The following is a 58,417-nucleotide window of genomic DNA, read 5'->3' as shown; positions in this document are numbered from 1 at the left end:
CTTAATTTCGCATCGGAACGGCTGACACACATATATTAAAAATGTATTTTCCAGCGCGTAAATTCACAAGGTAAACTAGCAAATAAAAATACACACGCGTGAGTAAAATATACAAATTTAATAGGTAAATAGAATGTTATATTTACATAAACAGCGGCTAACTAGAGTGCTCTTTTATTCGATATCTTCATACGGATTATTGATTCTTGGAACTTTCAACTGCAAGTTCGAGAGATTGTATCGTCCGCCACTGCCACTTCCAAATGACGTGCAAGAAAGCAATCCTGGCACATTTTAAAGTATGAATTATAAACTGCTTGGAAGAACTGAGAAAAATCATGGAGAATCCCAGTCGGAGTACTCGACATCTGGTCCACCTTATTCCCGCCGAATGTAATCTGTAACTTCACACTTAATTTCTGAAAGACACATTTTAATATTATCTTCTTGCCTCTGCCCAGATATCGAACGTGCTCTCTCTCCACGATACAGATTTCTCTATTAAAATTTTGCACAAATGCTTGTCTGGCGCGAGTTGTGAAGATAATTAAATTAAAACACCTGTATTACAGCGTGATCATTGATATGGTCCAGTGGAGAAACTGTACGGGTCTTCGGGTTGCATAAAAGTAGGAAAATATTTTACCAGCTGACTGCACTCTTAGCTTAAGACTTCTGCGCCGTGGGATTACCTCCTTGGTGAGTTAGTCAAGTGCGGCGACCACTCATCCGAAGCATCACCTAACTGACACAAACACGCGGGTGTTATTACACAAGACTCATCTTCCTAATGAGAAATTCACCGCAGAAGGACCGAAGAAATGTTAGTATTGCCGTATCTCAACTTAATTTAATACGAGATGGACGTAGGTCGCTTTTCACTGAAGCCACCACGGGCGCTAAGAACACACAAGAGCCCGAGGCACTGCAAATCATTTCCTCAGCGACGGTTCTTAAGACGTTCTTCAGACACACGTGATGGCCACTCACGTTCATTGAAAGAACGCGGCGTTTGCACTTACGCGACTCAAAGTCACGAATAAAATGCCCTTGTTCCACCCCAGCTCCTGTTCTGCGGGCTACAACGACGACATCCCGGCTGAGTAAACTGGCGGTAAGTCGTCTGCTTCGTCTGCGAATGCGTTCTGCCTTCCTCATGAATATTCAAGTTTGTCTTATTTAAATAAATAACACGGGCGGTGCGTGGTTGTTGTATGAACATCTCTGTCGGTGCTAACGCGATTATCAGGGCGGTGGCGAACACCACAGCGCCTCTCCCCTCCTCTCCTCGTCCCGTGGGCACACAGGATTTCGGTTCCTTCGACGACGAGCCTTCGCAAGGACTCCCCGGTCTGCGGAGGACAGCACTACTCAAAATGTCGTGCTCGAACCACCGTAGCATGGGTGGGATTCAAACCCACGATCACACACAACGAAACCCAGAGGTCGCATGAACTGAAGTTGACCAAACGTCGTCTTCGCTTATCGTAATCCTACTTAGGGCTCGAATGCCAGTGTTGCCTGCAACCACCTAATCATTCTGATTTTTCTGCTGTTCGCTCTTGTAACACGGAACAGAGGGGCAAAATCATACTTTTTACGTTTAAGCATTACACACACTCAGAACAATTAAGACGGCTGTCTTCGTCCTGATGATGGAGGCAACAAAGACCTCTGAAACGTCGGCAAATTTCTACCAGACTATACGGCGCTACAACCCAGAAGACAGCCATCTTCACGTCGTGAAAACTTCAAATCCTACTTAAAACAATTAACGTGACTTCGACAATGCTGCTTAATGAAACAATTTGGCTGACAAGTGACGGCGAACGGAGGATACTCATTTCAGACCCTGGATCCAGTAACAAAAGATTTTATTCCGGCTAATACCGGGATGACGACGTACAGCGGCCAGCGATGATTTTCTGTCGCCAGTCGACTGGGCCTGCAACCTGCGTAACTTCAGGACTTGAAACGGAAGTGTAAAACACGCAAATATGAACGCAAAATTTATTCTTTGCAACATGGTCCCTGTATTTGAAGTAACATCGCATTTCTTACCTCTGTAGTCAGGTCCACAACAAAGATTGTGACGTATGAACCCTCACAGGTCAGTAAGATCAATCGATCTTACGATGTCACACTGATTAATACTGAAGCACCGTTAAGCACGCCTTCGTTAGATAATCTGATCTCTTATGACAGCCAATATAATGTTAATTGCACTTAAAATAAATTAGATGCTCACAAATACTTCTTTCCTTCCGATAAGGCATCACGTTTAGTTAAAAATCATAAAATTACAACTGGTCGGAACCTGCTACTCCCATCATCATTTAAGTCACTTAACTTAACACTGTAAGCACTCGTTGCTGAATTACTTAGTACGCTGTTTACTTAAAATAAAAATGCCAACAGTTGTAAATCTAATGGATTCCTATTTTGCAAAAATTCCTTTAAATAGCATAAACTATGACGTTGTAATCCTGGGGTCTCGGGTTCGATTCCCGGCGGTGCCCGAATTTATAACTTGTGCTGGGCAAGGCCGTGGTCTAGGCAACACGGAGTTTTCCTCCGTGGCATCCCAACAATTACTCCATTCACACACAGAAGAAGGCAATGGCAAACCACTTCTGGATCATCTGCCAAGAACGTATATGAACAGGTCCCAGTCCGAGAAGAGAAAAGGATGGAAGGATCCTGTTCATATGGACCTGTCGTCACACAGAACACTAAATAATAATAAGATGAGGTGGTCTAGCGGTTAGAACGCTGGCCTTGTAATCCTGGGGTCTCGGGTTCGAATTTATAACTTGTGTTGGGCAAGGCCGTGGTCTAGGCAACACGGAGTTTTCCTCCGTGGCATCCCAACAATTACTCCATTCACACACAGAAGAAGGCAATGGCAAACCACTTCTGGATCATCTGCCAAGAACGTATATGAACAGGTCCCAGTCCGAGAAAAGGATGGAAGGATCCTGTTCATATGGACCTGTCGTCAGACAGAACACTTAAAAAAAAACTATGACGGCACGCGTACGAACTTATTACTTTCTACGGGAATGTTAAGAACAATAACGTCACTCATTAGTGCAGCAAAACGAACGTCTTTTTTTCGCGTCAGGACTTAGCCATTACATATGAATCACATTACATTCCTTAAACGGAGTCAGACCTGTTTTATGGACTGACGCGAATTAATTGGCTTCAAAGTTCAAAACGAGCGGCTCGTGGCTGGCAGCCGGTCGAAGTGCTTAAGTAATCGATATACACGGGTGGAACGGTCCATAAAGCTGCCGGTTGCATCAGTCCCAGGGTACGGAAAGTTCCGCCTCCCCACGCCCCCCCTGACTTCGCTGCCTCTTACTTAATTCCCTGTCGTTCGCGGTTGCTGAACGGATGCGAGGCCGAAGAGTGAATCTGCGCCCGGGGCGCGAACCAAGTGCGTCAGCGGAGACGCCTTCCGTTAACACCGAATATACGTCTCGCTTATTTGAATAAGCTCGAACCTTCTCTGCGAAGTCCCCGCATGCAAACATCGCCCAGTGTTTAGTGGAGAGACAAATTCGCAGTTCGTGGATTCGGTGCAACTTTCCGAATACTGGAGACAGAAGACGATGGAAAATTCGGCGATAAACAAAAATTACTCCAAAGAAAAGGGGAACAAATTAGCAAACGCACGGTTAAGGAAACGCGGCTTTCTTCCGATGAATATTTAAACTTTAACCGCAAAGTACCGACGACTTCGCGTTCATTCGTAGTCAAACATTCTGCTGCAGAAACTGGAAACTTCTCGGCTACTCACATCTTCGTTGAGGGCAACAGAAAAAGTTCTCCGCAAAACTCCTTCCATGTCCCCATTCGTTGTTTGGCAGCTTTCAGTCAGTCTTGATTTCAAATCACTGTTAATTTTATAAAACCCTTTCCAATTCAATGCGGTTTTAGGGACGCGAGAACGCGTGTTGGTCCGTGGTGTGGTCAGACTTTCGGAACGGCGCTTCGACAAAGAAAGTACACTGATAAGGGCTTCTGCTGTTCCGGAAAATGCTGGGAAAACCGACTACACATTGCTCACGTTTTTCCTTTAACAAATTAATTGTTTTGTTATTATCTTAAAAATTACTTAAATGTGTACAGGCGAGGTGATTATCGTTTCTTCATCGCAGTGATTGATATGCGGGCCGCAGACTACGAACCTCTGCGCTGTATTACTTCATTCCACGAATCAGAGTCGCCATTTTAGAGGGACGAGATGTGAGAGCAGCCTCTTGGTTTGAACGATCGGTCCCGAACACGAACAGCTCGCCGGTCGCCTGAACTCGTCTCTGTGCGGTAAACGGCCTCAGTCAAGGAGAGAAATTAGAACCGGGAAGGAACGGGCGCTCCTCTGGGATATCCGTTTTCGCTTTAAACCCATCTCTCGGCACGACACTCAACTTTCCTGCGGGTCAGCACAGCGTGAGTGAACAGATTTCCATTTCCTTTGAAGAATGTTTTCCGCCTGCCGCGTCCTAGTCCAGCAAGTTTAAATCTCACTGACAGACCTACCAACGGCTTCCGTCACACAAGCTCTCAGAGACCTCTGGGGGCACAGAAATACAAGTCGATTTTCCATAAATATCGCGAGAAAGCCCTCAGTGCGCAGGCAGATGGGAGTCGGCTGCCGCCCTCGTATTTTGTGTAGGGGCATTGTCTCCGGTGATCTCTGAAGCTAAGTTGCAAAGAGCAAACAGTGAGTCAAGGAGGCTTCGAAGACGGAACTTCCACATTCAAGTCAGAAGAAGTGACAGCCACGTGGAGGAAGTTCTATGACAGAAAGATAAGATCTATAACCGATGTAAGTCATCAGGGTGAAGAACTTGAGGACGATGTAATGAGCAGGACATGTAGAAGAGATGCGAAACACAAGATTCTGCTTGGGAAACCTCAGAGGAAGGAATCGGTCCTGACACGCAGGAATTAGTGACAGATAATATTAAAATAGATCTTAAAACATGGTTGTGAAAATTCAAACAGAAATGAATTGTTTGTGGCATGACGCCAGACGACTGCGATTGGAGGACTACGAAGGAAGAGTTTTCCTTCTAAACACAACGGCGAATTGTCATCATCATTTGTAAAGTAACTCGGCAACGTGGTGCGAATGATGGGTGAGTGGGGGCATTTCCTCACAACGTAACTTCGAGCCTGGAATGCGCTTTCAACTTTCGCGTTTTATTAGAGTGAGGGCTTTTGGCGACTGTGCCGGCTGCACGGGGACGTTCTTCCCGCTGTGCGCGATCACTGTGGCGGTTGTCGCATGCCCCAGTTCTAGCGGCACATACGCCAAATACACTTCTTGTAGGGTAAACCACGAAGCTCCCCGCCATATAAATTCCCAAACTGCTCATTTACACAGACACTTCGAACGCATGTAATTAATTTTCCTATTTTAAAGTCGGAGCCTTTGTTTAACATGCAAACAAAGTAATTGACATGTTACAACTACCGCACCTCACTCTTAAATTTCACCAAATATTGTAATTTATCTTGGCGAAAATTAAACTTAAAAATTGTAATGAAATATTCTTCACAAGAATGGTACAATACTGTGATCATTAATGCCACTAGTTTATGAAAGTAATATCTAATTTGTTTCGAATTCCATTTTGCAGACTTTCAAATTGCATGTCAGTAAAAAGAGAGGGCTGAGCCCTGCTGGGGACAGTCACAGGTCACGCGAGGTCAAAATCATCCGGCACAAAAGGTCGTCATGACTGCATAAGCAAATCACTGCGCACCTCAAGGTCATGCTGACACTTTACTGGTCCTCGCATCAGACAAATCCGAAGCCAATTTGTATCAGCGTAACGCAAATTAAGATTAGCGTTAACTTATTCCTTCTATATTTTGGAACCAACACAGAAACGAATATTAACACAACTGGCATCAGAACCTCACGATGTCGAGCTAAGTCGTTGCAGGAATACAATAATATAAATGTATTTATGTATTTGAACGGCGATCTATGGGAACGACATCGCTAACTTTTATTCAAGCGGTGACGAATGTCAAGTCATTCAACACAAACAAAATGTTTATTGACATTTTTAATTGTCCTCTGCGCACGGCGAAAGCGGTCAATGAAGAGAATCGACATTGAAAATGAATGAAGGAAAAACGTCGCCTTGCTTCAGAGAGCAGAAGTTTTAAATCGGCGGCAAAGTACGACGAGAAATGCAATATATTCGCTTCCTCGGAACCAAGCGCGAGGGAGGGTGCCAGTCTCTTAGCATGGGGGGGGGGGGGGGCACGGGGATATTAAGAAAACTTCATTGCTTGATCGTGTTACTGTCTCAAAAAGATAATTTCCGAAGAGATGAAGAATGCCACATCATAGGCGATGTTAGCGCGCGTAATGGAAATTCTTACAGATCGAGTGCATCGATCTTGATGGACGACATCTGACGGGCGTCGTTTTTAAGAAACGACTTTGTTATAACTTTCCTCAATAATGGCAAACGCTCCTCTTCCGAGTCGCATTTCTTTGAATAAATTTGAATAAACTGTGATCGACTAGTGCATCTTTAAAATGAAGAATCGACCCCCCCCCCCCCCCACATACCTAAAGGTTCTCTCAGAACATTGACGTCGGAAGGCAGATCGTTTCAAAGTTGCCACAGTGATGGCGCCAAGTTTGTCCACGTGATTCACGAGTTTCATGGGTCCTCAGAAGGAAACATCACATCGGAAGGTCACTCAACGACAGTCGATTAGCTCTTCAAGGAAAATCAAATACTAAAATGTAACGGGGAATCTGCAGCCATCTGACGGCGAGAAAAGATCTTTGACGCTCAGTTTCTGTTCGTCTTGAGCTGCAGACATTCGCAAGTTCTATTTCCTCTTGGGCCACGCGTACGCGGAGATGAGACGAGGGTCTTCGCAGTGACAGCCATTCCGAATTAAACCAACAAAAATTGTCGAAGTCGTTTGCGTCTGAATACCCCTCCCACCTACAAACTCTTCATTATCACTTCGTCTCCAGGGTTAGAATTCGCAAGCAAGACGTCATCTTCGCAAACTAAATTCGCCAGTGACATCTGGTGCCTAACTTCTGCAGACATGAGCCGTTCATTGCGAATGCAAAACCCAACGAGCGGGACACGAGACGACATGCATCGGGCTACATCGACGGCGAGACGCGTAGGGGAATGAGGGAGAAAGCCGACGTCTGAAAAGTGCGTAAATGCGTTGTTTGGGTGCGAATTCTAATCGATTATTGCAGACAAAGATCAGTTAAATCCTGTGGTGCAATGAACTACGGGAACAAGGCACAGAATTTCTAGAGAAGGCCTACGAAGTGCCTCTGACAGACGGAATTGTGCGTACACGCACACACTGCCACGAATTTTGCTTCATTCGTCTCGTCAAAAATTGTACGACAAGATTTGCAGATCTTAAAAAGACATATATTCTGCATTGTATTAATTTTTTTAGATAAAATAAGAGCACCGATTCGACGATCTTGGACAAGGCGACTGCTGCCCGCTGCTTAGCGTCTGAACAAATTACGTTATAACGTAACGCGACACGAATATCCCGGCCTTCATTACGAAGAAACGTTTCCTTGGCGGTGATCGTTGCAGGTTGCACATTGGACATCATTTCTGTGCCCTCGTTTTATGGACCTCATGAAACTTCGGCCATCAAATTCACAGACCGGAATTCAGTTGCAGGTCATATGCCTCTCAGTTAAATAAAACATTCCTACTATAAACGTGCATCTTCTGCTCCAGAACATTTCACGTACGATGCACAAATTAGGCTTGCTACGGTCCTTCAACTTTGTACCGTACGAAAGTACATCTGCGTGAGAATAAAATTGCATTCTAACCCACGAATCCGTAATCAGAGAGTTTGTGACTTTATTAACCCTTTCATGTCTCAGAATGGTCGTTGGCTTTATTTCATGGAAAGATGCGTCAGTGCCTTTGTCCGACTCAAACTTTGGAACCAACTGTACCAAATGCGTGCCGTCATAATACCAAAAAAGTACGCCTCAGTTATTTTCCAAGAAACAAAAACCCACTCTTTCAGTTTGACACCCGACACTGCTGAATGCAGTTCAATGGTCCTGCCACTGTATTTGTCTCAAACACAGCGGTGAAGATGGCGCAGTCTGAGGACGCGGTGTCACCTCGGAATGAACAGAGTGCAATGATTTGAGTTTTTGAGCGTTTATCATCATCGCTAAAAGATTGCACGTGTCCTGGACGCAAGCCCCGGTTACGCCAACTCGAATGCCCACTCTCTCTCGACCCACAACCTGACCTATCGATTGTTAGGCCCTTTTTGGTCAAACACGTCCAGCAGGCTTGGAGCTTGTTCCTGTACACAGCCTTCTTAAACTAAGCTTCAATCTCTGACTGGACAAAGATCATAATCAAAATAATGACGTGTATCGTGGACCACCTTACGCTCTGGGCTTCTAACCAGTGTGCCGCTGGCAATCATCGTCATCATTTAATTATCTAGTGCCATCCTGAGAGCCTTGAGGATGTTTGAACTAGGAACAGAACTTTCGCCGTCCAATTGCATGCTCACAGACTTTCAGAGAATATGAAACTTCTCGTCGGGCGACTTTTATGTGAAATGCAATAAAACAATTTTGCGAAATCTACGTCGAGTTCCCTGTTTTATAAGAAAAACTAATTAAGTACTGAAGCTAGGAACCTGAGACTTGATGTAAAAGCTGATCACAGACAAGACTAGAAATTTTGTATCAAACGTTTCCTCTGAGCAAATTACTGTAAATATGGTTCTGGTGCGAAACTTCGACATTCTGTCTCGCACCAAAAAGTAGGAGTGACTTCTGCATATGTAACAAATAATCCAGAACGTGACAACTTCATGTTCCAGATTTTTTAATTGAAAAAAAAAAACTATGAATGCGTTCCCTTACAAGATCTCGGTCTCTCGGCTCGAATAGGAACTTCGAGAGCCTCATCGTACTCCGGGCGAGACGCCTCTCGTCCATTCCTTTACACCCGGAATTTCGTTAAGGCTTTGACCGGGATGTTCTTTTGTTAAATCTTATGTGGTACCGCCTGATTCGACTTCTAATGGTTAAGTGAAGTGTTTTCTTCGCGGTACGGTCTGGATTCGTAAATATTATGAAGACGAGCTTCGGCTTCAAAGGGTTAACCAGCTGATTTTCGTAATGGTGAGGTGTAGTGTTTTCTTCGCGGTACGGACTGAATTCATAAATAATATTCAGACGATCTTCGCCTTCAAAGGGTTAACCAGCTGATTTTCGTAATGGTGAGGTGTAGTGTTTTCTTCGCGGTACGGACTGAATTCATAAATAATATTCAGACGATCTTCGGCTTCAAAGGGTTAACCAGCTGATTTTCGTAATGGTGAGGTGTAGTGTTTTCTTCGCGGTACGGACTGAATTCATAAATAATATTCAGACGATCTTCTGCTTCAAAGGGTTAATATACATTTTAATATTAGTGTCCCACGTACGACTAGGTCCACCAAGTGGATGCCTTTCTTCAAAGATTCCAGCTAAAATTATGCGAAAATTTACAATTTTATCCAAAAGAAAGTTGCGACCTAATTTAACAGCTTTTACATTTTAAAGGTGCGAGTGAACTTCTGCGAACTGCCTGTTAAGATCAGGCGCCATGACTTTCAGGCGATTGGCATTTCCCGATTCGCTGTTTACGCTAAAAACTTCCGATTTTATTTGAATCTACATAACTAACTTCTTAAACTGCAAACAACATCGTTATGTGAGTGACAAACGACTCGCAAGTTTTAAGTGGTTCCCTGCCTACAGGAAGTTCTGGGGGAAAAAAATTGTGTTGCGAGATTTCTTTCGATTACTTTTCAGAGGAAACACATTCATGACTAATCAACCAAAAATTTCACACTTTTCGCTCCAGCTTCGTCAGTAAGAAAGGTTATCAAATGGCCGATGGATGTCAAAAGACGGCCTTATTGTCATTTCATTTTGCGAAATAAAAGCAGTTGTCTGTAAAGTTCCATCAGACTCCGCAGCGCCTTAAAAGATTTTATGCAATTGCTCTCAAATGAGGAGATGCTTTATCGTCGTTGCTTTTAAGCTTCATTTACAACGAGATAGCACGAAGTTCCAACAAAACAGAAGGATTGGAAGTAAATGGCTATCTTAATTCATTGGGCGAGAACACAATTATGTTGAAGAAAAACACGGACGCCATCTGCACTGGTACAAAAGAAGTTTCTCTAAAATTAAATGTAGCGAAATCTAAATAAATGCACGTTCATGTCTCGACACAACAAAATAATAAGGCCTGGTAGTTGATAAGTCGTTCAGAATCTTTCGCCTTTCGTCTGCTGTCTAAAATCATAAAACATTAAACTATTTACAGTTCACGTCTTCCTTTGTCACGTTGGCAGAATACGACCTCCGAGGGGCGAAGGGACAGGACACTGCGTTATCGATTGGAGGACATGTAGCACGCACGGGGAGATAAAGTGGTTTCGAAGACTTTGACGTAAAAATGGTTGGATTAGATTCATCTGGCTCAGGATAGGACAGACGGCGGCCTCTCCTGCACGTGTTAACGCCCTTCTGGACTTCATAAACCGGTCGCAGCTTCTGAAGATGGATCCTGCTCCACGTCTGTACTCGTGGGCGTGGTAGAGAGTCTCTGAAATGTGTCGCACTTAACCTAACATTCTTCCTCCTTAGCCGTCTCCATAGTCGATGCCGTAAGAACACGAAATGTTTCAAATCGGATGATTCGGCAAGACTTCCACACAAAACTTCTGCATGCATTTCTTTTACAACCCCGTAAGTCTGCTCGCCTTGTTGCCCCCCTTTCAGCGCACACGGCCAACGCATGTGTAGTTTGTTGTGAACAGGACTGTACACAACATTGAAAATGTTCGGAATGTCAAATTACAACACAGCCGACGACAATTCGTGTCACCTGTCTGAATTTATACCGAAACATTAAAATACGACATAAATTTAGCAAATTATGATCCGAGGATAACTCGAAGAACAAGAAGAAGAATTTTTTTACGAACAGGGTAACAACGGGACGTAGCTGTCAGTCTAGCGACGTTTAGGTAGATTCCGGACAGCCTGCCACCTACCAGCCCATTTATGTGGCACGCGGCTCCTTTCAAATCCCCACCACATCTCTTCCGGCGCAAATTTCGTTTCGTTCCTTAACTCTCTTGTGATCGGCTCAAAATGGTTAGAACGTCGAAACAAATTAGCGTCTAATTGCTGTTCTACGGTGAAGCAGGAACCGAGATGAAGGTACGAACGAAGGATTTGGATGAGCTTCATTACGAGGAGAAGGAATTTCATGTCTGCCTCATTAATTCAAAAAACTGACCATTGTTTCACGTAGTAGCTTCTGTAATACGACCCCGGGCGATCATCATTAAACATCTGACAACGAAACACAAATCCGGTTCACTTTACAGAACAACGCCTTCACATTTCGGCCTATAGACGCTCATTCAGACAGAAATGTTTCAGCACGTAACTCGCAGAAAGATTACGTCTGGCAATATTTAATCACATTCGCCTTGCTACAAGCGTTTAAGAGAACTAACAAGTAATAACAAAATGTGGTACAGGCGCGTACCTGGCAGTGGAGGTCACACAGACGTCCGTAAACAGCAACTTGCTGATTCAGAATTCAAAATTCCTGCCTCCAGCATTTCATTGGTTATCGCTACCACGCCGGAAGCTAAATCCAAATGTTAACTCAACCGCTCAATTTGAGTTCCACAGGCTGAACAATAATTGCTCTGAGTTAATATTAATTCTAAGATCTATTTTACTTCGCCAAATTTAATATTTATAGGTCAGCGACAACGATGTCTACCTCTCTCTTGCTTCTGAATGTCTGCATATTGTTCATTCAGAGAAACTGTGCGTTTAATTTGCTTTTAGAATTAAGAACACAAATTTTAGTAAAAGGTAGTGACATTTTAACGATAATGACGTGTGTTTTATTGCAACGTTTCACGTGGATTTTGTCTTTAAAATAGTTCCAGTGTTTCTGGGGGCTCCAGTTTTGGTCTCAAATCGTAAGTTCGAGCGTCTGCCATGTTTTTATGGGAGCGACTTCCAAGGGGAAAATGTTCGTTCAAAAATTTCGTGACACCGAGTGGCCTATTCACGATTTTGTCTTTCAAAGCTCGTCACAGTAATCGCATTTTCGTTTTGTACTTTAACGCAACTTACGTCTGGTAAAGAACTGTCGATTTTTAAGCTTTCGTTACAGGCAACGTGTCCTAGTAACGACGTTATGTGAAGTATCTTAAATCGGTACAGACGACCTCCGCGTCTCGCTAAGATACCCAAAGCCGATAACGCGTTTTAGTGGTCGAGAGTTCTCCCTTCGTGGCAACAAACTTTAAAAAAATATACTTTTTATTCTTGACAAAAAAAACAATTCCCGCTCAATCACTCAAAATATGGGTCCGCAGAAGTACCCCCCCCCCCCGCATTTTAATTTTTCGAATTATTACCTCCATGGACCAAGTTCGTCTTGCAAAGATAATATTAGCTGAGTGTATCAACAAAATCAGAGTTTGTGGAAATCGTGGGTTATATTCCGTTTACTCGTGAGCCAGCAGCTCGACCCAGTCCACATCCGCATTACGAAACATCTTGCAATGTTTAATTACTGTGAGGGGATTGTCACCCCCCCCCCCCCAACCACACAACAGCCTCATATTTACTAATACTACAGAACGAAAACGTTAATTACAATTGTTTACTCGTCGTCTATTTTCTTATGACTTCTGCGCAATCAGGTTTGGCACAGAAGTGACCACGTGGAAAGTATCCAATAACGAATCCTATCCAATCTAAATTTCCTGGGAACTAGGGCACTGCTATTTATATGCAATTTTGAAAGAAACACCCGCTCGCCATCTATCGGACAGTTTTGCCAAGCGTCTGAACCGTCTCTCAAGTCGATGTGATGTTAAGTTGGTGAATGTGTCTACCGACAGATGTCCGTACTGTGCAATGATAGCTTTTGACGGCGAAGCATAGATGGCAGGAGCAACGGAATACGGAACGATAAGAATTTGTAGCATTTTCCACGTCCTTTATGCAATGTGAAGTGTGGGAACACGGACGCAGATGTTCGGCGTTGGATGTGCGTATCCTTTTCTGCAAATAAGGAGGCACGACGAATTCTGGGAACAGCACTCTTCGTCTTTATCAATAGCATCATCGATCCCCGACGGGGGCACAGGATTTTTCCTCTAGCCTCTGCGTCCAGACCGGCTCTGGGGCCCACCCAGCCTCCTGTCCAATGGGTACCGGGGGTCCTTTCCCGGGGGTAAAGCCGGCCGGGGCGTGATGCTGACCACTCACCCCCATCTAGTGCCGAGGTCAAGGAAGAGAGGAGCTATACCTCCACTCCCCCCAAGCGCCTACATGGCGTATAGTGGGACAAACTTTACTTTACTTACCTAAAATTAGCACTGATTCGTAAGATGTGTGAGAATCTACAGCGAGATCAGAGTCACTTATGGAATAATCCCAATTGTAAACGAAGAACTGCTTAAGCCCAGGAAGGCGACGTATTCCCTTGTTCCATTTAATTTGACGATCTGTGGGTTCGCGCCTCCGTCCTGCACATGCACTGCGCTTTATTCAATTACAACCCAATAAAGAAGTTACGGACAGACGCCAAGAATAATACAATAAAAGAAGGAAAATACCTGAGGCAAAGTGGCTTTCAGCTGAAGAAAAGGGAGCTCACGTGGTGCAAACTCTCCACCGTTATTGGACCACAAAACTGCTTGTTACCTCGCAACAAAGTACGAACGCCATCTGTTAATGGACCGTCAGAAACAGAAAACATCGTCACGTGTCGAGTGTAGTTTCCTGAATTGTGACGCCCAATTTCATACGTACGAAGTTCGCGTCTGGTTTTGAAGCGAGGCCGAGCAAGACACGTTCCTGTATGGAAAACAAACGGCCTGAAACGTCGTTCACGTGCCTCACGCATTCATGGGAAATTTCATCTCGAAATGTTCACCGTACGCGTTGATACGAGGGATATTAGCTGATAATGGTTGCTTGTAACGAACTCACGGCAGTGGCGTTAAGGATCGCAGATTTTTTGCCTCTTAAATGACGGAAGTCACTCTCTGACCCCTGCAACGAGCCGTGCCTAAGTGTCATCTTAAATCTCATATGAAAGAAAGGGATCATCGTTTTATGAGTCTGTGCGACGGATGCAGGAGAAAGGGAAATCTAAAACAAGAAAGAAAAGACAGTATTAGAAAGTTGGAAAATTGAATTTGTGAGCAAAACGTCCTGTGACGTACAAAAGTACGCCCACGCACTCGTACGAGATTTCCATTTGTTTGGAAAAAGTCTCGAAAGTTTTCTTCGCCGTGGCTTGACATCTTGCTATTAATTTCAGCTATAAGTTGAGGGATCGTTCGCAAACCACGAGCGCACGTCAGCCGCGGTTGTCAAACCGTGGCGGGCAAAACAAAGGACTCGCAGGAACTGAGGTCAGGACCAGAATCGCTTGTTTTCTTTTTCAGTGGTAATCCGGAAGCGAGATTACTGGTTTCGGATCCCTCAAGAATTCAAATGCGTTGATAAAACATGAAACCGTCTGCAAAACTGAATGCAGACACAAAACCGCGGATACTCGAAATCCGCTGCTGCCAAGGCGGTGGTTCGGGGGAGGGGGGGGGGGTTGCTGTAATCGACGGAAGTCACCGAAGGGCCTTCTGCGACGCTAAATTCTACTGTAGACACAGTAAGAATGCGAGCAAACGAGATCACGTGTAGTCCACACGTTGAGGAGACCGAGTTCGTCAATTAGGATGTAAAATGTATGACTGAGACATCAACGAAGTCTTCTTTTCTGTGTTCCTGGATTCTGGAGCACTTCGAATCCGTCGAACAACAGAGAAAACTCGGAGATCAACTGCATTACTGGAATCAAAATTCCTCTTGAAGCTAATAAACTTACGCGGACGTGGTGAATCCTTTGCGATCAGGAGGCAGCATTCGATGGCCTTGGTGTCAGAGCTCGGCGAAACTCTTTCTCGAACCGTTTGAATTGTGTTTTACTTTATTTACTCTACTCGGATGTCGAAGAAACATTCCATTTTGCAAAAGCACACATGAATGCGAATTTTGGTCAAATGGATTCCCACCTGAACTATTTGACACGTGCATTTCAAAACTTAAAATAAGTCGGTTCGGGGCCGAGAGCTCGCAGCGCCACAGACGCACAGAGGGTCAGTGATTGTGGCCACAATTCTGATGGCTTGTGCAGTGTCCAGCTTTCCTTAGACCAGAGAACGACGCGAGGACTTCGTAACTTACCACTTATTACTTACGCTGCTCTGGGACGAAGATGTTACGGCGCATTAGAAAGAAAATGTAATTTTATGACTTGTACGTGGCGCAAGCCGCCCATAGTTCTCCGTTAACTCCTAACCCAATTAGCTGCAACCGCAAAGAGCTCTCCGTTTCGAGGGGACTTTCTAGGTCGATGACTCGTATTGTCCTCATGAAACCCAACTGATATTTCAGCCACGCGATAAACAAATTCTGAAAGATTTGCTTTTTTCATACCCTTAAGTACTAAGAGTTATCGATCACGTCATGTAACTAGGGTTTGAGTTTTTCACGCCGATGAGTCCTAAGACGGAGGTCTCGTTGGTTGTGGTGAATGACTCGTCGCCCTGATGACGGAGGCAGCAAGGACCTCTGAAACGTCGGTAAACTTCCACCAGACTAAACGGCGCATCAACCCGGAAGACAGTCATCTTTCGCCATCAATTTGTTAACGTCCGTATCTGACAATTCAGGTATGGAGATCTCTGTCTGTAGTTAATATTTTAATGTGACGTTTATAACGAACTACAAGCGACCAAGATCGAAACACACATCGTCGAATTGTGTTCCTCTTCAGTGGGCAGTACCTGGTACTAGCTATTACGAAGCCAGGAAGGAACAAAATGTCCCACGTTAAATTAAGAATCAAGCCATCAAGACTTGTGGGGATTCTTGGTATAAATTCATTAACTCCGAACTTCTGCTAATAGCGTCCCAGTTGAAGCGAACAGTTGCGCCAGGAAGTGCAAGCGGGATGCTGCAGAAACACGAAATCCTTCGGCTAAAAGTTTCATAAACGTTTTTCAGGTTAACGGCTGTTTATGAAGATGACAAAAACACAAGAACTTAATCTGTTATCATCTACCATCTAATAAATACATTGTGTTTGTCTATACTTCGCACATTTGTGTGAAAATGTATTTTGGAATATTTCCTCATCAAGGGGAGATTGAACTGCACGTGTGTACAAGAAATATTTGTCCATGTGGCTAATGTTTTTACTACTAGTAGTACGTAAGGAACGTCCGTGTGTGTCAGTGCACCAGCACCTCACAACGTCGTGGGACGAGTTGAGTTTCAAGCCCAGGCCGTCTTACCCACAACGCACTGGAAAGGACGCGCTGTGTCACCCGGTGGCAAAGCTCTTCGAAGTGTGAAGATTGGCTTCACGATGCTAAGAGTTGAATGGCGAAGCGGTCAGTTCTTAGCGACGTACTAACACTGTTGTTATAAACGTTTCGTTCATAATTAATTAATTGGTTGCAGAAAAAATATCAGAACCTGCAAAACTGTGCATAGAAAAGAAACATGGCTGCCAGTCTTCGTGGTTTTATTCTTATAGGTTATGACGTTTCGGAGGAACATACGAGTCTGCAGGACGGCATAATCTATAACAACAACAACAACATTGTCATCTTCACTGCAGTGAGGACCTGAATCTGTGTGAATGGGCAGATGAATGTGTGGACAGAAGGTGGATGGATGAATACCTGCTGAGATTAAACCGCGGATAAAAATATGGACTGATAACACGGTTACAGAATATCGATCGACCCCCTCAGAAGATTCCAAGAGAACAGAGGAGTTAGACGCGTCGAAGTATTTCAAGTTCTTAATTGAAAACGAGCGACGCCGCGCACAGTTCGGCACAAATACTTTAAAATGTCACATACGACGAGGATCGTCCACAATTTGTCCTTGCCGTACCAAGGAATAAAAATAAAAATTTCGGGCTACGCTACGCTTTGCGAAAACGTTTCGTGACCAAAGTTCGACAGTTCAGAGAACTAGCCGCAGGACGGCCCACGGATTCTGCGCGTTCGGTTGGTCTGAAAGGCATCTTTGGAAATGAAGAATCTGAAATTGGAGCTTTGTGGAATATATTTCAGATTCCTTTCTGCGCAGATATCCCGAGATGATCCACGGATTCCCTGTTTTCTCCACAGTTTTAATTGAACTTGTAATAAACTTTCAAAGCCCTTCCTCAAGTACAGGATGTTTCTGAATTATCTTACCTATTACAGAAAACAATAGGAAAGTAAATTGCAGACGATAAATCTTGCGATTTGTGCATGCAGGTATGAAGTTCGTGTCTGCACCGCGGGAAGCGCTACGAGCGATGTGATGGCCCGAGTATTGTTGACGTGGCGTGTGGATTTGGCTAACTCTCGACTAGATTATTGGGCAATTATTTTTCTTTGGAGGAAAAACCATAACTAGAGACGAACTCGATCGAATTGTGTTGTGGTACCACAAATGGAGAAATTGCATTCATTAATCTTGTAATAAGACGACGTCGCACTGCACAAGATTTAACTACGTGGGAATTTCTAAAGCAGACCTTTCCAGGAGAAGGAGCCATTCTTGTATTTGGCATTTCATCTCATTACGGTGATGAAATATTCAAGCGGATTTGTAAAGAAAAATATAGCTTAAGCAATTGGATAAAAATTGACAGTTGTATTTTTGAAGTGGGGGTCGTCCCATTAAAAGAAGTTTAATGGGGCCCGAACGTAACTTCCCTTACGTATAAAAATAAGATTAAACTGTGAACTGGTGGAATGTTACAAGCACTAATAAACCCGCATATGTGAGAAAGATAACCACCAAGGTCTACCGTGGTTCATGGCAGCTGTGGTCATACGGCCACTAATGCAAATGAAAGCGCGAGAGGCCCGTAACACCGTTACCATGGCAACGGCTGCAGTAATTTAAACATAAGAGATGTGTATGATTCAGGCCTATAATATTTGTGGCGCGGGGTCTGAAATCGTTCAGTAGCTCAAAGGATCTCACTCACTGCCTGTGTTCCTGTTTTTGACGCAAAGCAGCGACAGGTTATGGATGACGCAGCAATGCAGAAGGGTTAATTTATCATAATTAATTTAATTGAACCACTCTTAACCAAAATCCTACAACTTTAATCCAAAGAAGAAATAAGCGCTGGTGTATTTATGTCTATTCGCGTGCTGACTGGTTCAGAATGGGCTGTAATGAGACTACGTTTACTTCATATATTAATATTAATAGGTTATAATATTCTAAAATAAAGCAGGCGTCGTCTGAAAGCATCTTTCCACTTCCCGCACAACGCCTAAACATTTATTTCCAAACAAAGAGCCTCATTTCTTTGATAAAACTAAAACCCAGAATTTTATTACTGATTGCCTAACGCAGACTGGACGAATTTTAAACACGAATTAGGCTACATTTTAACAACAGCGACGAAACGAACCGGATTCTTTCCGCCACGTCCGGAAGTCGGGCTCCGGCTCCGTACTCACTCGGAAGTGGATGTGGTGGGTTCTGGAATCAAGGACTAACGATCTGACATTTACGATCGCCGTCTTCTCAAATTCGCTGAGGAATTAGGAACTACAGTCCCGTGAATGTAAGCTGCGAGTTGCTGAAAAGTTGGCATTTGTTACTGCATTCACATTAACAGTTCTCTTCTAACTCGAGATGACAGATTTAATAGCCAAAAATAAAAGCTTCGTACCAGTGCCTGAAATTATGCATGCTGACAACTGCAGCCAAGCGTTCGAAGAAAATTCCCTACCTAACAAAACAGTGATTTGAAGAAACGGTGTCCAAAACATCGATGAACAACCACTAACCGGGATTTAATGTAGCACGATTTTGTATGTAAACTAACAAGTCGACAGATACGTCTGTCGTCCTCTGCTCGCAAGAGAACATTCATGAAGACTGATGCTCTGTCGAACGCTTGCAGAGAGGACAACAGCTAGCCACGTGTCTTTGCCTACCTGATTATAGAAGAGGTTTGCGATGTTTCGATGGAATAAGAACGGAAAACTCGTCCGAATAAAACACTTTTCAGGCGCAGATGTCTTGGGGCATTAAAATGTAAAATCCATAATACAAAATAGCTCTCGCGTATTTGTGACGTAAAGAATGGTTTATTTATTTATTTATTAATTTATTTACACATTTTCCGTTACATAACGCATCGGTTACACCAGTAAAAGGAGATAGAGCGAGAGTGGAGGACAGAATGCCCACTCCGGTACAGCGAGCGTCGGTCCAGTTATACGCTTTCTGTACGTTACGGTTCGGCGTCTGTGAACGCGAACAGAGAAATCTGATCGGAACGAGAGCAACAGTGGAATTAGTCGCAAATTTTCGGAGTAACTTGCAACGAAAACTATCCTCGGTGACAGTCGTAACAACTGAATTACCACGTGACATGTGCCACACCACTGAGACAACCTCAGATTACAAACACTAACATGGACGCTGCACGGACGTCGGAAGCCAAACCTGGGGTCCTCTGGTCGCGTAACTGTTGTCAAGGAAACGAGTGTGTAAAATCTAAGAAAACATGGCGGCACCAGTGCTGGAGGGAAGGTAAAACTTTTTTTTCGGAAATTATTCGCGCAATGATATTGAAATTCTGCTTTAAATATTTCCTTATGTTAAAATTCGCAAAGACGTCGACGATGCAATGCGAATAGTCTGACAAATTTAGCGTACGGGTAGAAACGTGTCTCTCCATCGCATAACCATCAAGTATGGCTGTTGTTGGCGTTGGTGCGTCGTTAGCGAAGTAGCAACTTCGTTTGGGGGTGACGAGGCTCTCGCCGAACACGACTGGACGGACAACAGCAGGTTCCTGAGAGCCTGGCATAGACTCGACGCTAATTTCGTGAAGTCCTTGCAGACGGGAGAAGAGCTGCGAACTACGAGTCTAATATCATCTCAAAGGCCCGTGAAGCATCTTTGACTAACGACGCAAGAATATTACAGCAATCCCCAGCTGCCGTGCTACGTGTCGCACTCTGATTGACTTCCGGCTGGTAGACGAAGGTAGTCGAGTACAGGGAACACGATCTGCTCAGATCGTTACGTAAGCGAGGAACGTCTACTTTTACCCACTTTCAGTTGAACTGAAAGAAATTTCTGTCTCCGATGTGTTCCGTAAATTTAACCTTCCAATTTGCGCTAACTTAGGTTCGGAAGGGGGTGATGGTTGTCCCCTGACCACTAAATCCGCGATTATTCTAAAACAAGTGAGATCCCGCCTAATTCCATTAAACTGAAAGGACACTTCTGGGCGTCGAACGTGTTCTGCTGTAACCGTGAGAAGCAATTAGCTCCTGTGAATAATATTTAAAAAATGAGCACCTGCTACTACGAAGCGCAACTCATCTGTATGACGTCCGGCACGGAGCAGCTTATGGTTGTGCCGATGAAGTAATTCCCACCCCGCGAGGAGTACGAGGCCATCCCCAATGATAAGCGCCGCCATTGTAAGTGCACGCGAATTGAATTCCGAACGGAATCGTTCTTAAAGGCGAGCGTCAGCAGGAGGCCACTGTTCGTGGAGGCTGAGGAAACACGTGTTCCTTCTCCCTTCTGAAGGTATATAAATACGGCGTTCAGAGACTGCTAAGGCCACTTCAACTCCGTATAATGAGCGCGCATTTGAATGACAGAACAGCACGAAAATGATCTATGCACTTGTCTAAATACGATTATCGGATACTAAAATGAAAATTACCATCACGCAACTTTGTAACGCCAAAACTGCACGGCGTTGGAACCGGGTGATAAGAATGAACGGCGAGCGTCTGGGAACGAGATTTTTCCTCCGGCCAGACACGAAGTTCTCGTTAAATTCAGAGACCCCTTCCGAGGACCCAGTCTGTGGACTTCAGCAGTTGCAGTGCGAGGCGCGCCCTTAAGACACTACTCCTGTATATTGCACTTGAGTAATTCTCCTCTGACCTCCTTACAGTGTAACCAGCGATTATTTCCTTAAACGACATTAATCAATTTTGGTCTTTGCAATGGTGCAGTGTTGTGTTTCCTTTGCGGTACGGACTGAATTATTAAATGTTATTTGGACGAGCTTCGGCTTCAGAGCATTAATTAAGTTTCTCGTGTAGGTGGACCCGTGCGCTCCTGAAACTGACTACGTATTTGAAACACACAAATGTGATCCAGCACCAGCAGAGGGCAGAGGGTCAGAGCATCGCTGTTCGTTTTAATAACAGCATCTGATACTTTCGTCTGATCCTGAGAAAAAAACAGAACATTTCTGTGAACTCTTGACCTCGACTTGCCCTCCCTACATCAATCAAATTACGAAAAGTTTGCATTCGTTAACTGGAACACGTTTTCGTAATACTGTCATAATAAATAAGCCGTGGCACTGAGGAGAATACGGGCGAGGAGCGGTGTTACACGATCTCTTTTTGTAGTCTCCACACACATCAATACGCCAACTGAACGCCGATTACTTATTCCAGTTTTAGGGCTCACCAGATAATTGAATGTCAGATGGACCTGTCTAGTGTCAGAGTTGACTGACAAAAGAATGAAAATAACATGTTATGTCTGATTATCCTTTGAAGTCCACTGAAATTACATATCCCACCTGCTCTCAAAATCAGTAAACTCTCATTTTGTGTATTTGGGATTGTCATATCGTTACAGAGTTGTGTTGTTTATGGCAAGGGCTGAATCCGTACGCATTATTTAGGCAACCTTAGGGCTTGAAAGGGCCAGTTCATGAGCACAATTTACTTACTCTTACTGGCGAAAACGACCGATACATTTTGTACAGCTAATGTCAACATTATTCACATGTTTATATTTACCAGTTAAAACACTTCTGATACATTTCCGACCGTTTTAATTGTGTGTTTGTTACTGAACTGCACGCACGTTCGGCGTTTTGTCGCCGTATGGTAATGACGTTCTCATTACCGCGCGGCATTAACAGATGTCGCCAGCAATGTGGGATGTCACACGAGCGTCAGAGAAGCAAATTACCAAGTTTCTTAGTCCAGTGGCCGATGGCAGGAGGACTTCATAAGCTGAAGGTTTGGGAGGCTCAGTCACTGCACGGAGCGTCTTCAATATCAACTGAAGCCTGTATCTGTAGGCTTAAGCCACGGCAATTATAAGTTGACTGATATTTAAGAAAGAACAAACTTATTCAGAATCGTTCCTCTGCAAACGTTAGAGACGCAAATAGTTCCGTTCGCCGCTGCCACAACTTGGCATCCCTCGCTAGAAATAACTGATTTATGGGCCCAACAGATTCGTGTTAAATGCCACGAAATGACATGACGACCGCGCGAAATGTCTCTTCAGCGTTCAGTTTCAAGGCGATAATTAACGAATCAGTTATATTCTCAACACAAAAATTAAACACGACTGACATAGTAATTAGAATTAGTGGTCGTGGTCTTACGCACTTGACATATAATTTTAGTTTCGTGAATATTAATTTCCATATAGTTTTTGACAGACATCTATTGTGCCAAATCAATGCCAGTCTTCGGCGCATTACTTATGTTAGACACATTATGAGATCATCGCTGGTTCAGAGAAGTTTGGAATGATTACCTGTATATATAAATGTTAAACAAGAAATGTCCAAGGGCACTTTCGATAATACCGAAAAGGGTCCAGATAAAGTCACTAAACTAGGGGTGGTACGATAATGTGTTATAATTTTGGTGCGGTTAATTGGTCTTCTTCTTCTTTATTACGCCGTCTCCTTTACATGAGGTTGGCGACATATAATGAACCGGATCCTTCCATCCTTTTCTCGGACTGGGACCTGTTCATATACGTTCTTGGCAGATGATCCAGAAGTGGTTTGCCATTGCCTTCTTCTGTGTGTGAATGGAGTAATTGTTGGGATGCCACGGAGGAAAACTCCGTGTTGCCTAGACCACGGCCTTGCCCAACACAAGTTATAAATTCGGGCACCGCCGGGAATCGAACCCGAGACCCCAGGATTACAAGGCCAGCGTTCTAACCCGTGGCGGCGTTAATTGGTCTACCGTAACAATAATTTAACACATTCGCAGTTACAACCAATAAAATAGTTCTGGCTGGAGCAGAATTCGACACTTCGACCACGTACATACGAGCCCAAAACGTTAACCCATCAATCAAATTGCTTTGCCCAGTAGGACACTGAACTTACATAGCCGACATGTAACATTACAACCCGTTGTTTGCTTTCAATAGCCTGACCCAGGTTCGTTATCGTTCTGTGACACCAAACAAATCTCTTCTGGGTAAGCGTCATTTGAAACAACCAATCTTTATCTTAATTCCATTATTGTTCGTCGCCCACGCTGGGGCTCTGAAACGCCCCCCAGGTGACCGACAGCCTGAATGCAAATCAAACAGGGCAGGCTCTTCGCGTGTTTAATAAGAGATCAGACGAGTGCGTCGGGCAATGATGACAGGGACAAGCCTGTTTACAAAGCACGTGCCACTCTAACAACAGCGTCGTCATTCTGAACGCCAGGTTGCAGAGCAATAAGGGATGATGACGAGGTGAGGAGTTCCTGCAGCGAGGGACTTAATTTCGTTTGAGTGTCGACCGAGGCTCAACACATTTATGGAGGAACTTATGACAGTGCTTATTTAAGGACGGGTTTTATGGCTTAAAATGTTGAATTTAATTACAAGAATGTCAAGGTTCAGCACATGACTGGAGCTGTTCGAGATTAACTTAACTTGATCGCTTACGTTCAATTGTTTTATCTAACAATCCATTCGGCGAAGAACTCTCACGTTTGCTTTGGAGGCGAAAGCCCTGGACAGATCTTCTTGAAAGGCAATCTTGGGTTTACAGAACCCTGCATGAATTTCAGTTACTGTACGCACGTTTTTAAAGTGATTTAATACAGTCATAAAAAAACAATAAAATATCTACTGAGAAAGTAAGAATTTTCGGGGGTTTTCTGAAACAGAGGCAGAGATAAAATATTAAGACATCACATAAAGTAATCTCACGTCCTAGTGCACCGAAATCGCAGACAAAATGAAGTCCGCTCCGGAGAATTGTAAAACAACTGACAACTCAGCTGCGTTAACTGCGGTAAAGTACCATCTACGGGCCATAAGTCGTAGTAGGCGTACTGAGAAAAAGTACCGACACCTTCCGGAGCGATAGGCTACTTGTTTCGGAAGCCAGCACCAGAGTGCGGGCTTCTGCGTGCGAAAATTTCGGAGTGATGGACAAATTATTTGTCTTCGCTAGTACGGATGTAATATTTCGAGAGAAGAATTCAAAATGGTCATTTAATCTCGGTCTGAAGTGAGTGCAGAAACTCTTTCAGAAAAAACAGCGCCTCTGAACCAACCTCTAAAGATTGCTAATCACTGAAGATGAACACAACGTGTTCCTGAGCCTACTAATTAATCTTGCCTTGCAGAACTAATTAGTTCATAATAAAAATGTAAAACCTCTTCACTCATTCGCTATTAGCGACAGAATCGCAATAATCAATTAGTAGATTTTGCATTTGTAGAAGAAACCTCAAAACTTTCTCCACCCGGATGTTTCAGTTGTGACTCCCATGGGGTCACAATTTCAACAAGGCTGTCACGTGACTTGGTCACGAGTGACGCTGGCTTGTGGCGCGTGGTAGAGCTTCAACCTCAGAGAGTCGCATTACATTTACAGTTTCATTCATAATTTTGTGCAAATACTGTGTTTGGTTTCGGGGAGTAGACGCGGTGGGAGGAGGGTGTGGGGTGGTGGAGTTTGTGGCATGACGTAACTGGAGACAGACGGGGCGGAAAGTTAGCCTACGGGGGGAGGGGAAACAATGTGTTCATGTCATTATTACACCTCCAGTCAGCTCTAGTATACGCAAACTCAGGCCACAAAATTTCATTAAGGGTATCTAATAAACATGACAGTTTGAGTTAACAGACTTAAACCTGGATTAAATATCAGATCGGGTTGCAGGCGGCTCTCGAAAGTACAGCCAAACTTTAAAAGAGAAAAGAAAAACGTTCGACGACATGAATTTGATCTGCAGCAAAACACGAGTTGCTGGCAGAGAAACGTCGAAGTCCACGAGTTTCCACTTCTCCTTTCTTATACGCGGGCCTGCAGACTCTCACGTAGGGTTTTTTTTATAATATATGCGAAGGTCCAGGTGAACGGAAGCGATTATGCGACACTTCACATGTAGAAACCGAATGGCAGAGTGCTCCGAGCGAACCAATCGCTGCAGACCTTTGCGACCCGCCACCAGGAAAGGCGAACCGACTACTCAGAATCACAGCTATCATTCCCTTAAATTGAAAATATACGCAATTATCTTCTCTACAGCAGGAAAATGAGTTACTCTGGCTGCCAGGTGTGGAATGGAATCCAATTGTCTGATTGACAGGGACTCCAAAATAAACCCACGAGCACACAAAGGAATTAGGTAAAATTATTACAGTGGCTGAACAAAGGCCACGTTCTGTTAAGTAATAAACAATAATAATAAAATAAAACAATTGCTCAGTACGACCACCGTGTGGCGACACGCTACACATTCAGGGAAGCTTGTTGTCTTTCCTTGCTTATTGTACGACGCTGTATTAAATGGGCAGGATGTGTAATATACGATGAGAAACGAATTGTAATTAAACGTGGAGAGGCTAAATGATTTTGGGAGTGCGTAATCATGTCAATTTATCCCAGTATTGCGATGGATAACTGAAAAGAAAACTATTGAACCTTTGTCAGTTTCATAGCTTTTATTGAAAGAAAACTTTTCAATTACCGACTACCGTTCGATTTGGTTGATTATTAAACGTATTGTGTGGTCTAGCAGCCATTTTATGGGGCACTGCAGTTCTGATTGGCTTGAAGATTTCCTTTTATTTAAGGCTTCTGCGCCAAATGCAGGATACATTTTTTAAAAGTCTGGTTCATTAGGGCTATCCAAGATTCAAATAAGCAGGGAAATATTCGTTGCTGTGGTAAGGAAAAGTACGAACGCCAATGAACAGAGTTACATCGGGGCCCGCGCCGTGGCCGAGGACAACGGAAAATTCTTATAAAAAATGTTCTAATATGTTTGAACGTGCTCAATGCTCTTCACATCTCTGGATAGTTCTCACAACCAAAAGATTGTTGTTGCCACATGGAGAAAGAACTGCCCTGTTTAAACATTCCTGAACACGAAAGCATAGCTGGAACTGGAGAATGGTGCCTTTTCAGCTGTAGCCTCGGATGTGGCTGGAGGCCTTGACGTCCTGAGAAGAACAGCCTCTGCTTCTAGTGGGAGGCGTTTGTGAAAACAACTTTCTTTCGAATGGATGTGGGGGAGTAACACCCAGAAATGTTAGGATCGCTTTGATAAAAGCCCCTGCATGTTGGCAGGGGAGGGGGTCATTTTAGCTAAGTGCCTCCGTGTTTGGAAACAGGTGTGCCGTGCCTCTTGTATTACTACATACTGGCATTTGCCTCGCGTCTGGGGAGAATCACGGAAAAACGTCAGTCCTAGTCGAACTGCTCGTTGCGTCGAATGCGCATGGTCGACATGTGCAGCCCAGGTCATCCATATTAATTTCAAGTTACCACGAGCGTCGCCACAGTCACTAAACCATTTAAAGGAAACAATTCTTTCCAGGAAGATTTTTCATCATTCCCGGAACCCACACGGATGGAATCATCTGAAGGAAATAAGGCAATATGAATTTTCCCAGAATGCAATTCATTTTTACAGCTTATCGTATTTATAGTAGACGCTAACGCAATTATAAGCCCAGGATAATTTCACTCGTTTTACGAATTCAGGGTGCAATAACTAACTTGTTTGACGCGACATAATTACTCAAGTTAATTGCTCCGTATTTCAAGTCGATGGTAAGAACATATAAAACATATTTTGAATGGAGTAATGCGATGGTGGTATATACGAAGCGAACAGCTTGAATTTAATTTATTGAAGTTTAAGTAACTGTCTGCCATTCAACGATATATTTTATTCTGAAAAAAATTGTTTGATTTACAAGCGGACTGACATTACGCGGCAACTTCAGAACACGTGTTTTCTCACGTCGACGTACATCTGAACACAGGATAATTATTATCGGGAAGGCGTTTATTACCAAATATTGAATGCAGAATGAAGACCATTTATTAAAAGCTGTCGACACGATTCAATTATTTTCATACCGGCCAAATACTAAGTCTAGTGCACATCGAAAATGGTCGACTTTCTTAAGATGGTTCAGTTGGTAAACATGGCACAAAATGGAATTCTCTCTGAATAATTAACGCTTACTTAATTGATTAACGGTGTTAAGGAGTCTAAGAACAACGTTCCTTTAGTTTGCCCTCTGTTACAGAAGGGGGGAAAATATACGCATTTAAATAGTAACCCCAATTCATTTTCATTTACAATGTTTTATTAAAATTACAGGACTATACAAATTAATAAGATTTTAAACGTAAAACATATTTATTAAAATTTTAAATATAATTCTCATGCGCGCTGACAGACTTCAAACACGAAATGTGTGTGAAGTAAGTGAAATATTTCAGATATGCCTTCCGGAGAGATCTCATCCTAAGGCATTATATTTGCAATGGAACGAAAACGGCGTCTGTAAAACCTGAGTGGATCTTTCGTCTCCTGCGAAACGGAATATATTTCATTCGTACGCAAAACTTGAATGATTTGACCCTGCTACGAGCCCTGCTAAAATTGTGAAATATCTATCAGTTCACTTTGAACCAGAAATACTTGTAATGTAACCTAACTTTACTGCATCGTGCTTAATTGTGAGAGACGGTTTCCACAGCGACACAAAAGACAGCTTCAAATACGACCCAACTACAGAACTACAAACTTTCAACGAACGGCGTGTCGAAATGATGTAATAAGATTAAGCAGATTTCTCTTGTCTATGCATGTGGAGAGATTCACTGTTCAATTACGAATAAAGAAACATCGCTAATTCCGTCGTACAAACTTTCTCGCAAACATTTGATATCAGATACACACAGCGCAACAAAACGCTTTCATGTTATCTGTATTAAAAACATCCTGGTGTCTGGTACGTAAGAATGGCTTATTAAACGTAATTTCCATGTACTTAAGCCCTCGTTACCGAGTTCTTAGTACATTTAACAAAGATTAAATGTGCCTGAAGGCGATGAAACTTAAAAAATCTCGAGATGCAATTAGTGGCCGGCGTTAATACTGACATCTTTTGCAAGCGTCGGATTTATTTTTTCAGGTCGTCAATAATTTCGAAGCAGAGTTTAGGCTCTAAGGCTACAGGCCAACTAAGGGGAAAAATAATATATTTATGTTAAAGTGACGATTAAAACAAATCAACCAATAAGAAGAGGGTAAGAAATGTGAACTGGCGTATTTAAATGTCTGGAATTGCTTTGGTGCCTTGCCTTCTACACGCACGCCCTTCCGGTGTCTCGGTTCCTTAATCGAGCTCAGAGCCAAGAAGGCCTGAACTGCACCGGGGTTCGAAGCACACTTCCCCTGGCTTTCGGTTTCAGGTCTTACTTCAAGTTAAGACAAAGGCCTTGCGGATTGCTCCAAGTTGGAGATCCGCTCTGAACGTTAGCTCCACCAAACTGGAAATGTTGAGAATGTGCTTGATATTTGCTTACGTCTCTTCAAGAACAGTGCCCGCAGCTTAAATGAAGAGGTTAGTCTGTAACCCCAAACAGCGCGATTTATTACGTGGGTCAGCGCGGAGTCCTCCAGCATTCGCGTGTTCTGCCTCCAGCAACACAAACGATGTTGCAGACTTCCAGCGTCAGTGAGCGGGGCACACGCGATGCCTGTTTGCGGCTGCTTAATCAATGCACGATTGCTTAGATTAATTTTACTTCAGATTTAATTACTTTTTGTTTAATCACAGATTACATTAATTGGTGTTTCCTTATTATGGGTTCTTTGTTGTTGGCAAATATTATCTTTTCATTGTTATGAACTCTACAACCTTGTAAATGAAGCAGGGAATTAGACTCGCGACTAGCACGGGAGAAGAGAGGACCGCCACTGCCGCGAAATGCGGTCAGTGGCGGTTGTTGGAAATCGGAAATTAAAGAAGAGAACATTTCGTGAACTTGGGCCAAGTTGTTCGAAAGCGGAAAAGACACTTCGGGCCATTTTTCAGCATAAAGTAACGTAGGGTAAAATAGCGAAATAAAGTTATAACCTGGTGCTTGTGCGTCAACTTCTGAATACATTATTCAAGAAATATTTGTGTTGACAAGGACATCTCGAGCAGCCGAATCCTCGGGGTATCCAAAAATTAAAGAAAAACTGTCACTAGCTTGGGATGGGGACAGCGTCGTTAAACAAACCGTAAGGAAACTGCCGTAAGCCAGCAACAAATAATTTCATTGCGGGTACCTCAAATGAACGAATTCGTACGCAGTTCGAGTGATTCCGACCTTTCCCAAACATCGCCGACGATTTTCAAGCGCAAATATTTACCTGCACAATCAGAATCAATAATGCCAATCGTCCCACTTATTCACCAGAATCACTGACGAGCATTAAGCCAGCACAACAGATTTGCGTGTGGCAGGACGGATCAGATGGTACGGGCTGAACGATCAATGTTCGATTCTTCGCTGGCACAGGTGCTTTGAAAAGGGGGGGGGGGGGGTGCGCATACAGCGGAGCGCGTACCAAACTGCGCTGTCAGCCTGTCCGTCCGTCCGTCCACACGAGGGACTTAAAAAATTGCAGGAGAGGTTTTTTTTTTTTTTGAATTTCGAAACTGGGCAGTTTTATGATAAACTGTCGAGCCATTTCGACGTTTGGTTGAAATCGGGCGAAATTAAGCACGCGTGTCTGTGTTCTGGTAGGCGAGGACGTCATGTCGGGTGACTCCTCGGTCACCCGGGAAGATCGAAGGACGAATCGTGATTCCCGCGTGGCGACTTCCGAAACGGGACTCGGGGTCCGTTTCGACTATCCGGCTAGAGCTGCAACGACTAGACCAGAGAAGATCGCCTTACGGGCCCTCCGTGACGGCCCGTGGTCCGCCATCTCTTCAGACCGTCCGACGGCATTGCCATCTGTCGGTTTCCTCAATACAAACATTAGGCCCACAAGTAATTATAGTAAGAATAGGCTTATTCAGTTCCGAGAAATTTAGCACAAATCGGGTCTTTGAATTCTGTTGACAGACCTTACAGTGCGTCCCATAAAAAGTTTCGGACAGGGCAGAAGATCGCGAGCTACGAGTCGAGTTGTGTCAAGTCGCGAATTAATTGATTTAGTCACAAGACAACTTCCCGATTTACGGAATATTTTTTTTAAAATTCATTCATTCGCCAGTGTTGCAAATTACGTTTCACTGCAATTCGCTGATTCATTCGTTACTGTAATTAGGCACCCACACACGCGAACAGTCAACTGAAATTCGCTCCCCCAATTCGCCGGCTGCTTCAGCTCCGAGCCCGAAAGTAACTCCTCGTAAGTCGACATTACGCCAACTTTTAAAATTTTTGTTGATTCAGCGTGGGTGTAATCGGCAGCACCCACGCCGCGGAGCAATTACATATTCTTTTAAGGCAAAATGGCAACACCAAAAGCAGATTAAGGCGATCGTAACCGACACGAATCAACTTCTCGTCCCGAATGTCCCACCTTCCTTCCTTAACAAATTCACTCTTGCGATGCCTCGAACCCAAACATCTCGTGCCACCTACGCATCGCCCCCCCCCCCCCCGGCCCCGCCGACGTCATTTGTCTCGTCTTTTCACACCCCTTCCATCATCTCTGCCCTGCGTAACGTTCCCTGTCCGATATTTTCCTCCTGCACCCCCTCCCCTTCACTCCGCCCCTGTAAAAAGGGTTCTCTGTCGCACGCACTGGGGTGAACCTTCCCCGTCGCACCTATAAAAGCGCTCGCCTGTCGCGTGTAGCTTCGGAGTCCTACAGGTGAAACCGGAAACTGCACCTCAGACGGAGTCCACCGAGCATCGACGCACTTCATATCACGAAAAAGTACATACTTCTTCTGAGTTACATGTCTTAGCTTGAATTCTGTTCTCTTAGAGTTTGCGCTAATTCCATTATTTGAGGTGCTGAGAGCCTCGTATATTCTAGCTGGTAGCCGTTACAGAAACCTTTTCGGACTTTTCCAAAGCATTCCGATTCGTGAGCCAGGAAGTGGTCCGCGATGTTCTCGCCGTCTTTAGCCACGAGGACGTCTGCTGTGGGAGTCGCAGCGAGGTTTGCGATTGTACTTCTCGTCTTCGGGTTCGCCGAATGTGCGACCGGTAAGTAAAGTGCGCAACTGCCTCGTGGTCGAGGCGAGACACGAAGACACACGCGAGCTTGGCCTCTCAGCCTCTGTTCAGCTGTGAACAACGAGGCCGGTAGTGTTTGTCTTTTGTGTTATAATCAACGCTAAAATAAGTTTTGTTCTTTTACGTGTATTGCAATGCACTTCCTTGGTAAGACCGAATAACGCAAAAAGTGAAAAGTGTAAGAGCTTGGTGGGTGACGTTACAAGTTGTCCCGTGGAGCAGAGACCAGGGTTTGTGAACCCTCTCGCTGCCTCGTGCTCAATTCCTATCGGGTCCCCAGTGTCGCCTAGTCGTCGGCTACCTGTTGCACACCTGAACACAGAGCCCGTTCAGTTCATGACACGGTCTCGTGTCACTTCACATACGCGATTTTCCTCCGTCAAAGACACCGACAACCCGCGGTACAAATGCTTTCGTATCACGTGCCTCTCCGTGGGCATGCACGGGGCGTGGTTTGGTGATCTGCCTAATTATCTAATGACCAAGGATGCAAACGCTGCAGGCTCTAACCGAGTCGTCGTCAAATTCTTATCCGTGGCACAGCCGGTTGTTACTCGGAAGTGCTTTCAGTTCGTGTTTCGACATATCGGGGCCCTTTTCAGTGTGAAGTTTTTAGACCTTCGGATATCTTACCATCGTTTGATTCAAAGTTGTTTAAAAGTTGTGTCCAGACCACGATCACATCTCTGCTTTCCTTATGTTCACAAAAATTTCAGTGTAGTCCGCTCTCTGCCCCCCCCCCCCCCCGGGTTAAAGTGAACTCAGCGGTCCATACAACTGAAATACAAGCTGTATTAAGGCTCAGTTATAAGACGAAACGCGCGCTGCGTGTCTGGAATGTTCGCCGGCCCTGGGCAAGCGACAGACAACATGCCGCCGCTGTATTCTTAATGCTGATTAGCAGAGCGGTCGAATTTTGTAAATTTACGATCAACGCTATCAAAAATGCATTCTTATCTTGAAATTATCAACGTTTAGTTTAAATTTTGTGATTTAAATTTTCAAGTGCTTTAATGTAAGCAGTGATTACACTGAAATGTAAGTCACTTTGTCATCCCAAGGATCGTTCCGTGTAAGGCGAGAATTTTGTGTATCAGGACACATGTACTGACGCGCCAATCCTCCGCTCATAACAAATCCAAACAACGGAGAATGTTCTGTTTGGCAGTTAACTAACCCCAGCTGCAGTGTCACCTTACGAAATCTGTATGAAATTGTATTAGGTCCATGTGGATGTGTAGATTCGGACAGAATGGAGCGGAGTTCTGGGCCGTGGGTGGGGCTCGATCCTCCACTATTTGTCGACTGGACGTTGTTTCAATTATCAGCTGAGCCGCTGGGGATTTCATCGGAGGCAAACAGGCGTTTGGTGCGTAGCCCGGAGACCGACGTCCGCCGACTTCAGGTCCAGTTAGGTTAGGTCGAGTGACTCAAGAACAGGCGGCCGTGGTCTATTTTTGAGTACTATCTTAGCATCTGTATCGAGAGACTCCGAAAATCGAAGCAGGAATGCTAACGACTGGACGGCGACATCGCTGATTCCGGGACTGGGGTTAGAAGCGATTTATAGTTTCCGAAAACCGTCAGCGTCGTTCAATAGAACTGCGTTTCTATCAACACTCGCCATCTGATGCACATCACACGCTTCTAGGTCGTCGTCATAAATTAGGTTACATAAAATAATAACATACCGTCAGGGACCTACGTCTGAACGTATTTGTTCAAAAATTGCGCGAGGAATACGACGTAGCTCGCCCGACTTACGAATGGCACAAACTTCGCACCTGCAATCGCTTAGAATGGCTTTCGTTCAATCGTCTGCCCATTTCTGAGATACAACGGCCCACCCAGAATACGCGACCGGTCGGCCACGTCCATTAACACCTCCAAAAGGGAGGAAGGAGTCAAATTCACTCCAACTCAGCTTACATTTTCAAATAGGTAAGTGAAACTGGTCACTATTTGTCACGTGGTCAGACGGGAAGGGGCAGGGGAGAAACATTATAAATGAACTTATTCCGTGCAAGTAATAATTGAAAACGAAAAAGTCGCTGGCTGTGAAACAGAACTTTCCAGTTGCGGTTGGACAAAATCGTACGAGTTAGCGGGTCGTCACAATAACGGCGTTAGATTTTTTTTGTGCCTTGGAGTTAAAAATGACAAAGAACAGTTAAAAAGTTTACCGGAAACAGAGTTGTCCAAAACTGAGGCTGAAGAAAGAGGCAAGTCTTGGATCTGTGATAGCGACAAATGTATACTTAAAAATTACCGTCTTAGAATCGAACCCAGGACAGAGAGACGCAGTACTTCACTAATATATTAATAACTGACTTTTAGTTCAAAGGATATTTGCGTTATCTCGAGCTGTGTTTGTAATTCATGCTTGACTCTGGAGCGGAGAGCGTGCCCTGAACTGCAACGATCAGCGTGTTCATAATCCCTCGGCAGGGAGTACAAAATGCGAGTCAACCCTGAAGCTTCTCGCCAGTTTCAATGCAAAGTCGCTTAAAGGTGTTTTACATTTACAGCACAAATAATTAGGCTACTTTTCAAATACACGACATGGGAACTGAGTCATTTGTAGCGTCCGCTCACCTCAAACGACGCTGACAATTTTAACTACCAACGAAGTTTCACTCGGGACTCGACGCTCTGGGGACAACGAAGACTTGGTCGTTGTCTTGTAAATGGTTACTAGTGTTTAGGAGAAGGTTTCAACCCTGAAGATGGAGGCAATGCGTTCCTCCCAATCGCCAGTAACCACGTACAAGACCGCATGGCGTTACTACCCAGAAGACCACAATCGACATAATTTCCGGACTGTCGACATTTATTCGGAAATATTACGTGTCTTAATTGGTATTTTAATCGCACATTTAATGACTTTTCTAAAGGAAATATGCGCGAAAAGGTTTATTGTATGAGAGACATTCGGACTGACACCCACGTAAAAGAGATGAGATCGTGTACTCCTCTAACGCGTCATAGTATCTATTAACATCCTATATAATACTGGACGAGGTGTAAGGTTCTCGTGGTAACGGGTATGAAGATGGTCGCCTTCTCAGGATGTTGGGGCCGTGCAATCTGTGTAGATATTCACCGACGTTTCAGAGATGCTGCTGCCTCTATCATGAGGTTGATCAGCAGGCAACATGACTGAGGCAGAAGCACCCCTGAAACGTCGGTCACCACCTACCAGACTACAAGAAGCAACACTCCAGAATGGAGCCATCGTCATATTAAAACACGGTGATTACTTATTTTAAGTGCGTGTTCGCGGTATTTGCGATCAAGAATTTTTACGTGTGTCCGGCTGTGTAAGCCAGCGCCAGTCCTTCCGCCCGGGGACCTCGTCAGACAGCGGCTTCTCTGATATTACTGAAGGCCCGCGATTATATTTTCCTCGTGATGGGTGCTGTTCGCAAAATGGCCGGCTTTTGCAGTGTGCGCCTGGGATATCATCAAGATGAGTTTCAAAAGATAGCGATAAGCTTCCAGAATCACCACTAACCATTGATCACGTTACTCAGATGATGGAGTATGATGAACCGGTTTCTGAATCAGGTCCCGCGGCACACAAACCGACGTCTCTGACACATCGAAGATTTCTTTTGGGGGCACACGCGTCAGATGCTGAATTTTGAGGGGTTGGGGGGGGGGAGGTGGAAGGGAGGTGCTCGTAAAACAGTGAGGCGCGGGCTGAGGTAGCCCGTGACGTATCTTCCGAGAGTAAAGTGCTGAGGTGGATATTTTGATTTAACACACGACTGTAAAAGTTCAGTCACATGAATGTCATTACGTATCTAAGCTCTGTTATTTCAGATTTTCTTCTGATGCGCAAGTTTTCTTGGCTTGTTTGTTGTTATAAATGCACTCTGCTCATACTGAGATCCTCTGCATGTGCAGACCGCGTTACAGTAACTTTCTCGCCTCCATCCACTCTGTTAAAAAGAAATCTAAGGCGAGCTATACGACATGGCATGACAATACCAATTTTGCATTGACGTGTTATTTATTACCTTTAACATGTTGGAAATACAACAGCCACCGAGCAGCGCGCATGTTTGTACGAGCAGTCTTAAATTAATAACACTCTCCTGCTGAAACCATAAGCGGGAACACAAGAGGCTTTATCCCTTGACATGTCTAATAATTTGATGATAAAATTTGTTCCGTTCTCTGTAGCAAGAATTAATAACCCAGAAGACTGAAGACGTAATTCCCACACGCTCTGCGTTTGCTATTGTCATTAGGTGGAAGCTGTGCAATATATGCACACGGAAGCCTCTTTGTTTTCTTCGGAGGAATTCTCGAGATCGATCCTGCCCATTTATGTTTTGAGTCTTCCCCACTTACCTTAATTCTAGTCGAGCATCTTAAAATGATTTATTTTTCTGTGGTCTTCTGGAAAACTGCAATATCGGGATAAACCTGATATTTTGTAGCGGAATCCGAAACCCGATACGAACACCAAGAGCTATATTTTTGAGTTTCCTACCATTAATTCTACGCTAACAGAGGCGCTTGTGTCTCACCTCACAAGTTCGCAAGGCCGCCATGTTCGTGTTGCTGGTGTCAGGAAACTGAGCACCAAGTCTGTGGCGTGGACTGCAGGTGTTTGGACGTTTCGGAAGAACGTGCGACCTCCATCTTTAAGGTAATGGAGGGAGTTCACTTTTTATCCTGAAGACGGAGGCGATACGTTCTTCCGAAACGTCGATAACGCCTTGCGAGTTTCCGATGTCACAACCCAGAAGAACTCAATCACAATGTTAATTACCCTTTGTTCTTTGAATCTGCACGACATCTGAATCGAGCTTCATGAAAATTCTTACATCGCCTCTGCATCTATTAGGGCGAGAGACGTTGACCGCACATTTCCTCACAAAGTGGCCGCCATTCGCTTCGCGTGGCCAAGATACAGCGAGAGACGAACGCGGTAACCACCCAGCTTTTATTTCACTTTGTGAACACAGGCCGTCATTGTCCACGTGTCTCAAAACAGTTTAGTGTAACAGACACGTGTGCACTTCGAGGTGTTGAGCACGTGATGATATTGTGTTGATAGTTGTTAAATGCTCTAAGTATTGAAAGGGGCCTTTTCCAACGCTGACTACGCCGTCATTCCTTCTTTCAACGTGTGCAATGTGCATTTTCCGTCCGTCCTGTCGCTCTGCGTACAGAAGTTGCGGCCTCATCGGACTCCGTGACACATCTCAGTCTTGTACGGGGATTCCCAGCATTTTGCTTGTTCACTGATGATTTATTCCTCTAGCATCGGGCATTTCTTATGTTTATATATATTTCCTAAAAAGTCAGCAGGTAGCCCCGTTTGGATTATCATCATCCATTAGACCGTCCCTAGATCCACCCTTCCTGTCTCTTGTTCAGTGTATTTAGATTTATTAGTATTGTAATTTATGTTATGTATGCGTTCTGAACAGCGCATGCTAATTTCCCCCCAGTTTGTCAAAATACAGTCCAATCGCAAGTTTTAAATTTGAATTTATAAACACTACTATAATTATAATAATTAATTTTCATATTTATTTTAAATTATTCTTTTAGCGTAATGCACTCCACGCCCTGCATTGATTTTTTTTATTTTCGAAGGTGTTTGTTACTGTTCTAATTTGCTTATCTAAAACATAAATTTCGCCCACTGCATATATTCTGTCCGCCTGTGATCTGTTAGGTTAGGTTGTTAATCATGTGCATGTTGTGATGCTTTAACTACGTGATGTGGACGGCATCCATCTTGTGTTGTCCTGCATGTTTCGGCGTGTTACGGAACGCCGTGCGTGTCTCTGTTGCAATTAAGACGATTTTGTGACATCTCGTGGCGGAAGATATTATGAAAAATATTCTAATTTACCGGAGTAATGAAATGTGTATCTGAAAGTAGAACCTAATGGCGTACATAGTCATACCAGTTCCGAGCCCTCAGCTTCAATTCCATAACATTCTGTTAGGACAATTCAATTACTAATTTCAGTGCGTCGCATTCACCGCCAAATGGCTATTTCTCAAAAAGGCTAATGTTCCTGTACTTACTACCAGATCAGTTTATTCGTTAACCTGTAGAAGTCGCCGCGTCATTTAGGCGATGATATTACGACCTAGCACATTGAGACGCGGCTCTGACGTATTTCCGTTCGAGTACTTCCTGGATGACAGGAGAAAACACAATCGACAGCTGATGCGCTGGTGCATCGCACTCTCATGTGTAGGTGACATCCGCCGGATGTAAATTTAAGCCGTACATTCGATCGCACGTCTCGGAGATGCAACACGAAAAAGTTGCTAAGAGATTTTGACCCTCGAGTCAGACGACAGACATCAAACCTTGCGCCACACGGAGAGACATTTTTCTACATGAAGTTGGTAATAATGAGGGGACATTCCGTGGCTATCGCAAACTTGTGTGCAGGGGGGACGGAACCAAGAGACGTGAATCAGAGAAACGAGGAACGAGCAGTCTTCTGGGCCCAAACTGTGATTGTGATATCAGAGACCGTTTTGTGGCGGTAGAATTACAGGAAAGACACGTTTTTTATGTGTGCAATATTCGCGGCATTCGGCACCGATCGGTAACACTTTCTTTCCGAAGAAACTTCCTTCACTGCCAATTGAATTGTTTACTAACTTTATCATCTCTGTTATCATTCGCTGTACGTCTGTAACAAATTTCTTCAAATCAATAAAGATTTAGCCATGTGCCAATGGAAGTTTAATGCGCGTTTAATGCGTGCAGAGTAGCCACCACATGAAAGTTTCGTCGTACATAAGACGCCTCGGTATTGCAGAAATACAATTTCTCAGAATCTCTCTTTTCACCTCAGCAGTAACGAGCAGACAAACTGTTTTGTGACGTCATTCTTTGCGCTCGATTATTTATAACGGTCGGGGTCTGTACTTAAAATGTCATTATGGCAACGTTCGTCCTCACGTCGCGTGTATTTGACAAATGTGGCCCTCGGATATTTATCTCATCAATTAATCATTAAAAATACGAAATGAATCCTCTCCGTTTCCATAATAAGGGTCCCCCCCCCTCACCTTTCCATATACCCACAAATGCTCATTGAGTTTCGTTCGGAAAACCTGAAGCAAGAGACCACTTGGAAGACCTAGGCATGGAGGGTAACATGTAAGCAATGTTGCAGATATAGGGAGGAGGGCATTTGTACTGATTCACAATAGAGGGCTCTAGTGAACAAGGCAATGAACATTTCACACAAATTAAGATCCGAGGGCACACGAATCTAAACAGCGCTGTTGCCAAAAAGTGTTCACCCATCGAAGACCACCGTCGGTGGACTCTTTAGCAGTCCATCGAAGACCACAAACAAAGAAACAAAAGTTCCGATTTTAATTGTACGTGCTGCTTTGTTACACGATTCAACAAAAATGAACTTTCTTAAGGAAGAGTTTCTCGTCATTCGTCACTAAAAAAACGTTCTATTCGTAATACAAAATGTAATCTTGGAAGGAAACACACGCATAGAGCAGTAATCTTGGTGCTTTCACAAGGAACTTTCATTCGACCTCAGCATATGGTGCCAGGGATTCCCCGCGTAGTCAAGCTGGCGTTTGTCTTTTTGGGGATTCCCCACGTGGGGATTCTAACAATCACTTCAGCGAGTATAAATACGCGAAGGCTTTTTATTTGGAGGGGGGGAGTCCGTTGTTGCTTCGGAATTTAACCAGTAACGGGATAATATTACGGCAGATTCTAGTAAAATTGACCAAAATGGATTTTCATGAAAATACGTTCAGCTTTCCTGGACTTGTTACAAGCAGACAAAGTTGCAGACGGACAGACAAACTTGGTGAAGCTGAACTTTTTTTTTTTCATTTCCACACTTTCAGTTAGTGACGACTAATCACGGGATGACAGGCGGAAGAAATGTCACAAATTGGAAATTCGGTTGTTCCTGCCGCTCTCCTCTGGATGATTCAAAGAACTGCAGAACAGGTGGCAGGTTCGCCCCTCCCATCTTCCTTCTGACATCGGCCGCCGTAACTCGGCGTTGCGTAAGCCTGGACTAGGCAGTTACGTAACTCACAAACTGACAGTCGTAACTGCGTGGCGCGGGTGATATTAAAAGAGCCTAAACAAACAAACTGCTTGTGCCTCGTTCAGAGAAGTGTAATATTCCCGACGCAGAGAAGGAAAAGAATTGCCATATTAGCGCAGTCTTCAGCTGCTGTGACTCCATTTTTAATTTTATTCTAAGTTTTCTGCTCTCTTGCGTTCACTTGTAATAATCTTTCTAGCTTTCCGCTTGAGTGTTACGACATGCCACTTAAAAATGCATCGTATAACTTCTTGTTCTTAATTTACAGCGACGCCTTCACTGTTAGATCGTAAAGCGTCTACCACAAACCAAAGAAAGACCTGTGGCGCACTGATCCGAAAAATAATTCGCCGCTCTCTGGGACGAAGCACATTTTAAAGTATTTCATTCGTCGCGTTTATAACGTCAGGAGAAATAGGATTGGTCTCGGCGAAAATGAATTCTCGACTTTAGGTCGTGTTTTGGCAATGAGAGGTTCTCCAAGATGGCTGTCTTCTGGGTTGCTGCTGCCTCCATCATCAGGGCGATGAAAGCTGATGATGAAGGCAGCAAGGACCTCTGAACTTCGACCAGACCATATGGCGCAACAGCCCAGAAGACAGTCACGTTCATGAGACAGAGATGTCTGAACGCTCACGTAGCTCAACTCATGTAAGAGGATGACAGGCTTAAGGAACAGAAACGACACGCCAATCCAGCCGTTAATCTGAGAGAAACGCGTTTCGTAAACTCTTCACTCCCCGTGGAAGATGAATCTATTATGGCAAATCGGAGGCGAGTACACAGAAATCGACCTAGGCCTCCATCTTTAACGGCCTTGGGAAACAGTTTTATGTAAGAATTATAATTAAGCGACAAATTAGTGCGTTTTAAATCAAATTATGCAATCAGATGCAAAGTAATTGTTTTACATGCAAGATGGAAAACGTTTCAAGTTATAATTGCCTGGCAAACGACATTTATTTTAAACATGAATACTGTGTACTCATTTGCCCCGATGTACAACTTCGACTTTCGGAGATAAGCCGTCGCCAGTGTTGAAGGTTTGCTAACGTTTCGGCAAACACAGCAGCTGCCATCTTCATGATGGCTTTAAAGTACGTCTTTTGTTTCAAGTCAATGCCGGAAGACGGACGCCATGTACAGTTCATTTCATTTTTAGTTCAGTCCCGACGTACGCATGCAGGAGGAACCCTGGAATTTGCCTCGTTCGTTGACAGCAGAAGAGAATGCATCCGCAGATAAAGTAGTCCCTTAAGTGCCGTCGCATTTAAGTGCTATTTGGAACATTCAGATATTCGTTGCTACGTCATAAGTAATTATGCATGGGCAAGTTTTCGCTATTTTGAACGCCCGACTCGTCATAACTGCGATCAAATCATAAATCGTTCGCCCGACCTCACCGGGAACTGAACTTCGCGTTACTTCGACTCATATAAATTGTAATCAGAAAGGAAACTCGCGGACAGGCCATCCAAGTCCAGTCGTAATTTTATATGCGAAAACTTACGAGAAAGACGAAAACTTATCTAAACATTTACTGAACCAATAAATCTTCGCCTTCCTCTGCCGTTCTCTGCACTCGCCAGCGCGAGTCTCTCAGTTAAAGAGAGTTTCGTTTGTTCCTTCCTACGCGTTCGCACGTACCAAACGCAGACGACGTATTTCAACTCGCGTTTCCCACGACATACAAAGGACTCGAATCATCCTGCGTTATAACAAAGTAATTTGGTAGCTCTGACAGATAAATTAATTCCAATACCGGTACGTGCCTTAATAGCAGCTTAAATCCAGTTGAAACTAAATGTACTTTTCTATATTATATTATATTAAAATATACGCACTTCAAAACGGCAGGCATAACCAACTGCAACATGAAGATCTCGCCATCCCAGATAGAAAAAAAAATGACTTTAAGGACACTTCTAACATATGTTGGATTAAATGTCTTAATATTTTTGTTCGAGACGAATTTGACAATCGCACATGAAAATTTCTCGACAAAACTTTTCGTCGCGTTTTGTCTCGTGCCAAGGCGCCATGTGTTCAATCGTCCCATTTCCATTATTACTGCATTGTCGTCGTTCGCTGGAAAGGCTGTTGTGAAACCTCGCCTTGCCACTCGAAAAGATCCATTAGCTGATGTTCGTCGCATTCAACTCGGATTCCTCCTCAGCGACTATTGTGTGTCTCGGTTAGTCATTGCAGCCAACAAAGGACTCAGACGGTTCCAAAATTCTACCATTTGTTTACACGTGCAAAGTCACCCCACGCAACGTGACACAAAATTTAGGAGCCTAGTCTGACTTACGCTACTGTTCTTCTCACCCCAGACGTTCGCAAACAGCCCGCGTTAAGAATTGTTAATGAACAGTAAGTCTGAAGACGTTTTGGTCTTCGGTGGCGACTAATTTTAAAGGAAATGTCGCCATTGTAGCCTATAATGGAGGCGTCAGATTTCCAAAGACACGGGGACAACGATTCGCTATACTAACAAACAAACAAGCTCGGAAAATGTGTTCCACACAGGAATAAGCATTTTCTTCTCACGCGTTCTTTGCAACGTACATTTAAAAGTACGTGTTCGATGGTTCCCACTTTATCTACAAGATCGCAGCACCTCAGTGTCTACCCCACGAATTTCCTCATCCGCCATTTTGCTATCACCGCTCGTAGGACATTTGAAACTCTGAGTCTGACGTCGTGCAGAATGGCACAACCTCAACACCGAATTTAATCCAAATCCGTCCAATGATTCTCGAATTAAATCCACTGGACGGACGGACAGGCACGACCAGCCCATAATGAGTTCTCCCATAATAACAGCAAGCAACTCAATATTCGTTGACAGTCTGTATCACAATAATTACAGCTGGAACTGTCATCATGACCGTCATGCAGTTTCCAGGCTCTGGCCTTAAGAAATGCCTGGGTTTTAGGACCGCTTGTCAGGTACCCCCTTTCCTTGCTATCCTCGAGTTATGCAGCGGACTTAATCTCTGCGAGTTCTTGATTTGGCGTAATGACCCTTAATGCGATTAAAATATTCAGTAAACATTAAAATACGCCCTCTCCGACAAACACGTGCGTCGTCCGGAAATGTGAAATTTTGACGTTTTGGTTATAAACATCTCCGTGAGTGTACGTTACTTACCACGTCAGTTCCTGAGGGTGGAGACGGAGTGTTCGACTCCTGTGGTCACCCAAGATGACTTGGCTGCGTTCAGTTTTCGTGGAAGCCAAATGCGTTACTGCAAAGAGAGCAAAGTGAAGATGAGAGACTGAGCTAGTGACAGCTGAATTGCCGGATAAACGAGCATCACCGAGACCTTCACTACGAAACTGAACCCGTGGCCCCAATGTGCTTATGTGTGTCACGTCGTGTAATCTCGTCGTGATAGCTTCTGTTTTAATTTTAATTTTAATTTTAACACATCAAGGCTCCCGTAATCAGCCGCAAGTATTCCCAGATGTCTCCATAGGCGTGGTCACGTGCTTTAACACGGATGTGTGTGTGCGCGCCGACGCCGGAGGTGCGCGCTGCTTAAGGCGGCTCACGTCAAAGTCACGACGAACACTCATTTTTATTCCGTAAAGCAAAGATCGTGGACATCTCTTCGGCACTTAATGGAATAAAAATAAATTTTAAACGACTAAGTTAGTGAGTCCTCTGTGCGATGTCGTAATAAACCTCAACGCAAAATATTTGTTGGCAAACAAAACGGAAGACGGAAAGTCGATGTTTGCAAGTGAATTTTTGCGAACCGGCCTTAGTCTGACTTGAGGCACTGTTCCTGCATTCTCTCGGAGGGACTGGGAAAAACCATGAAAACGTCAGTCCGCATAACGAGTATTCGGGTCCAGATTTTAACACCGGGATTCCCGAATACGATGCAGGAATGCTAACCACTCGGCTGCACCTTTCGGTGATTTTATGATGAGATGTAATGAATAGAAATGTTCACAGCACTCTTGGAATGCAAGTCTCCATGTGTTCAAGGGAATACTGACTAACAACTTTAATCAGGTTGTCCGAAACGTCGGCAGCTAGACCACCAGAAGACACGACGTGTCCTCAGGTTGCGCAAGAACAGACGACCGAGTACGGATGCTACCCGTTTTAGGGGGGTCGGACTTCACAGCCGTCCGCCCCGAACGCCCGTGACCGAACGGATTCGTCTGAACGGCCCAGACGAGACGAGTTAAGTTAAAGCGGAGGAACGTGAGGCCATCGGACGCAGTTGAGATGGGCTGGACCAGGGGATGAGGGAACATGCGGTGTTCTGACGGAGAACCCCGAGGAAGGAGGGCAGCTATTTTTAACGAGGATAACATTAGAACTGATCTTAAGTAATTAAGTGCATCCATTCTGAGGAGAGCGTGGTGAATGCTAAAGGATTGGTACCCGTTCATCCTTTCCCATGCAACATAAGGAAAATGCGGTTAATGGCGTCGAGAGACAGCGTCGTGCGTGTTGCCTGTGCCCCTAATGATGTTTTAACTAGCCATTATCCATTAAACTTCTGTAAGGATGTCAGGCCATCGGAGACTAATCAACCTAACCTAACCTAACCTAACCTTCTGATTCTGAACCCAGAGTAACAGCGCCACGGTCGCCGAGATAACTACTGCAATTGAAACATTAGAAGTACAATTCTGCTCTTCGACGCCATGATCACTAGACAGTCTGCGAAGTCTTGTTGCTCGAGAAACATCTGTGCAAGCATTTTGAGACCTGCGTCGGCCACTGGACCATAACCTGTCAGAGCTAAAATTTATTATTAGATTTACGAAGTGGCTAAATTCTGGTCTCTTCATCAACAGCTGTGCCGAAAGACAATTCTTCCCGCGCCATGACACCTGGGACCGCGAACCTCATTCCAAGGCCGATTACTGCCTGATCGCAGATGGTCACACAGTTCTAGGTAACAGGGACTGACCACTGACTGTGTTAAATGAAGACTCCCCATTATGTAATTATTTCCACCCTCCGGAAACTTCACCCCTCTTAGATTCAAATATTCTCCTGAGTACTCTGTACCTAACCTAACCTCAATGCGGGTTCTTCCCTTAACGGGATATACCAGGTTCAACAACTGTAAGAAACAAAACGTAAAATTATAGTTTCCTACTTTTTTAATATTCGCGGCTTTTTTGTGTTCCTCATGTTCTGGAGAAGAATAACTTGTGGTCCCGTCCATGTCTGTCTGTCTGTCTGTCGCATCTTTCCTAAAAAGCAGGCAACCCCCACGCCGCAACAATTGTTTGTTTTAAGTCGCTTTACGCTTGCGGCCAACATCTGAATTACATCTGACCGCATCTGCTGAAATATTCAGAGTCCTGCAAATTTACATCTGCCCTTTCATCGTCTCGTCGATTAATATCAAATGCCCTCGTCCGCGTTCTGCGCGGTCTGAGCTCTGCAAACGACGTTAGTACGCCGTCAGTTAATCAGACTTTCCGCGAATAACACTGCCCCACCCCACCCCTTGGAGGAACTCGAAGCCCCTGGAAGAGGCAGCGAGCAGGCCGTTAATGAACCAACACTGTGGTTTTCCTCAGTTACTCTAGTCAAATGCCGAGACACGACACTGAAGTACAACATGACCGCTTCCTTCCGTATCGTCACAATTTATTAATTAATTCTTAATCACTCTTTGATTAGACCGTGCAAAAAGTGAGCTACTGACACAGGCCTGACCGTTAGCCAACTCGTGAAAAAAGCCACGCCTCTCTCTCTCACATTCCATTACCAGTGAAGCACACCCTCTCGCGCGTTCACTTTCTTAGTAGAGGTGAAGGCAGGTGATGTCACTTCCGATACCCTGGCAAATATGGCCGACCTCTGAATATCATGTACGTGAGACGTTTTAACAGTATACATCACAAACCCTGGTCTACTCAGCAGTCACAGGCGATATTACCTCAGGTTTCCTTCATATCAGGAATAACTAACTAACTAACAAGATGGCTTACCGAACCCGAAGGTTCATCACCGAATTAACCAAAGCCCTCCACCGGACCCTGTCCTGGGCCAACAAAATCCAGTCTCCTTCAACTCCTATCTCCCATAGATCCCGCCTGATATTATCCTCCCATCTACGTCTAGGTCTCCCCAGAGGTCTCTTCCCCTCAGGCTTCCCAAATAGTGGACCCAACCAACCAGATGGCTTACGGAACCCGAAGGTTCATCACCGAATTAACCAAAGCCCTCCACCGGACCCTGTCCTGGGCCAACAAAATCCAGTCTCCTTCAACTCCTATCTCCCATAGATCCTGCCTGAGATTATCCTCCCATCTACGTCTAGGTCTCCCCATCCAGTACCCAGTATCAGGAATATAGAACGTAAAGGACAAATTATTAAATTGTCATTTATTCCACTGTGTGTTTATCGTTTAGCATTTCTCTTGTCCGCTTGTAGAAAACAATTAGTTCTGATTTAAATTTGTGAATTTGAACGTGTCTTTTCGTCTGTTTTGCAGGTTCGTGCCTCAGCTACGGCCATTCCTGTTGGGGAGGTAAGGCGATCAGTGTAAAAACAGCGATTTTAACTAAAAACAATGCAACATTCACAATTCGACTTCACAGTACAGAATAAGTGGGCTATAAAACAGAACAAGCCCGTCTAAATAATATTTTAAAATTTAGCTCCTCCCTCAGAAAAAAAAACGAATCGGTTAATGGCGTACACGCGGTCAGTGGCTATTTGTTTTGAGAACCATATGAAAAACACAAAATGCAGATTTGCTTTAAAAAGAATCCGTTCAACGCCCACTGTGACGTGTCATGCCATACGAAACAAATGAGTCGAGAACCGCTGGACGGATTCTGATAAAATGCGGTATGAATGTCCGAGCAAAAAATTTAATAATTGATAAACATTTGTGAGTTTTATAAATTGTCCACGTTCCACGGAACACTAATCTACACTTTGTGCAAAAACAGCCATAAGAGACAACTGCTTTGAACAATTCCAATGAAGTTTTGGCAACCGCCAAAGAACTGTTCGCATTTGTTACTCTAGATTCAGCGTGTGTCTAAATAAACCACAAGTAGCTGTTAGGTTGCAAATATTATTGTCATTACTGTACTGTGCTCGTCAGTTGCAGCCGTGTGTACGGTCGGCGTTGTTTGTTCAATCCGACCGAAGTTCGTCCACGGCTCGTAATTAGACGAAGGTTAGGATGTCGAAAATCAAAATCAAAATGAAATGACTTGTGCAAAGACAATGGAAAGTTACTAGAACGAAAAATCTGTTTTTCTAATTAAATTGAAACCGCCTATCCTCGTGATGGACTAATATTTATACTCGGATATTGAAGTTTACTTTTCTGCACCCTTTTAATCATTGTTTTTAATCGGAATAAGAGTTTAATTTTGTTCGTATTTGAACAGTCTCTCTTAGAGCAACAGACGATTGATTTTAAAATTGCAAAAAAAAAAAAAAAAAAAAAAAAAAAAAAAAAAAAAAAAAAACAGGCCAATGGCGTGAATTAGATGAAACGGGCAAATATCATTCATTCCGAGCTTCGAATAAAGGCATTAACACGAAATATTTACGTAATTTAAATGTTCTTCGACTTGTAACCTTCTAAATCGATTATTCGTTTTGATATTAAACTCTCGCGAAATGTCACTGTTCACAATAGAATGTCTTCGTACCTTTTTCATTTTAACCTCGAGTTTAAGTTCCCTCAGCAGCGTCCGTAAGCGAGAACGGAAATCTTACAATACTTCTGAGGTATCCCAATGCGACAGCGACTTTTTCGAGCTTGCTCAAGACGATTAATTACTGCTCCTGTAACAAGGGAGGAGACGGCGTCGAAGAATGACGTCACACACACAGAGAAACGTGGACACATAACGCGGGGGGTTGCGGTTGGTCCACAGACATTCTGCTGACAGGTGTCAGTTCAGAGCGGATTTGTCAATGACCTGAGGTTCGCAAGGCGGTGAGTACGAATGTGGCTGTCTTCTGGGTTGTAGCGCCACAATCCAGAAGATGTCCACGATGTAGCGTAATGAGCTACTATTTATACCAGCCTTTTACCTTTCGAGAACCCTAAAATTCACAGCTCACAAAATAGTGACTGCGAGTGTGAAACGTCGCCCGTTTCATGCGATACGATCATTAATCACAAGTCGGCTTATTCCAAAGGAAATTTCTCCGAAAAATAAGTACGCCTGAGGAGTGCGTGATTTATGCAGGACACTCTATATTTTTATGAGAAGGCTTGGATGGGCTGGACATGTAGGTAGGACAGGGAGGGGAATATGCATGCAAACCTACTGGGAAACGTCTACCTTGAAGATCGAGATAGAGACTCGAGAATAAGTTGAAGTTGACGGTTACGGAAGCAGACTGCGGGCCTTGGGTGAAGCTCGAAGGAGCTCAGAATCCTTTCCAGCGCCGGTCCTTGCGACAGAGTAGTTGGTATTTACTGGTTGTGCCACCACGGCGTTAATTGAATTAGTATAATGACATTTTTCGATACATTTCGAGCAAAATTGCCATTACGTATGCGTTGCTATGAATACTGACAGTCTTTTTCTAATGTTTCTGAACCTGTGACAAAAATATATGACATGCCACATTTTTGAATCGAATCCCGTCCGAAGCTGATAACATTATGTAAGTTCGTGTGTAACAAACCATTAGTATGGCTCACGTGCGATGAATGGACTTCCCACACTGCAGTCAGCTGTCAATCACCGAGATCCTGTAGGCCCGCTGTCAACGTCAATCTGCCGAACGTCGCGGTTAGAATTCATGACTCGAATCTGGGGATCCTCCGTTCAGACCTCGGCCCCCCCACAGACCAGCGGCCCCGTCCGAATGCCTGTCGTGGGTTGTCCGTCGCTGGTCGCGGTCGAGCGCGCGGACCGAACTTCAATTACCTCTTTCTTTCGCGCCGCGTACATCTCACCAGCCACAGAGCATCTTTTCCAATGCATGACCTAGGGAGTCACAGAGCGTCGTTACGTAAAAGAATAATCAATAATTCTGGCCAATCTTACGCCAGTCAATTCCACGATCGGTATTAAAAATTTAAGCACACGTCTCCAAGGCAACTGCATGCAGTCTCATGAGAAGACTGAGGCTTGTGTTTGTGACTTTTGACAATCTGCTGTAACCAGCAACAAAAAGTCTCCTTCTTATAGAATTCAGACTCGGCTCAGCGCCTGCGCGTCTGTAGGCAGACATGAATCTCAGTGGACATTAAGCGAGTTAGAATTCTGTCTAACATCGAGATACGCGCAGATGTAGTTGAAAAGATGCATCTAAGACAGATCAATAATTCCCACACGACCTTTGGACTAAGAAGGCCACTTGTAATCTACTACACGAAAGTCAATCACAATCAATTGCCTTTGCTAAAAAGAAATTCAATTCTAAACATTATTCATAGAAAATGCGAGATCTTCATGAGGGTGGAGACACTTGGAAATGTTAATGAAAGAACAAACATTACAATTTTTTTAAGAAGGAAACAAAACTCGCAGATGGCATTTTAACCACGTGGCTTCCACCTTGACCTTGCCGAGACTGGAACTGGGCACCATCGACGTCCACATCCGATAGTGGCCTGTCTTGCAGTAATGCGCTTTCCTTCAACTTTTTCTAGCGCATGGCAAGAGAAGTGGCAACGTCGCGGCGGATGAGGCCCCAGTCGACGTTTCCGAGGCCGTGGCGGCGATCGCGGCGCCAGAGGACACCCGGTGGTTCCTGTCCAAACTGGTGCGACAGGCGGAACCCGTCAGCGGCAGCAAAGTGTGGAAGAGGCTGAGGGGCGTCAGGGTACCCTCTGCAGCAGATCGACGACGCAACGAGGTACAGTGGAGGAACGGCGCCTCCGAAGAGGAGGACGAGGCTGAGGCTACGGGCGGAAACGACGCCGTGGCCAGGTATTTAACTTTCGTCGATACACGAGGTCATCTCTCGCTACGGACCCACTATTTGTGCTCCGAAGGACACCAAATGTCGTAATCACGTGCGTCAGACGTCGTGAGAGAGAAGCTGATAGTGGTCGCCACAAATACATGATCTATGTATCGATCCTCTGGTCTAAGGACGAATGGCAAGGGCGCATGATTGCAGGATGCGGGTCCTTCCCGATTCGCGGGGGTCAGAATATCCCGAGATATTATTCAGGGTGGAAATTCTTCCTTCTAATGAAAAGCAGTTTCGGGAACACAGACCTTTCGCCGCACAACGCGAAGCCATTTGTAATGTTTCGATTTATACATTCTTTTTCAGGTCTAGAACCATTCATCTCGAAGGCTCTGAAGAGACGCCTGCAGGCATCTTGGTGCCTGCAGGCGGGGAGTACCCTGCGGGGGAGAACCAAGACGCCGAGGTGCTCCTCATGGCGGACGACCAGGCACTCAGGAGGACGCCTCAGAAACTTCGAGTCTATAAACTTATGGTACGCTGATCACGCCTATGAATAATTTGATTACCTGAAAACAAGAATGTGACTAAACGTGTACTTGGAATTAAAATACGAAAGGTTGAGAGGTTGTCATGGTAACTGCAAGGCGTTTTTCACGCATGAAAATGCAGGTCAATAAATTTTTAATATTATCCAAGTACACGCTCTGTCCCTTGTTACATTATACGAGGTATTTTCTTGTGATCGTCTTATTATGAAGTTTTCACCTAAGAGTGTATGAGAATTACGGATCGGACTGCATAGGAAACATTTCGAAAGCAAAGAACATTGACCTCGTAGACGAACATTAGGCCCGCCACTATACATCCCTTACGGTTCATTTAACGACGCTGCCAGTAGCTCATAGCTCCATACCGTTGAGCGAAATGGCTATTAATGAATTATGAACTGGCAAAGATACGGAAGGAAACGGTCGGGACCCAATTTTAGGTATTTTTCTGAGTTGTCTTAGGAACAACACGACAGGACGATGGGACTCGGGGCCCAGTTTGGAAAACAGGACTCCAGAATGCGAAAGAGCAAACCAATCGGCTCCGACGTTTCGAGTAAACTTTCTGTTGAATTTCCAAACGCTGTTACAGCAATATGTTACAAACACGAAGCAGAAATTCAACTGATGGCATTGCAAGGTTCAGTTTAAAAACTCTCAGGTAATTTGTGTTCAGGCTGCATTTAGGCCTCTATGCGGCACGACAGTCAAGCTCCGTCCGTACACGAGTTGAGGCTGAAGGACACATTCCGGCACATCCTCGTCGCTCCTTTCAGAAGCAGCCGACCACATGCTCTTCTAAATCTCCGACCTACTCACACACGTTTCGCCGCGTCACGACATTAATCGAGGAATTTCAGCCACTTCACGCTGTCTCGAAAGACCCCAGTCCTTGTTTAGGGGCTAACCTCAACTACGGAGCCCGAAGTTTCATCAGCCTGTTCACAGGAGCCCGTCACCGGGCCGTGTCCTGAACGACATGAACGCAGTCCACATTATCGCTTTAAAATATTTTAAGGATAATTTTAAGCACAACGCTTTCGCCTGAATAACATCCCTGAAGCTGTCTCATCCTTCGGCTAAAATCTTTTAAGTCCTTGAAATATTGCTCTCTCTCCGACTCCTGCTACATTCCCCACCCATCTCCTCCTCGTTGATGTAATTTGTTAAAGGCTACGCTTTGTGGAGGTCCTTAATCTGCACTCCTCTGCAGCCTCGTGCCAGTTCATCTCTCTCTTGGCCAAACATTCCCCAGCGGAGAAGGCGAACCGCAGACAAGTCGCCAGTGTCTCTTGGGAGTGCAAAATCAAAGCGTTAATTCATCATACAAAGACAAAAGAAAACAGTTTAGTTTCAAAGCCAAGGGCTGGAATTTGCAAAAACACATAAGGTAGCCACAATTAAGTTTCCTGCGCTAGTTCCGTCGGCTTACACTCGGCACATCTACACCTCACAAACGAAGATATTCGCTGAAGTACACGCGCGGCTGATGTTCAGAAAATACCGCGTACACGAAATACCCCTGGGTACGGGGTGTGGTAAGCATTAAAAATAATGGAGCGAGGCGAACACGTACAGAGGAGACGCGGGTGATTTATGAAAGTCGGAGCTACTTGGCAATCCATCGCGAAAGGAAGGTTGGTTTAAAAAATGTAGAACATTCAGCCAGAAGTAACGTTTTTGGGCACCGCGAGGCTCATTTGGATCTTTGTTTCGAGACGAAAATTCAGTTGCTCCGACAGGTTCTACAACTAAGAGTCGAGGGGGAAAAGCTGAGCGACTGTCGCCCTCCGGAAGGGAAATTAGATTTCCCACATTAACCAAGTTTCAATGAACGGAGGCCCTGAACAATTACACGTGCGGGTTCGTGGTCTTACAATTTTCTTTTGTCTAAATTGGTCGCCAGACGTTTTGCGAGTCGTCAGATGTAAGTTCAAGGACAGCTGTAACAGTGGAGGCTGGAGGGCACTAAGGAGATGTTCACGAATTATCCGGTCCGCTCCGAAGCCAGTAGTGAGGCGAGACTCGCGACATGTCTGGCGTCTTTGCGCAAGTCACAGACGCCCTTTTATGTAGCACGCGAAGACACAACAGACTTCTGCTAATGCTGAGTACTTTTTTTTTTTTGTTTTCAGAATCATCAAGGAGGAAAGCTGGACTAACAAACCTGAGAAATTACAAACAGAAAACTATAATTTCATTTCCTCAATGGCCCCTTTTGACTCTGGAATACTGCAGAAGTAATTAAACGTTCATCTTTATATAGACTCAGAATTAATTGATATTAAAACTCCCGTCTCGAACGGAGTCTATCCTGACATCTGCAGTCTTACTACTAAGTTACCCAAACAGTGGCTTCCTTCCTCCACTCCACTCCACAAGTTGTTTCAGAATAAAGATTCGTGTGACACGTCCACTGAAGCATGTGCGCTGTGTTTTCTGAATTAGATCACAATTAAAATTAATAATGTCTTTATAATAAAAACAGCTGTGAACTAATTCACCATATGCATTATTATTATCCCATCCATTCACCATTTTACAGGGCACTTACTTCCACGTACCCGAGACAGACCTTGCCCCTAAGGTTCATAGGGCAGCAGCCATTTCCGGGATCCATATTGTTTCTGGCAAATGCCACGTGTATTATATAATTTTATTTTATGAAGCGTCTGTCTCATTCCCACGCAGACACAGTCGGTACTTAAAGAAATCTGAGAACTCACGACCTCACGAGTAGTGCGCGTTATTGAGTTCATTGTGGTTGACGGTGCATGAAAGATTAAAGTCTTCTATTTGTAAGCGATATTCGTAAACTTTCAGTTTAATATATCAAATAATTTTGATGACTTGGCTGTATTAAAATCTTCTTCCACGTTACACTTTGTGAGAAAAGATCTGTATTTCGGAATAAGTTACATGCAGATTCTGCATCTCCACACATCACATGAACTTAACTTAACTAAAATTAAGTGGCGGTCATCCTAACACTGTTACCGTCTCAGTGAACAAATAACTACATACGATGACGTGCTTTTAAGAGGGAAAGACTTAGGTGCTTTATCTTCTCACAAAATCAAATAATACTACGTGTGGCAACATCGTAGCACGTACACAGAAGTACGCACATTTTAACTACACGCATTATTTTTGTTTCAACTTATAATTTACTTTCTGCGAAATCTCTGCGGAAAATACTGAGAAAGTCGCCTATTCTTTCCTGAAAAAAACATTCGTACTTCGACCCTAATTTCGAAAATCTTAAAGGTGTATGAAACAAAACAGCACTTCATACACGAACGTTAGTAAACACAGATTTCAATATCAGTAGGCCTATTCCCCCTTTAAATACTTATTATAAAGAGAACTTACAACATTTCCATGTAACGTCTTTCGAATTCATTGTCTGCGAAAGCCACGACGGTGTTCTACCAACCAATCATATTTAAGTGAGATACACAAGTTATGACACGCCTTGAAAATTTCGTGCGAGATCACATGTTACAGAAAGTTCCCAAATGATGCCCGCACATTACAGTACTAACCTTGTTATCGACCTCCGCGTGTTCTGGCATCAACAAGACAACCCCCTCCCCTCCCCACGTTACCGACGTGGTGTCAGGACCTATCAAGACAACACTTCCCCCGACCGACGGATAGGAGGCACAGCATCTGTTGAGTACCACCCCACCCCACACACCATCGCCACGTTACATCTTTCTGGAACAGCCTGTGTTTCTTACATCAGCCGCTCTACGAATGAAACTCTCCTCTGTTCCTCTGGGTTGTGACGGCGCGTACACTCGCTGGCAGACGCCCGTGTCCCGGCCACAGCCCAGAGTAAGAACGTGGGCATTTTAACCGCCGTGGTAACCTGCACGTGGTTTGCAGGTCTCAATCGCGACGGCCCCTGGCAACACGCACAGCATCGGTGTCGCACAAGTTGCCGTGTGTCAGGCGGAAACACAGTTAAAGTGCCCAGCAAAGGGACGGGACCGCGCGATGGCTTTGCGTGCGTAACTTAGATGGAACCACCTGGGACACCTAGAAAAGGCATTCTTTCATCTGGGGACGCTTTGTCCGTTTACTTTTAAGAACTCGTACTTCGCTTTTGAAACGTAATCATTTCATAACGCAGACACCGAGACCTGCGCGAAATAACCGCATGCACGACTACCAAAAACCAAAAACATTGTCTAAAGCTTCACGTTTCTCCTCTGCCCTTTGGTACAGGCGTCGGTCTCTGTAAGTAACGAAGTCAAATTTTAAGTTTAGTGAAAATAAAGACGAGGGACTTAACAAAATTCAATTAAGTTTGCACGTGACTTATTAATTTATTTGTTGTTTATTTAACGACACCGACTACGAGATGATTAATAATTAATTAATTCAAAATTACAAGGAACGAAGCGGCTCTGACCTCACCGCAGCTGAACGTCAGAGTCGTCACTACAGCGAGTTCGACTATCGACCGAGATGAAGAGGTCATTCTCCTTCATTTCTTTTCGTGTTAATAAACCCGCGGAAAGAACAACCGTGCGTGTATGATTACCGAAGTTTCTACCGAGAAGACTGGGACAACAGGATCCTCACAAACGATAACCACCTTACAAGTCTACATGACATGATAACTGAAAAAAAGGACCGTGGTCTGACATGTCAGCGGGAGGAAAGATGAAGGACAGAGTAACCTTGGGCCTGTGACCAGTGGCTCCTCCACATTTTTAGGCGGTCTGCAAGCGAAACTGACTTCTCGACACTCTCCACTCACAGGATCCCGAACACCAAAAGCTGTACCATCAAACTGTGCATGTGTTAGGGCGAGGTACACACAGTCAATGCCCCTCTCTGGCCCTTCACCTGTCAGCCCACAGGATCGCGAACCACGGATGAGTCGGCTTCAGTCTTGAGAGCTCCGACTTCCGCCTCCTACGGTATCATCTTCAGAGTCATCTCATTTCACAGACACAGAGCGAATAACGAACACAAATTCCCTGATTCAGCATCACCGGTTATCGCCATTGCGCGCTACACTGGAACTCTTCAATTCATTTCGTGTGTGGCCAGCGTTTCTACCGAAAGTTTGTGATTCAGATGCCACATTTAAGGGACTCATCGTCCGTCTCCTGATGATACATGAGCGTAATGATGACTGGAGAAAACCATGTTTCAGTGCCACTTTGTCCACGACATGAACTGCCCTGGGTACGAACCCGAGCCTGCACGGACAGAAGCCGCCTTGCGCTGTGACACGGCCTTCTATAAATATTACTAAGGGCCCCTACCAACTTCCTCGTCAGCACAGCAAAGTTCCTGTCCAGAACATGACAAAGTCCGGTAGGAACTTAAATACAAGCCATCACATTTTCTGTCTTATTTCGCCTGCCGTGGGTAAAATTGATTAAGTAATTATTATTCCTGAAAGATTTATCAGCCTATCGTCTTTCGCGCCTCTTACAAATTCTCCTAAAATAAAAAAGTCCTTCACATTTTGTTCAGTGGTCAGAACTCGTAAAAGGCAAAAAGAGAAGAAACTGTTACTTAAACTTCCTGAGTAGAAAATTCGATTGTTACACCGATCATGCACACGGAACGTCCAATGCATTACAAGATTTGTGACGTGATTTAAGAAGATTCTTCTGTTGGGCGTGCAACTACCGAACACTGCTCGGCGACACCTCTTCGCTTGTTTGATCTGGCTCAAGTAAGAACATTTTTAAAGAGAGCAGACCGTTTTAAATTGTGTCTGACATAATTTTTCCGATTTCCTAAATGGGCGCATTCAACACCGCGTTCATATTTGGGCAATCCGTACACAATCGATCTACACCGACTGCTTGTGACTTCGTCCGCCATCTAGCAAGCAAATTTTAACTAGTATATATCGTCTAGTGTGGTATCTTACCACCAGATGGCAAGAAATTTGCATTCAACACGTCACGCCATCCACAAAAGAAAAGTGGTCGCTGCCTGAATGTTCCTACTTCAATTTGTTTGTAAACAAAGTGACTCACATTTCCCCCACAAAACCAATCGATAATCACCGGCTTGCACTTTGGAAAAATGAGCCACAAATGTGTGCAACTCTTGGCGTCTGTAAAAAGTCACACGAAACAAAACAACGGACGACGGATCATTCACAGAATTACAAATAAAAACAACCGGCGATTCCTTTCGCACATCACGACGTTCAAAAACATGAATTTCCTGATCTCCAAGATCAGATATGAACCCGAGACCTTCCCAGTACGAAGTCACTCGGCTAGCAGTGAACAAGGCAGCATGTTTTTTTTAATAGAAGCATGTAATTAAATCTGTAACTTTCTTCGAAATTTCCATTTAATGAGTAGGTAGCCATATTTAAAAAGTACAGCTCACGAAAAGGAATTTTCAATTTTTGTTTTCGGTTGTCCTACACGCACAAAATACATAAAGTATTTCATATGCCCTGAGGCGTATATATTAACTTCGAATAAAGACATTTCTTCCATTCCAGTCCAACGAAAAGTTGGTAAATTAAAATTCGAATGTTCGGGCATGTTGACGTAATTAAATTAGCACGATATTTATTATTTGTGCAGTGCGAGGCGGGTGGGGTGCTTGGCCTCAGCACAGCCATTGCTGTATTCTGGTCTGTGGATTCTCGGTCATGGCGGCTTTCGGACCGAAACGATTGGCTACGTGATCACATTCGTAATAAACTACTAGGGTTCTAGATTACACCGTTCAGAAATATTAGTTTTTACGTTTATGTGGCATTAAGATTTCAGTACACGAAAAACACAAATCCGACAGATACCGACAGCTATAAAACTGAAGTCTAACCTACCTTTACAGGATACAACGCAGACACACATGTAGAAGTCCACCATGGTCCCACTGTCTTCCGTCACGTCACACACTTATCACTAAACACGTAGAAAGAAGATCCCGAATTACGGAAATAATTCCACGCTAATGAAAATGCAATCCACCTTCACAATCACACAAAACTCTTTCAACTAAACGTCAAGATGGCGGCGCATTTGGCAAGTACTGACAAGCATTACTAGCTGCAAGATTTAGGCTGATCTGGAGACCCCTTCCTTTCACTACACACTCGACTACATCAGGGCGAGTCGGGTAACTCGATTCGAGTAGCACTGATAGAAGGAACACCAACTGGAATGCAAACCCTCGATTGAAAACACCTTTGATGGCGTGGTAGTTAGCGCCACCTAACCCTGCGAAGCACGAAGGTCTTGTATATAGCATTTAAAAATTCTGAACGTGCTTAAAAAAAAGAAAGAAATATACGCGTCTCCATTACGAAAACTGAGTGGTGGATGCTGTTTAGACGAATGTAATCGTTGTTTATAGTGAGAATCACACAGAAGTCACGAATAGGTTTAGTGAACAAAATTCAGAGTTTTTAATACTGAAGCACACACAGACAATACACTTTTCGGGATAATATAATTACTGGCAAGGAAATATGTGAACTGTATATTTTAATGGCCCTGAATAGACAAGTGTTGCCTGTAATATTTCATGGGACAACAGACAACATGCATGTTCTGCCATCAATCATACCAACATGGGCGCGTAAAAGACCCTAACATTGTTTACATAAATACCTTCAGATGAGAGCAACTTTGGAAGTCGTGTTAAATGCCTGCAATATTTATATTTCAGAAATAAATTCTTAATTATAACAGGCCAGCCAACTTAATCCATACAAACTCTAGAAGAGTTATTAGTCTAAGTGGGACTCGAGTAAACGCCGTGTTACTTAAAGGTCCAGTGTGGATTACAGAAAGGCGGAAATTATAATCAACAGAGTAGAAGCCCAGTAATCAAGAACGATTATCTGTAATTTTTAAGTGTAAACGTAGTGATGTTAAATGATCGCGGATTAAGTTGAACCTACATGTGAAGAATCAAACTGTTACAAGTGACGGTTCTTTGTTTCGGTAGGAAAAAGTGTCAATCTTGTCGTAGGGCCTTACGAAGGATTCCCCCCCCGTTCCCAGGGGTGTCCCACTTACATTTTTTTAAAAAAACAGTTACCTTAAGTGCCAGTGATGGAGCTCCTGATAATTTTACCATCGTCGTAGGGCAGTTTCTGGAGTGGCGTTTAATCACGAGTCACAATCACAAATCATTAAATTTTAGGCAGTCGATGCAGTGCGTCTCCACATTCTGCACGCACGGTCGTAAGTGCGTGCAGCTTCGGCCTTCGTCGATTAGGGGAGTGGAACCGGCTGTGGGAACTTGTGAGTGGGGGGAAGGGGTTACGCGACTGGGAAACCAGAGGAATGGGATGATATTTCGCGGAAAATAGAAGTAAGAATAATCGAAGGAAGAGGCGAGGACAGGATTAACGAAAGAGAAGCCAGAAAGGCGAAACTGGGCTGCAGTTAAGGACTAGTAAGGCTGAAGAT

At 44.2% G+C, this 58,417-nt stretch overlaps 1 protein-coding gene across 1 annotated transcript; it reads left to right on the top strand.

Annotated features, from left to right (window-relative positions):
* The first annotated feature begins 31,092 nt into the window (after window positions 1–31,092).
* LOC110840110 (neuropeptide CCHamide 1) lies at window positions 31,093–52,497 on the top strand. The gene is made up of 6 exons (XM_087342426.1): window positions 31,093–31,161; window positions 31,304–31,436; window positions 46,034–46,069; window positions 49,178–49,457; window positions 49,810–49,978; window positions 52,130–52,497. Exons 2-6 carry the CDS (start codon window positions 31,337–31,339, stop codon window positions 52,154–52,156), a joined length of 612 nt encoding a protein of 203 aa, XP_087198552.1. The 5' UTR covers window positions 31,093–31,161; window positions 31,304–31,336; the 3' UTR covers window positions 52,157–52,497.
* The last annotated feature ends 5,920 nt before the right edge of the window (window positions 52,498–58,417 follow it).

Source organism: Zootermopsis nevadensis, unplaced genomic scaffold (genome assembly GCF_977971745.1).
Source record: "Zootermopsis nevadensis isolate Lab colony 2312 unplaced genomic scaffold, Znev_1.0 Znev_ptg000001l, whole genome shotgun sequence".
In the NCBI taxonomy this organism is placed as follows: Eukaryota; Metazoa; Arthropoda; class Insecta; order Blattodea; family Termopsidae; genus Zootermopsis; species Zootermopsis nevadensis.
The sequence above is the reverse complement of the archived record's forward strand: the minus strand, read 5'-3'. Positions and strand labels throughout refer to the sequence as shown.

Excerpts from the sequence above, each read along its gene's own strand:
- LOC110840110 (XM_087342426.1), top strand. The coding sequence starts at position 31,337 with ATGTTCTCGCCGTCTTTAGCCACGAGGACGTCTGCTGTGGGAGTCGCA. Across the intron at positions 46,070-49,177 it reads CGGCCATTCCTGTTGGGGAG|CGCATGGCAAGAGAAGTGGC; the intron begins GTAAGGCGATCA and ends AACTTTTTCTAG. Across the intron at positions 49,979-52,129 it reads TTCGAGTCTATAAACTTATG|AATCATCAAGGAGGAAAGCT; the intron begins GTACGCTGATCA and ends TTTTGTTTTCAG.